The sequence below is a fragment of the Odocoileus virginianus genome, chromosome 27, assembly GCF_023699985.2.
Source record: "Odocoileus virginianus isolate 20LAN1187 ecotype Illinois chromosome 27, Ovbor_1.2, whole genome shotgun sequence".
Taxonomy (NCBI): Eukaryota; Metazoa; Chordata; class Mammalia; order Artiodactyla; family Cervidae; genus Odocoileus; species Odocoileus virginianus.
Genome location: NC_069700.1, coordinates 26,362,500 through 26,433,511, shown reverse-complemented (window position 1 = coordinate 26,433,511; position 71,012 = coordinate 26,362,500). Strand labels below are relative to the sequence as shown.

General features: G+C 50.5%; 1 protein-coding gene across 1 annotated transcript; it reads left to right on the top strand.

Moving 5' to 3' along the window:
- The first annotated feature begins 26,428 nt into the window (after nt 1-26,428).
- LOC110149974 (ribosomal protein eL22-like) lies at nt 26,429-26,925 on the top strand. Its single transcript, XM_020912731.2, has one exon. The coding sequence runs from the start codon at nt 26,437-26,439 to the stop codon at nt 26,797-26,799; it is 363 nt and encodes a 120-aa protein (XP_020768390.2). The 5' UTR covers nt 26,429-26,436; the 3' UTR covers nt 26,800-26,925.
- Nucleotides 26,926-71,012: the final 44,087 nt, after the last annotated feature.

Sequence of the window (71,012 nt, the reverse complement as noted above, 5' to 3'; positions counted from 1 at the left end):
GTGTGCAGGCTCAGTGTAGTGGCTTCTCTTGTTTTGGAGTACGAGTTCTAGGGGGCACCAGCTTCAGTAGTTGTTGCCCCGTGGCATGTGGCAGGCAAATTCTTAACCACTGAACCACTAGAGAAGTCCTTGTGCATATTTAATTTTGATAGAATATCATCCAATTGTCAACTTCCACAGGAGTTGTGCCAATTTTTGTCCCCATCTGGAATATACGAGTGGGTCTGTCTCCCTATATTTTGGCTAACACTGTGTTTTCAAACTTAGGTGTTACTGATGCTGGGTAATCAGGCAGAAGAAAACTCCAGTTTTCATATGCTTTTCTTGTATTAAGATTTCTGACTAATGGACTTTCTGACTCTCAGGAGGATTGGAGACTGGAAGATGTGGAAATTGTGGGAAGTATGGGAATTCCACAGAATTCTTGATACAGTCTCTTAGGCACTTTGATGGTCAAGATGGAGAAATGTAGCTGGATCCTAAAGTGGTTTTATAAATCAGTAGCTGGATAAATGGCCATCCTCTCATTCAGCAGATTCCTGGAGGGCCTACCAATTTGACTGATATATCCCTAGTCACTGGGATATATCAATGAAGGAAATAGTGCTCTCCCCCTCCCCCCCAAATTCCTTCATGGAGCTTATGTTCTACAGGAAAAGACAAACAATAAATGAAAACCAGGAACAATTAAGTAAATTATGTAGTGTATTAGAAGACCATATTCCAAGGGTATTGCTAGGTCTAAAAGAGGACAGTTGGACAGTTTCTAATTTCCAATGGATGCCCTGGGGGCCAAGGATTGTCATTAGTCCTGTCTTGTTCATGCAACAAATATTGATTGTACTTCTACTGCATTCCAGGTGCTGTTTTAGGAGCCAAGGATACAGCTGTGAACAAAACAGACAAAAACCCTTGCCCCACTGGAGCTTATATTCTAGTGGCAGGAGACTGACAGTAACAAAATAAGAAATGTATATAGTATATTGCGTGTTAATCACTCAGCCACGTCCAGCTCTTTGTGACCCCATGGACTATAGCCCGTCAGGTTCCTCTGTCCATGGGATTCTCCAGGCAAGAATACTGGAGTGGGTTGCTGTGCCAGGAGTTCTTTCTGACCCAGGGATTGAACCTGGGTCTCCCTGCATTGCAGGCAGATTCTTTACTGTGGAAACACCAGGGAAGCCCCATATAGTATATTAGAAGTGAAAAAAAAAGTGCTAGGGAGAAAAATTAAGTGGGAAAGAATGATAAGCAGTGCCAGAAGGTGGGCTGGCAGTTCCAGACACGGTGGTCAGGGAAAGCCTTAGAAGGTGACCTGAGTGAAGACCAGAAGGAGGGAGGGAGCATGTAGCTATCTGCAGAGGGAGGGCAGTTGCAAAACCTTGGAGGCTGAAGCAAGCTGAGTGTTGGAGGAGCAACAAGTAAGTCAGTGTGGCTGGAGCAGAGAGAATGAGGGGGAGCGAGTGGGGATGGAGTAGAGAAGGAAAGAGAAGCAAGAGAAACTGGGTCATGAAGGGACTGGGGGCCCCTGTGAAGACCTTCAGCTTCTGCTCTGAGTGAGGGTAGAAGGGTCACTGAAGGGCCTGAGCAGGGAAGGGCTAGGATCTGAATTCGATTTTAATAGGGTGCTTCTGGCTGCTGTGTTGGGAATAGACTCTAGTGGGGGAGGGCAAAGCAGGGAACCATAGTAATCCAAAGAGTGAGAGCAAAAGTCATGAGGCTCTTGCAAAAATCTGAGGGAGGAATGACAGTGGGTTGAACTGGATTGGAAGTGACCAAGAAATGGTTGGATCTGGATATGTTTTCAGTGGCAAGCCCACAGGGTTTGCTGCCAAATTTGATACAAGTATGGAGTGGGACAGAAAGAGAGGCGTTGACTGTAACTGCAAGGTTTTTGGTATGAGCCACTGGAAGGATATTTATAGATTTCTAGAAATCAAGATTCCTGGGAGAATATTGATAACCTCAGACATGCAGATGACACCACCCTTATGGCAGAAAGCGAAGAACTAAAGAGCCTCTTGATTAAAGTGAAAGAGAAGTGTGGAAAAAGTTGGCTTAAAACTCAACATTCAGAAAACTAAGATCATGGCATCTGGTCCCATCACTTCATGGCAAATAGATGGGGAAACAACGGAAACAGTGAGAGACTTTATTTTGAGGGGCTCCAACATCATTGCAGATAGTGACTGCAGCCATGAAATTAAAAGACGCTTGCTTCTTGGAAGAAAAGCTATGACCAACCTAGACAGCATATTAAAAAGCAGAGACATTACTTTACCAACAAGGGTCTGTCTAGTCAAAGCTATAGTTTTTCCAGTAGCCATGTATGGATGTGAGAGTTGGACTATAAAGAAAGCTGAGTGCTGAAGACTTGATGCTTTTGAACTTTGGTGCTGGAGAAGACTTTTGAGAGTCGATCCAACCAGTCCATCCTAAAGGAAATCAGTCTGAATATTCATTGGAAGGACTGATGCTGAAGCTGAAACTCCAATACTTTGGCAACCTGATGTGAAGAACTGACTCATTTGAAAAGACCCTGATGCTGGGAATGATTGAAGTGGGAGGAGAAGGGGATGACCGAGGATGAGATGGTTGGATGGTATCACCAACATAATGGACATGAGTTTGAGCTGGCTCTGGGAGTTGGTGATGGACAGGGAGGCCTGGTTTGCTGCAGTCCACGGGGTCACAAAGAGTCAGACACGAATGAGCGACTGAACTGAACTGGAAGGATGGAATTGAGGTGACCGAGATCCTGAGACATGTGCCGCCTATGGGTGGACATGTCAGTTGGGAGTGGGAAGATCAGGTCAGGGTGCGAAATGCTAAGTCTGAGATGCCCCTTAGACATCTGGGTGGAGATGACAATGTACAAATGGACATGTGGGTCTGGGATTCAGAGGAGAGGTCTGGGCTGGAGATTTAAATTTGGGGGCATCTGTTTATAAATAATATTTAAAGCCTCTGGTCTGGATGAGATCACCAGGGGAGTGAGTGAAGATAAGGATGAAAAGGGGTTCAAAGACTAGCTGTGGGGAATTCCAGCATTACAGAGTTGGGGAGCTGGGAAACAACCAGTGACGGAGGCCAAGAAGGAGCGGCCAGGGGAGTAGAAGGAAAAACAGGAGAGTGTGGCGGCTTGAAAATCAGGTGACAAAAAGGTTTTGATAAGAAGGTGACCAACTGTGCCAAATGGTACTGAGAAGTTGGCTGGGATGAAGTCTGAGGACTGACCTTAGGACTGACAAGAGCAGTGAAGTACCAGTGAGGGAGTCAGGACCCAGAAGGGCCACAACAGGTGACTGTGAGGGATCAGTGACAGAAGATGGCATCTGCCAGGTCCTGCTTTGGGGGTCCCCAAGGCCAACTGTCTAAGTTGGGAGGTGACAGAGGGACTTAGAACAAAAGACTTGGAGGCTTGTTGACAGCTCATGATGTGTCAGTGGTAACGTGTAATGATCTGATGAGAAAGGCAGTTACAGGCGGGCTTAATAGACGTATCATATCCAGAATGAGCAAGGTGACTGACCTGCTGAGTGCAGCACACAAGGGAAACTGGGTTCAGCCAGGGGAGGGGAAGGTGGAGCTAGACAGTGAGTGTGTGCGGAGTGTGCACAGAGGGTAAGGACCTGGAGAGGAGACTTGGTGAGAAATGAATAAAGGGCTAGGGTACTGAGTTTGGGAAAGAGTGGATGTGGGGGCGTCTTTCATTCCAAGAACAGCCCTTCTAGGAAGGGCTCTAAAATGAGTATCTAAAAATGGTGGAATGAGGCTGAAAGGAGACAGACCGTGTGCCATGACCTCTCTTACATTTATTTGTGGGTTCCTCATGACATTTTGCCATTTGTGAACATTCCAAGCCATTTCTAAGCCGGGTGTGTTCCACAATTTGCTGAATGACTGCATCTGAAGTCTTGGGAAAATGATGCCTCCTCATAAGACCGACTGAATGAAATGGGCAGCTTGTGATTATGGCAGGCCACAAGACTGGGGGCGTGGCCTTCCCTGGGCCACGCCCTCACTGACTTGGCAGAGGGCGTGAATTCCCGGCTCCCACGTTGCCACCTCCCCACCACACTCCTCCCCCCACCCGCCTCTGTCCCAGCCCGCTAGGCAGCTAGGCTTTGGGGTGAAATTTGGAGAGAGCAGAGACCTGGATGCAGTCCTCAGGGCACCCGCAGTCTGATGGCAGGAGGCAGGACAGGCACTGAGGACCGGAAGAGGTGATGGGACCCTATCCCAGGTCTGACAGGAGGGAAGGGGTACAGCTTCCAAGATATATTTCCCATAACACTCTTATCAGTGCTGTTTAATAGAATTATGTTAGTCACATCTGTATTTTAAAATTTGCTAGTAGCCACATTAAAAAAGTAGAGTGAAGAGGTAAGATGAATTTTAATAATAGATTTTATAAATTTATATGTTCTGATTGAGGGCTTCCCACATGGTACTAGTGGTAAAGAACCCATCTGCCAAAGCAGGAAGCCTTAAGAGATGTGAGTTCGACCCCTGGGTCAGGAAGATCCTCTGGAGAAGGCCATGGCAACCCCTTCCAGTATTCTTGCCTGGAGAATCCTATGGACAGAGGAGCCTGGCTGGCTACAGTCCATAGGGTTACAAAGAGTCAGACACAACTGAAGTGATTTAGCACGTGCTGATTGACCCAAATATATCCTCAAATATTATCGTTTCAACCAGTAATCAATAGATGAAAATTCACTGAGATAGTGTTAGTTTATCAGGCTAAGTCTTCGCAATCCAGATGCATTCTACATTTCCAGCACATCTTGATTTGTACCTGCCATGTGTGGGTTGGACAGTGAGGTCTGGGTGATCCATCTCACTGTCCGCCACTGTGCTTGAAGGCTCCAGGGCTGCCAGCCGGGGGTGTGGGGACTTGAGGCTATTGCCCGCCTGGTTGTGTGAGGGGCTCGAGGGGACCCTCGGAGGCAATCTGCTGCGTGTGGCATTTGGAGTCCCTGCGTGCATTTCTGGGTGGGAAGGCGGCCCGTGCTGTGTGTGCCCACTGTTTTCCAGAGATGGTAAACATTAACGAAACAGTGGGAGCCAGGCCCTCTGGGAGGCCTGGGCTCCCTGGGGTGGGGGGTGGGGCGGATGCAGATAATGCTGTGTACCTTAGATAGGGCTTTAGAGCTGGCCTCTGCCGCTGCCCGGCCCGAGCTGCCAGGGAAACACCGGCTTGACTTCTGTTCCCAGGACCAGGATGTCTGGCGGGGAGATTCCCAGAACCCACAGACCTCAGAAGTGCCACTTGCTCTACATTCGTGTTGGCCTCACCCCACTTCTCGGTGCCCTTGCTCACCCGCCCTCTTCACTTAGAGAGCTCTTCTCTCCGACCCACTTGCCCACAAGCCTGGCTGAGCCCAATTTAAGGGCATAGAGAGCAGCCTGACCTCAGATCATTTCTCCTTTAAACACTCGCTTATTGAGCACTTGCTGTATGCTGGCCATTACCTAGGCTGCCTCCTTCCTCACAGCATGCGGGGTGACAGGTGGTCACCCCATCCAGGTGAGGGGCCTGAAAGTCAGTCAGGTGAGTCATACCTGAGATACAGAGCTCAGGTTTTGACTAAATTAGTTCTAGATGCCAGAAAGTTCTCTCTGGGGAGGGGAAAGCAAGAGTATTCACTTGTATTACATCTACATTAACAAACACTGGAAGGACACATGTTCATGGAGGCTGCTGTAGGTGATTACATATGGTGGCTGGAATAGGGAGGAATGGAGATACTAGGGGGCTTCGCAGGTGGTGCTAGTGGTAAAGAACCTGCTTGCCAATGCAAGAGATGTAAGAGACTCAGGTTTGATCCCTGGGTCAGGAAGATCCCCTGGAGGAGGAAATGGCAACCCACTCCAGTATTCTTGCCTGGAGAATCCCATGGAATGAGGAGCCTGGCAGGCTACATTCTAGAGGGTCGCACAGAGTCAGACATGACTGAAGCAACTTAGCGAGCGAACGGAGATACTGGGGTGAGAATTCTCTAGGTGTATCCTGGTGTACTGGGCTTCCCTGGTGGCTCAGTGGTAAAGAATCCTGTGGTAAAGAGACCTGGGTTTAATCCCTGGGTCGGGAAGATCCCCTGGAGAAGGGAATGGCAACCCACTCCAGTATTCTTGTCTGGGAAATACCATGGACAGAGGAGCCTGGTGGGCGACAGTCCCTGGGGTTGCAAAGAGTCAGACACGACAGAGCAACTAAATAACGACAACATCCTGGTGTATTATCTTGATATGAGAACCATCTGGAGGTATTGTATTGTCTCATTTAAAAGCAAGTGAGATGAAATTAGAACTGTTCCTTTTTTCCTGAGGGTACATAGAGATAGGTTTCTCAGAGTAGGTGAGATTGATGACCAAGCTGAAAAATTTTTGATATCCAGAATGTGTGTGGGCTTTATTTTCCATAAAGATCATTTATTAATAAATGAAAAAAAAAAGTGAGTTCTTTCTGGTCATGGCTTGGAATTGGCCTTCTTTCACTTCTATCCTTGGCTCTAGTCCCTGTTCTAGAAACTTCTGGTATGATGAGGAAGAAAAACTCAGACAACCCCAATCTGAGGGGAAGACACAGCCCTGTCCTCACGGGACCCCAGTCTGACCAGGGAGACACAGCTCCGCCCTCAGGGAGTTCTCAAGCCCAGTTCATCTGCTTGGGGTGGAAGAAGCGGAGGGATTCCTCTGTGCTCTGAAGCACCCACTTATGCTCTGGTACTGGCTCGCCCTCTCCGCCCCAAGGCACCTCATTGGTTCCCAGCCCCCTCATTGTATCAACACTGGATTGCTTTGCTCTGAGCGCTTGTCCCTGGTCCCCAGAAGGTGTCTGGGCATCATCTTTTCTCACCTTGTCTCTCCTGGACCCTGGGAATGCATGTCCTGGCAGCCCGGGGCAGCCCGGTGCCTCTTTGAAAGCTTCCCCTACGAGATGCAGATTCTACACCAGCTCTCACACAGCCCTGGGCGGACCTGGGGTGAGGGTGGGATGCCTGCCGGTCTGTGGGGGGCTCTGAGGGGGTGCTGCCCTGCCCTTTTCGTACTGGAAAAGGGGCGTGTGGGCAGTGAGAGCTGAGTGGAGGGCCCAGGAGGCTTCTCCCTGCTTGGGGATCTCCGTCAGTGATTTTGACCTGGAGATAGACAGAGAAGTGGGAGGCTTCCTGAGGGTTCTTGAAGTTCCGGAGGTCACTGAACTGGGAGGCAAGGGTCAGCCTGGGGCGAGGCAGGCCAGGGCACACATACGCACAGGCTGTGTTTCCTTCTGAGCAGAAGGCGCTGCCCGTCTGGAGAGCTGGAGGATCCCATCCTCATCCCCAGCCAGGTTTCCTTGGCATCCTTGAGGGGAGACCAGGCTCAGAAGCCAGGAAGCTGCAGGCTGCACCCCGCCCCCCACCATCCCAGTTTGCCTTCTCTTTTTCCCACCAGCAGAGCAATCTTAGGGGGTCCAACCCAGGCCTTGGAGGCTGGCTTGCGCTGTGCAGATAGAATGATGAAATCTGATTGGGCGACTGGGTGAATTCCTTCTTGAATAGTCCTCTCCTAGCTCCCCACCCTTCCTGTCTTCCTGTCCCCATTCTTTTTTTTTTTTTTAATTTAAAAAATTGTATTAACTTGTTTCCTTTCATTAGAAAAGCAAAACATGTTAAGAAATTTATCTTCACACTATTCATAGGGGAATAAAATGGAAAGAGCCCTGTCTTCACCATCCCCTGACCCTCAGAGGCACTCATCCATCTCCCAGGGGTAATCTCTGTGAAGCTGGGCATGCAGCCTGCCAGGAATTGAGGCACTTGTGCACATGTATGCATGATTTAATACACTTGTATTTTAACTAAAATTGCAGATTTATGTGCAGTTACACTTCGTGGCAAATAGATGGGGAAACAATGGAAACAGTGACAGACTTTATTTTCTTGGGCTCCAAAATCACTGCAGACAGTGACTGTGGCCATGAAATTAAAGGATGCTTGCTCCTTGGAAGAAAAGGTATGACAAACCTAGACAATGGATTAAAAAGCAGATACCACTTTGCCAACAAATAGTCAAAGCTATGGTTTTTCCAGTAGTCATGTATGAATATGAGAGTTGGATCATAAAGGAGGCTGAGTGCTGAAGAATACATACTTTCGAACTGTGGTCCTGGAGAAGACTCTTGAGAGTCCCTTGGACAGCAAGGAGATCAGGCCCGTCAATCCTAAAGGATATTAACCCTGAATATCCATTGGAAGGACTGATGCTGAGGTTGAAACTTCAATACTTTGGCCACCTGATGCAAAGAGCCAACTCATTGGAGAAGACCTGACTCATTGGAAGAGACACAGGGATGCTGGGAAAGATTGAGGGCAGGAGGAGAAGGAGGTGACTGAGATGGTTGGATAGCATCATTGACTCAATGGACATGAGTTCGAGCAAACTCTGGGAGATGCTGAAGGACAGTGAAGCCTGGCATGCTGCAGTCCATGGGGTCCCAGAGTCAGACACAGCTGAGTGACTGAACAACAGGAAGTAATACTGAGAGATCCTATGTACCCTTTACCCAGTTTTCCCCAATGGTAACATCTTGCAAACCTATACTACAGTATCACAACCAGAATGCTGGTATTCATTTCCTGTCTATATGTTTGACCTTCTCCCAACCTGGTTCTGAAACTGAGAGCAGACCCCAGCTCCCTGCAGGGTCCGATCAGGGTCCAAGTGGAGACAGAAGCCACTCTGTCAAACACAGAAGTAAAGTTTGAGATTCCTAGCATCTCAGAGGTAGAGAGGGGTGTGATCCTGCGATTCAGTCAGCCCAATGCCCTCATGGAGGGCAATAGAGGTTTTTCCAAAACATATGGGAGAAGCCACAGAATAGAGGGCCCAGAGACTGGAACCTGGAAAGATATTTGCTGGGGTGATGTGAGAAAGCATCAGGGTGAGGATGAATGAGGTGGGAGAGGGGAAAGAGATCCAGTGGGGACAGGGGCTGGGGGTGGGGTGGGGTGTTTACGCAGAGTATCAGGCCTACAGGAAAAGAAAACAAAGCATTTGGGATTCTTGGAAGACAAGACCTCAGGTAACCCTAGTGCTCGCGGTTGGCTTCCGAGGAATGTCGGCCAGTCAGCAGCAGCTTTCATTAGGTGCCTTTGCTCTATAGCCTCGAGTAACTTTGTGCAAGTCATTCCCCCTTCAAGGTCTCAGTCTCCACATCTATAAAAGGAAGCAGATACCCAGCCTTCTTAAAGTACCTTCCGTCTCCACATTTCTGCATTCACAGACCAACCGGCCTGATGAATCTCTGACAGACCTTTCTCCATGTGGCATTCCTCATTCTCCCTGTGCCTTGGTGCTTCCGTAAAATGGGGATAAGAAAAAAAATACCCATTTCTTAAACTTGTTGTGAGGAATAGATGAATTAATACATGTAAAGCATTTAGTGCCTGGTACACAGGAGGTTCTTAATAATTGTTACTTAGCAGTAGTAATTAGGAAGGCAGTTGACTGCTACACAGTGGTCCATGTGGCCTGTAGTGGGTTTCTTTTTTAATGAACGCCTTGGGACAAGGGCCTCCATGGGGCATTTGAAGGGCAGCCCAGCTCCAGGGAAGCCACATCCTGCTCCAGGTCCCACCCACATCCAGGCTGGAGAGCCCAGAGGACCAGGAGACCCAGGCCTGGAAGCTCCTGGAACCTCATGCCAGGACCAGTGAGGCCCACATGGTGTGCCTGTCCAGGATCTCTGGGCCTTGGGTCCCAAAGGGAAAGCGGTACTCTCCCCTGTATTCCCTTCCCCCGCAGCTGGAGGCACTGGGTAAGGGTGGCTGGAGATAGGAGAACAGCGAGAGGCATCCCATAGAGGGCTTTCAAGAGGCCGCCCTGCTTAGCGTCAATATTTGTTCAGCTCTTGGGCTGGCATGGTCCATCACTGCCTCTGGCCCCTCACATTCCTGCCATCGCATCCCTATCTCAGGAACGCGCTCCAATCGACTTGGGGGGACCACGCCCCTTGTTGTCATCGGTCTGCCCTGGTCTGCACCTCCAGCAGATCAGGCTGAAAACTGGAGACCCCAGGCAGGTGCATGGAAGGTGCAGGCCAGGTATGGGCACCTGCTTCTCCTTGATGAAGGCCTAGCTTCCTCACCAACTGTGACCAGTGTGTGTGTGTGTGGGGGAGGGGGGGGCGGCAGTGGGGGAGGGGTTGGCAGGAACTTCTGGCTTCCATCTGAGATTCCTACTTAAGTTAGATAATTATTTCAGCAAACATTTTCTAAACATCTACTGTGTTCCCAAGAGGATAACACCCCAACTAGGACTTCACTTCAAGGGGAAAATATCCTTAGGGGACCCCAGTATAAACTCCAATCAGGTTTGCTTAGATATATGTAGACACACAACAAGATATAAAGCAGCTTTCACTAGCAGCTTTTGTTGTTTAGTCACTAAGTCGCGTCCGACTCTTTGTGACCCCATGGACTGTAGCCCGCCTGGCTCCTCTGTCCATGGGATTTCCCAGGCAAGAATACAGGTGTGAGTTTCCTTCTCCAGCGGATCTTCCCCACCCAGGGATGGAATCCAAGTCTCTTGCTTTGGCAGGCAGATTCTTTGCCGCTGAGCCCCTTGTACAGGACTCAAAAACGGAAATCAGTTTGCAGTTCAAATACAAAGAAAAGAATACAAGTGATCAATTTCAAAGGGAGGATATACACCTTAATGCTGAAACCACATCATCATTTGCAATGTGAAGAGTGACAGCACCAGAATGTTTGTTCTGTTGAAGGGGTTCCTAGGGGCGCTAGAGTTTGCTTGTACTAGACACAATGACTCATTAACATACTAAGCCCCGCCTCTGCTCTCTCCTCATTGGCCCTGGACAATTGACCCTAATGAGGCCATGGGCAGTGTGCAGCAAATTCATTTCCTGAGGTTAGCTTGTAGGTGAGAAGGCTCTGTGAGGTGTGGGGGAGGACCCAGGACAGGACTAATTCCAGCTAGGGTCTAGCAGTGCCATCCCCTGATCTGTGACAACCAACGTCCAGAGCTCTTGACTTTCTCCTATTGACTCCGTTACTGTTCAATCCAAGGTGAAGATCTGAACAGGCCAAGTTGGTTCTAACCCTCTTGAGTTGTTATGCTCTCTCCAGGAGGGAAGGCATGAATTTTAAAGTTTTATTCATATTTCCCCCTCTTTCCTCCATAAAATGTAGTCTACTTTACCTATGGTTCCGTATCTGGTCTCTTCAGTTTAATTCGTCTCGGATGACTTCAAGATAAAGCTACCTAAAGAATGCCTTAATGCCCCCACTTCTGCTTTGCAGCTGCATAGTATTCTATTGAGTGGCTGATCTGTCATTTGTTCAACCAGTCCTTTGTTGAGTTAGATCATTTCCATCTTTAGCCTTCACAAACAATGAGGCGGCGAATAATCTTGTACATGCGTCATTTCACACGTACCAGGTATATCTGTAGCATCAATTCCCAGATCTGGAATTATTGGTCAAAGGGTATGTGCTTTTGTAACCTTGATACATATTGTCAAATTGTTCTCCAGAGATTGTAACAATTAAGCCTACTGCAGCAAAGGATGATTGTCAGGATTTCCCCACAGCCCAGCTAACAAAGTATGCTATCAGATTCTTTTTCTTGAATTTTTGCCAATCTGATAGGTGAAAAATTGTATCTTACTATAGTTCTGACTTGGATTTGCTCTTGTTCATATTTATTAATACAAAGCCAGTCTGGGGTGAGACAGATGCAGTGTTCTGCCCAGAGTGGAGGATTTCCCAGAGCTAAGCTGTCCGGGCAGGACCTGTGCTCTTGATCTTATCTGCTTTAACCTGTGGACAACTGGCTCCAAGGAGAGACTCTAACCACGGCAGGACCCACCCAAGTCATCTTCAAAGCCGAAGGCACCTGAAAAGCCATATTGACTTGCTTGTGGATGGGTGGGATGGGGCCTTGGTGTATTAATTTAGAGCTCTCCCCTGGGACATGGGCCACGTCCTTGGAACCTCACACCAGTAGGGAAGTTTCCCTGAGGTTGAACCTCCTCCACTGAACACCATGCATGGGAGAATCACAAGATGGGAGGCTCCAATGAATGACTGGGTGTTAAGCCCCCTTTGGTTTCCCTGGAACCACAGTACCCATGGTGTCTCTTGGGACCAGAGACCCTGTAAAAAGAAAGAACAAGATTAATTTCATGATTTGTTCTATGCGACCCCATTCTTGCTCTAGATGGTAACTACTCTTTCCTGAGAAAAGAGAGGAGAGGAGAGAAACCAGAGGCAACCTGACCCTAAATATGTGTGCCCAGCTTTGCTGGGATCTGGTTGGCTCAGAGAATGTCCAATGAGGATCCTGTCCCCCTGGAACCTGCCTGAATGTTCAGATGTTGGTCCTCCCTGCTTCCAAACTGTCGTGGCCTTTACTACAGTGCCCTGGCCCTCAGCCTGAAACCCCAGAGCAGGTTAGTTTGAGATGTGTGGGTCAGTCCTCTAGAATGTCTGGGCTGAAGAACCTTGGGCAGAAAGCAGCTCAGACTTAGAACATAAAACCTCAGAGTGGAAGGGACTCTGTATCCAGTTCCTTTATTGTACGACTAGGGATACAGAGTCACAGGTAGGGTGAGGAACTTATCCAAGGTCACCCAACTAGCAGGTGGCAGAGTCAGGTCAAGAAGTAAGCAGACTCCTCGGCCGGCCCTCTCTGAGCTCCATTTTAAGGGGTGGGGGCTTAGCCCTAGGACAAGCCCACACACCCTTTTCTGGCTGAGTGTGGCTGCTCAGGATGGATGTCACTGCTGCTGCTATAGCCACCACTGCCTGGGTGACCACCAGCTCATGCAGGACCCCCCAGAGTGGACCAGGGGGCTTACAGGGCCCACTCTTGGTATGCCCAGATTTGTTTCCTGCCTACTTTTAACTGCATTTCATGATCAGCGGAGAAACAGAGAGCACCCTTGGCTCCCTCCTTCTGCCTCCCTCCCTTCTCCACACGTGAGGAGAGAGGGCAGGTGTAGGCATCGACAGTCCCAGAAGTCAGCCTAATCCCTTTGCCTGTCTTGGGAAAGCTCTAAATGAGGAGTGCTCCAAAGAGTGGGGGCAGGGAGGGGGCCTTGCTCCTCTGCCAGTGCGTGGAATTTCTGAAAAGCCCCTCTCCTAAGATGCCAAGCTCCAAGCCTATTTGCTAAGACTCTGGACTCAAGGAAAGAGGAACCCAGAAACTAGGCATGGGACAGGGAAAACCCCTTCAGGCCAGGGTGAGATGCGTCACTCAGCCCTTCCTCATTGCCCTCTGGATTGATCGCCTTCTTTCCAGAATCCCCACCTTTGCTCATGTTCTTCCTTCCCCTGGGAATTCCATCTCCTTTGCTGTCTGCCTGCTCCACCCTGCTCATCCTGGATGGCCAGTTCCATCTACCTCCTCAGGAGCTTTCTACTACCTCTCCAGCCCAGTGAGATTTTCCCGCTTGGAACCCTCCATTGCTTGGACATAGATGTGACTCAGTAGACCATCATTAATTGGAATTTACTAAGCACCTAATATATGTCAGTGCCTTGGGCTGTTCTCTGCCGCCGTCCCCCACCCCGGGAAGGATTTGAGTGCTAGTAGCTGATTTGGGAGAGGATCCCATGACAGTCAAGGGCTTCCCAGGTGGTGATAGTGGTAAAGAACCCACCTACTAAGGCAGGAAACCCTGGTTTGATCCCTGGGTTGGGAGGATTCCCCTGGAGGAGGGCATGGAGATCTTTTGCCTGGAGAATCCCATGGATAGAGAAGCCTAGAGGAGCCTGGTGGGTTACAGTCCATAGGGTCACAAGGAGTCAGCCAGGGCTCAAGCAACTTGAGCAATTCACACCCATGCCAGTCAAGAAGTGACTATGAATGGGAATGTCCGTGTCTGTGTATGCTGGTGGCCGGGGATACAAAAAAGAATATAGTGCCCCCCTGCCCTGTTGGAGTTCACAATCTAGGGAGAGAGCAGAGGATTAAACACCTCATTCTAGTGCAACGTCGTGAATGCCAGAATGGTGGTATCCACAACGGGCTGTGGGGTCAGAGAGGTGGGACACCTGACCAGCCTGAGATTCAGGGAAGACATCCTAGAAAAGAGCAGAGATTTGGAGTTTGGAAAGATGAGTCATTGCTAAGGTGGAGAAGGGTGACAGGGCCTTCCACATAGAACAAGTGGGCAAAATTTATGATTGGCAGGGGTGGGGGGCGAGATGTGGAGAAGGGGAGTCTCAGCTTGTTGTCAGATGACACCACCAGCTCTGCCACCACCCTGATAAGGGTCTGCTCAAGTTCAAACTCATGTCAAGATAGCAACTAAGCTTAACACTCCCCTGGGTGGACTGGCTGACGTCAAACTTGCAAACACAAGGAGATTTGCTCATTTAATGGGCTTTGCAATGTGTCACCCACACTAAGTAAATCAGTGGTCTCCAAAAATCAGGTGTGACAAGACTGGTCCATCCATGTTTGTGAAAGAATTGGAACCCAACTTCTATTTTATTGTTTCTTTCATCTTTTTAAAATGTCTACTTTATTGGGTGTATTTCTCAATAATGTACATAACTTTGTATGAGAATACATGTAAATTATAAAGAAATACACATTTGTTAGAGCACACATCACAAATTTTAAAAAATAATTCCATTTATTTTTGGCTGCGCTGGGTCTTCCTTGCTGGGAGGGCTTTTCTCCAGTTGTGGTGAGCGGGCTTCACATTGTGGTGGTTTCTTTTGAAGCAGGGCACAGGCTCTAGGGCACATGGGCTTCAGTAGCTGCGGTTCCCCGGGCTCTAGAGCACGGGCTCAATAGGTGTGGCTCACAGGCTAAGCTGCTCGCTGGTACTGGGATATTCTTGGATCGGGGATCGAACCTGTGTCTGCTGCATCGGCAGGCAGATTCTTTACCACTGAGCTACCAGGAGAGCCCCCACATATTTTTTTTTAAATTAATAGAGATATATAATCGAAAGAACTGGAAATCTACTGAAATGGATGATGGCTGGGGGCCTGCTTGAGATCCACCACAGGTTAAAGGTTCTAAGACCTCACTCCTCACGCCGTCCTTTCCACCTACCAGCAAAAGGTCCAGGTGGGGCTCTGTGGTGGCACCCCCAGGCCATGTTCAATATCTGTGAACATGGGTCCTTTGAGGGCCGGGCATGGGCTGGGTGGCCATTTGTGGCTGCAGAATAGACCTCTTCCTTCCCAGGCCCACTGACCCACCCAGGGGCTTGTGCCTTCTTGCCAGATGTTTCCACGGTAACCAGGCTGAAGACATCCCTTGCTTTCCTCTGTTCCCAGGCCTCCTCCTCTTAGGCCTGAGGTTCCCAGACTGGCTCAGGCCCCGGGCGCTCACACTTTCTGGCTGACTCACAGCCTCTCCAGCCACACTCCAGCCCCTGCCACCCTATCCTGGCCTGGCCCTCCTGTCACGGCCGTAGTCAGTCACTAATTGCCTTAGTCATCTTTCCATCCATGCTTGTCAGGCTAATGGGGAAGGCAAACAGAAATTTCAGCAAATGTGGAAAATTCCTGCTGACGAGGCTGGAGGCTGGGCCTAGGTTTGGGGGGATTGGCCTTCCCACATGAGGCTGAGGGATGGACCCCCCAGCGTGGAACAGTTTCTTTTGTTTAATCAGGAGGTGGTCGGCAGCTTTCCTGGTCCGTGCCCTGTCCCTGGATGGAGGTTCATCTTATCAAATGTGAAGCAAGGCTTGGCTCAGAGTGGGGGCTGGGGGTTTACTCAGCCTGAGTCTGTCTCCAGGTGGGACTCTCAACTCTGGGCCCCCCAGGATGCCCAGCTGGCCTGGTTGGCTGGAGGGGAAGGTAGGGGCCCAGGCTGCAGGCTCTCTCACACCTGAGGCCTGTTAATAATTACCCCTGGGGACGGCAAGGCCCCAGAAGACATCACTAATGAGCCTGCTAAGTGACAGCTGGGCCCTTTCCTCCTCACCTGCTCGGGGAAAACAAGATCTGGCCAAGGAATTATTTAACCCTCTTTGGGCTGGGAGCTCCCTGAGGACAGGGGCTGTGTCTCCCCCTCAGATGGGCTCCCTCAGGCCTTGAAGCCTTCGCCATTGTCAGTACCAGATTTCTGTTCCTGGTGGTTGATGTTGGAGTTTCTGCCCTGAACGCCTCCATCGTCACCTCCAAAAGGCCGCTCTGCCTAGTTACCAGTTATCAGCAGAACTGTCTGATAAGATAGATGGCAAGAAGGTTCTAGATGGTCACGTGTGGCTTCTGAGCACTTATTTTGTGCACTTAAATTCTGAGTTACTGAATTTGTAAAATTGAATGTTCATTAATTTAAAATTAAATAGCCATGGGGCTTCCCTGGTGGTCCAGTGGTTAAGAATCCACATTGCAATGCAAAGGGCACAGGTTTGATCCCCGGTCCAGGAACGAAGATCTCCCATGCCACAGAACAACTAAGCCCATGCACCACAACTACTGAGTCAGCACTCTAGAGCCCTCCAGGTGCAAATGCTGAGTCCACGTGCCACTATTACTGAAGCCCACATGCCCAGAATCTGTGCTCCACAACAAGAGAAGCCACTGCAATGAGAAGCCCACATACCATAATGAAGAGTAGCCACAACTTGCCACAACCAGAGAAAGCCCATGGGCAGCAACGAAGACCCAGCGTGATCAAAAAGTATAAATAAATACTAAAATATATCTTAAAAAAATTAAATAGCCACAAGTGGTCACCATACTCCTTAAGGCAGGTCTGTAAAGTTTCACAAGGTGGGACCTGAATGTGCTGTGTGTGCTTAGCCACTTCAGTCGTGACTGACTCTTTTCGACCCTATAGAATGTAGCCTGCCAGGCTCCTCTGTCCATGGGATTCTCCAGGCAGGAATACTGGACTGGGTTTCCATGCCCTCCAGGGAATCTTCCTGACCCAGGGATCGAACCCGCATCTCTTACGTCTTGCGTTGGCAGGCGGATTCTTTACCACTAGCGCCACATGGGAAGCCCTCGGGACCTGAATGGAAAGTGAAATCGCTCAGTCGTGTCTGACTCTCTGAGACCCCATGGACTGTAGGCCACCAGGCTCCTCCGTCCATGGATTTCCCAGGCAAGAATACTGGAGTGGGTTGCCATTTCCTTCTCCAGGGGATCTTCCCAACCCAGGGGTCGAACCCGGATCTCCCACATTGCAGGCAGACGCTTTAATCTCTGAGCCACCAGGGACCTGATTGGGTGGCTAGCAAATATATGCCAAATGACCCTCCAAACTGCCATGCCATTGGTAGGTTAGAGCCCATGTCCTCGCTCCCACAGGCCCAAAGCTGCCCAAAGTAATTTTCCTTGGAGATGGCTCTGGGGAGGCTGGGTGGGTTTCCTCCCCTACCCCTATGCAGTCAAAGGCCCCAGAGGTGCAACGAGCTGGCCAGAAAGCACCTGTCCTTAACGAGGGTCCCCAGGAACCAGCCAGGGCACAGGGCTGTCACCACCTAAATGAGGGAGATTTATGGAAATCCTCTCACACAACAGGCGGATTTTCCAAGACTCGTTGGCTGTTCTGGGTTGAGCCTTCATTAAGTGGAATGGGGGACAATGGAGGAAGTGGGGGTGAGGCCCTGGGCCATTCAGCTCTCTATCATTTGGCACTGGGAACTCTATCAAGGCCTCCCCCCACCCCCTTGCTCAGGGAGAGATCACGCTTTCCTTTTAGTAATAATATAGTAATAAATGGCCTAGTAAATTCAGACTCAGACTTTGAGGGACGCCTTTCTTGCATTTTAAAACTTCCAGAAGAAACATTCTGTGGTTTTTCTTTACCATTCCCTAAGCCTTGTGATGCATGGCCTCCCTTATAACTGACACTTTTGTCCTGCCTTAGGTCTGACTCAGTAGGATTTCTTATCCCCTTTAAAGTTATGGCGACATTTCAAAGTGGGAAGGTCAAGTGTGTGATTTCCCAATAAAAAGCCTTGATTGGAAAGAGAAACCACTGTCTACTGGAGCTGAGGGATCCGAGAGATTTTCTGGCCCATCCCCCTCACTGTGCATTCACAGGGCCATGATGCCCTCAAGCAGATAGTGATAGAGTTAGAACCAGAATGCGTGTTCTAGTGTAGGGTCCCCTGTGTAATGATGACCTCTATAGGGCACTTTCACTTTCACTATAGGGCACATCTGCATAAATACCCAAGGACCCTTCCTGTGGGGAGAGTGATGTTCAAGCCAAAGGAATGAATTTCTAATAGTGAAACATTAGGTTTTATTGCACAGACTTTTTTTTTTGGTCCTAAAGGCTTTTCTAGAATGAACTCACTGTATGTGGCAGAGATCAGTGGGAGCATCTTAGAGGAGGTGAGACTTAACATGGGCCTTCCAGGGTGGTGAGTTAGGAAGGGATAAGAGAGGGGTGAGGAATTCCCAGGGGCAGGTACAGCTGGGGCAAAGTCTCGGGAGAAGCATGAGCAGGATCCCGGAGTGAGCCCTCCAGCTGTACTGGGGGCAGGAGGTTAGGTGGTGTTCACCGAGGAGAAAGTAGATGAGTACAGCCAGTCCCTGCGATGGCGAGGTGTCCGAGTCCCTGGAGGTGACCTGCCTTGCTGGGGGGAGCTGGCCAGAGCAGAAGGTGTTTATGGTTTCCCCTCTCCTGGGGGCAGCTGGAGCCAGCCAAGTTTACAGTTGCTCAGAACTCTATAAACACACTTGGTGAACGTGTGTGTGTGTGAGTGCCTGTGTAAAGACAAGTAACCTCTGCCATGTGACCTTCGCTCCCAAGGATGTGCTGGCCTTGACCTCCCCCACCTGGTGAAGATGGCACCAGGGGGTTGTTCTCTCTCTTGGACCTGGTGACGGCTTTTGGAGGGGATCAGTAGCAGGACCAGCGTGGGACTCTATGGACCCCATAGACTTCCTGAGGAGGCAAGGTCTTGGTGGGGATCCTGGGTCGTGGGTCTTGTGGTGGGAACGAGGGCATTCCAGCCCAGGAGGCATGTGAGTGTGACAGTGCGTGTGTGTTTGATCATACACTGGGGCAGGGCAAGCCTTGGGTACATGGAGGAAAGCAGGTAGGAAGTGACAGGACTGGTTGGAGGTTTTCTTTTAAAAAAAAAAACAAACAAAACTTAAAAAATTTTTTGGGCTGTGATAGGTTTTCATTGCTACTCAGGTTATTTTTTTCTAGCTGCAGTGAGCAGGGGCTACTCTGTAGGACTGTGCACAGGCTTCTTATCATGGTGGCTTCTCTTGCTGCGGAGCACAGGCTCTAGAAGTGCAGGCTTTATTAGTTGCAGCTCACAGGCTCTAGAGCACAGGCTCAGTAGTTGTGGCTCATGGGCTTAGTTGTTCCCTGGCATGTGGGATCTTCCCGGATCAGGGGTCAAACCCGTGTCTCCTGCTGATAGTTAACAGAGCATGGGAGAGCCTTTGAAGAAATCATGGACATGAAAATGCTAACCTCCTGGCTGACACACGGGCCCCACGTGTTTATTTTATTATTGTTAGTAAATGTGATACAACACAGAGTTGTTTACCAGTGTTGAGATCAGGCTGCCTGAAACCCTCCACACTCTGACCAGCGCTGAAGATGTGTGTGAGACAGTGACCAGCGTTAGGGACATCCTGGCCCTCAGAAAGGACTCAGGAAAGAACTTAGACTTCTCCAAGCTCTTTTTCTTCATCTGTAAAATGGGGATCTCAGTTAGGGGTCAGTCATGGTCAGGGTTAGGGGTCAAGCTGTGGTCAGGGTGGAGTGAGCTGGTGGTGGAGATAAAGGGTCAGTCATGGTTGTGATGACGGGCGTCGGTCAGGGACCAGGGTGAGGGGTCAGATACTAACTGGGTCCTGTTTTCTTTGTGTTAAGCTAACAGCTCTGAAGAAGCTGACCTTGTCTCAGAGGCCAGAGCATTTATTTGAGAACTTCAAAGACAGGGATTTTAGTCCTGATTTTGCTAATTTAGGAGCTGGGTATTTGGGCGAGTTGCCTCACTTCTGTATAGAAAAGTTAAGGATACACATGTGCCTAGGTGTGAAGCCTTTGTTTCTAAGTGTCCTATCATGAAATATGAGCTACAGAATCAACAGCAAGCAGGCTATAGGCCTATAGGTAAACCCTCAGTGGTTGGTTGGTGGGGGCCGAGGTGGTGAGAGCGGTGGTCCTCAAACTTGACTGCTTATTGGAACCACCTGGACATCTTGAAAAACACAAACACCCAGCTCTCACTCCAGCCCTCCCACATTTTGATTTAATTGGTAGAGTGGGGTGGGGTGGGGGGGTGACCTAGGCAGCAGGAGTTTTAAAAGCTCCCCAGGTGATTCTAATGTGCAACCAAGTTTGGAAACCACTGTACTAATTAATGAGCTCAAAAGAATGAGTCTTTAAGTGGCCACCTGAGCTGCAGATAAAACCAAGCAGCTGGCTCCAGGCTCCCCCTCTGTGGGGGCCTAGCTAAGGGAGATGAAGTGGGAGCAGTGAGACACTCAAGGAAATTTCTCACCGGCCCCTCTCCACACCTCTGTTTCTTCAACTGTAAAATGGGGTAAAGTTTTACTTAATTCATGGAGGTTGTGGAAGGGCTCAAATGGAGTAAATCTCATTGTAAATGGTGATCATTGGCACCAGTCAACCAAGAGATGCTGACTGAACACTGGGATGAGGGGGAAGAAGAGTAGAGCCCTGGAAACTCCTTTCACATCTCCCCTCGCTGGAAGTTCCTGACGATGGTCTGAAGCCGGGGCATGGACTGCATGGACTCCGGTGAATCCGAAAGCTCTCAGCCCCGCATAGGGTCTCTGAGGGTATGTGTTCCCTGTTCCAAGTATTGTCCCCCTAAATACAATCACATTAGTTGGACCATGTGTTTCATTTTTGCTTTCAGAAAATACCATCCCCGTAAGAACCTGGAGGGTGGTGGGGAGTGGCAAAATGAGGGTGTTGTCCCTTCTGGCTCTTTCCAGGGATGGAGTGGGAGCGTGATGGGGGTCCCGGAAGCTTCAACTCGGGCTTGGAGGCAGCTCTTGGTCAGGTTTCCAATAGCTTGGTCCTCAGGGGAGAGTGGAGTCTGCCTCTGTGGCCTGTGTCTTTAAGATTGGAGAAGGATGGGGTGAGGGGGGGGGACCTGACTGGGGAAAATTCCAACCAGTGGGTTCCTTTGAAATGGAAGTGACATCTAGTGGTTTGAAAAAGAACTGCCAAGCCAGCCCCCCAGCTGGGCTGGCCCTTGGGGTCCCTTCATGCCACCAGGCCCCTCTCCCTGCCGCCCTCCGGGATCCACAACCCTGCTTCAGGGGTCTACAGCCCCAACAGTGGGCTCTGCCTAGCAAGGGGGGACTCTCCTGGCCCAACACCGGGCTGGAACCTCTACCCAGGCCCAGGCATGGGTACTCAGGCCTGGGGCCACCAGAAGAGGCCCAGAAAGTGTGTCTCCTTCCCAGGGTGTCTGGGCGACAGTGCAGGGTCCCCAGGTGAGCTGGGCTCTTTGGGCCTCCTGTCTCCTGATTCTGAGGAGCCTTGTCCTGGGTCCAGCCCCACAGAAGTCCTGTGCAGGCCACAGTGCTGAATCATCGGAAACCTGTGGCTGGCCGCTGTTATGCAATGACCCCATCGCTGGTCCCTGGTATCAGCTACAGGCCTTCAGCCTCCCTTCCAGGCAGGACCTCAAGGAGTGCGTGCACCGAGACTTGGGGTATGTGAAATGTGTGCCCGCACAGAGCCTTGGCCTTGGAACCAAAAGAGGCCGTGGGAGGAGGGGGACAGCCCAGTCGGTTGTTCTGCAAGGTCCTTGACTTGAGGAGCCCAAGTCTGAGTGGGGAGAACAGGACTGCCCTCAGGGAGCCCCAGTCTGAGGAGGCACAGCCTTGTTATCACAAAAATCCCAGGTGACGATAGGAGTAGGAAAGAATGACGCACACATGAAACATTGATGACCATTGTAAAGCTCTAGAAAAATTAGGGCAGATGGTTATAGGACCACAGAGGTGCAGGTCTGGGCTCCCAGGGTGCAAGTGAGACTCTGGGATTCAGTAGCAAGTGCTCAGGGGAGGCAATGCCTTTAAAAGTGGCAGGGAGTCCGCCTTCTGCCTTCTGGCTAGTATTTATTTTTATTTACTTATTTGGCTGCACCAAGTCTTAGTTTTGGAATGCAGAATCTTTAGTTGTGGCATGTAGGCTCTAGTTCCCCGACCAGGGATTGAACCTGGGCCCCCTGCATTGGGAGCGTGGAGGCTTAACCGCTGGACCACCAGGGAAGTCCCCCTCAGTCTGTGTAGACCATGTGTTTGGACATGCGTTCTTCCCCCAAGTGTCTGGCTCACAGGTGGGAGACCCTCAGCCTGTCTCAGGCACTGAATCTGCTGGCACCAGGGCCTGAGCAAGTAATGAAAGGGACCAGGCAGGACTGGGAGGGTGACTGGCATTGCCGGGACACCTGGAACCCCTCTGCGTTGTCCCCGCCTGCTGCGGCCCTGTGCAGGGAACCATCCCTGGGGGCAGCAGCTCTGTGGCCCGTGTCAGCCCTGCTGCATCCCTGAGTGAGCTCGACTGCTTCTGACCTCAGCCTGATGGTTCTGGAAGCTTCCTTAGCCCCCTTCTCCAAAACTCTAGGCTCGGTCACATCCTTCTGGGTGAGGAAGCATCTGTTCCAGAGGATAGAGTGTTTCAGGATCAACTTCCTAAAAAAGCGTATGCAGTCGACTCACTTCTGAGAGATTTGAATACCCAGCGTTTTAGAGTCTCCAGAATTTCTGTAGGAGAAAATGCTTGTTTAACTTTATCTTGTTAATTTTATTTCATACTGAAGGGAAGTGGTAAAAAAAAAAAATCAAGCACAATAACAGTGAGTGAATCTAGGGTATTGGGAATTCTTCTTGCAACTTTTCCACAAGTTTGTTGTGCAGTCAATAAGTCATGCCCAACTCTTTGCAATCCCATGGACTGCAGCATGCAGGGCTTCCCTGTCCTTCACTATCTCTCAGAGTTTGCTCAAACTCATGTCCATTGAGTTGGTGATGCCATCCAATCATCTCATCATTTGTCGCCCCCTTTTGCTCTTGCCTCAGTCTTTCCCAGCATCAGGGTCTTTCCCAACGAGTTGACTCTTTGCTTAAGATTGAAATCCCTTCAAAATAAAATAAGTTAAAACAATTCAAACAGAAATGTCTGTCTTGCATCTTTTCCTCCAGCCACTTCTTAGTTCCCTTTCTTGGAGGCCCCTGAGTTACTGGTTTCCTGTGTATCCTTCTAAAGATAGTCCAAAATATATGCACTTATAAACTTTTTTCTCCCATTGCCCCACACTGCTCAGCCTTTTGCCTCTTTCACTTAACAATATTTCTGGAAACCATTTGGTATGAGCACACAGAGAGCTGTCTTGACCTTTTTTATGGTTCCTATATATTCCATCGAACAGGTGATTCAAATTTTCATTTGGAAGGTGTGATGGAGTGGTGAAGACCATTGACTTTGGAAGCAGAATATTGGAGTATAGATCACTGCTGCTGCTGCTGCTAAGTCACTTCAGTTGTGTCTGACTCTGTGCGACCCCATAGACGGCAGCCCACCAGGCTCCCCTGTCCCTGGGATTCTCCAGGCAAGAACTCTGGGGTGGGTTGCCATTTCCTTCTCCAATGCATGAAAGTGAAAAGTGAAAGTGAAGTCGCTTAGTCGCATCCGACTCTTAGCGACCCCATGGACCACAGCCTACCAGGCTCCTCCATCCATGGTATTTTCCAGGCAAGAGTACTGGAGTATAGAGCACTACTCGACTACAAAAGAATTATTTCATGTCAAGCCAGTTACTTAATATCTTAGTTCCTCAGTTTCCTCATTGTGGGCCAGGATGAAGAGTGAAGTCTACCCCAGAGTGTTTTGTGTGGGTTAAATGAGGCGATACTTGTAAAGGGCTTAGGATCCCTTTTGATGTGCAGCACGCACTCCATAACCGTGAACCATCATTCCCAAGATGATTGTGCCAGACCCCCTTTGAGAGAGTGAGGCTGTTTCCAGGCTTTTATTATTATAAACAATGCTGCAAAACAAATACCCTTGTCCACACGTCACTTGGTACTTGTGGGAGTGTATCTGTAAGAAAAATGCCAGAGGAGTAGAATTGTTGGGTCAAAGGCCACCTGCAATTTTAATTTCAAAAGATACTGCAGGGTTGCCCTCCATAAGAGTGGTCCTAGTTGCATCGCCACCAGCTGTACTTGAGCCTGTTACCCTACCCCATAGCCTTGCCAACACAGTCATGTTTTTGTTTGAACACAGCATTTCTCAACTTGTTTGGATGCAGAAGCCTGTTATGGGGCTTCTTGGGGATCACCTGGCCTTAGAGCCCCTCCCCCAATCCCCAGCATTACTGTCAGGGTATTTTCTGGGAAAAACCAGCCCATGACGAGGGCTAGAATGGTCCTGAGCCAGCAGAGTCTCCAAAAGTTGGCTCTGCCCAGGTTTCTGCACGTTCGTTCATTCTCCACATTTTTCTTAAATATTATGGTGCTTATGACGAGTTTATACATTGTTGATAGTTTTTTTTTCTGGGCCTGTTAACACATCAAAACGATTGGTGAAATCGGATAATACTGTGGATCGTGCGTGCTGTCACTGTTTCGGTTCTGTGCCAGGGACTTGGGATTTCCAGTTGCATTTTTAGAATTTTATCTCACATCTGGTGGCACATGGACAATGCCGTTCACAATGAGCTGTGATGATGGGGAAGCCTGACTGTTCTCCCTGGAATTAGGCTTCCTGTTATGGATAACCTATAAACCAACCTGGCACCCTTCCCTTCATGGAAAATTGGACTTGGTTATAAAGAAAAAGAAAGTCAGATCTTGCACTGAGAGACCTGTCACCTGAATATGGAAATCTCACAAATACAAAATATATCTAAAGGGTGAGTATTCCTTCACAAAAGGAGTTCTGACTGAGTACATTTTGCATGCATACTCAGTAAACAAGTCAGTCCGACCCTGCGACTTCATGGACTATAGCCCGCCAGGCTCCTCTGTTCATGGGATTATCCAGGCAAGAGTACTGGAGTTGGTTGCCATTTCCTCCTCCAGGGGATGTGAGTATATTTTAGAAGACTTTTATTAAAGCCCTTTGAAATCTTCATGGCAAGGCAGAGGATTGTTTGAGATGACAACTTTGGGAAGGAAAGAGCAGGCCTACTATGTCTCTCCCCAGTTCTTCACTTTCTTCTCACCCACAGCTTACATGTTCCCTGATCTCACACAGGCCTGGACTGGAATGCTTTATGATTCACTCTGACTTAGAGTGGCATGCCAAACTTTCTAGGACTTTTGCGGGCTCCCTGGGTTAGCCTGGCATAAAAACCTCTGACGCCTCTTTCCCCTCCAGTGACCTTGCAGATCTAACAAATGCCAAGGACTGGGCCTCTGTGATCTGGTGTGGGGACTGTCCCAGGCCACTCAAAGAGGCCGGAAACAAACTGGCTGCATCTCCAAGAGACCCTCAGCGGTCGTTCAAGGTGAAACTGTCCTTGAGTGAAGTCAAATTGGTTCTTTTTTCCCCCATTTAATAAACTTGATTTTAATCTAATTAAAACACACTTGCAGAAAAGTGCACAAATCACGTTCCTAGCTTGATCATTTTTTTTTCACATGCAGCTTATGAGTTTTACATGCAACTAATAATCCAGCTCAAGAATCAGAGCACTGCCAGCTTCCCACAGCCCCTGCCCACAGCCCCTCCAGTTGCTGCCCCACTGAAGGCAGGCACTCTTTCGTCTTCTATTCCTGACAGTGTTACCTGACTTTGAAATTTATATAAATGGAATCACTTCATATGTACTTGGTTGTGTGTGATCTTGTTTGCTCAACACTGTGAAATTCACACGTTGTGAATTCATCATGTTGCGTGTTTGTGGTTCTTTCATTCCTGTTATTGCATGGTGTCCCATAGTATGAATACACAACCTCTCATCCATTCCACTGATAATCATTATGTCATTTCCAGTTTAGTCCCTAAATGTTCTTATCTGTGGCCTGCGGTGTACATGTGTACACGTTTTTGTCATGTGCCTAGGAGAAGAATTACTGTGTCATAGGGTAGACATTGCCCATTGCCCAAAGTGACTATTCATTTCTGTTCTCAGCATCAGTGAGTGAGAATTTCAGTTTCTCCGCATCGTCACCACCAGCGCTATCAGTGTTGTTCATGTCACCATTCTGGTAATCCGAAGAACCTTTCTAAACCATAGAAGCTTTCATCACCTTCCTGTTTCCAGCTTTTAGAGATGTCCCCAAGATTTTATAGTGAAAACTTTCAAACATACACAGAAAAACTGAAGAAATTATACAGGGAGCACCCGTGTAACACAATCGACATTTTCTAACGATCGTTTTTTCCACATGTCTAAGCATTCATCAACTGCCTTCTTTTTTACTTGCCATTTTCCTTTAAGAAGGTAAAACTTGCTCTCTCATCATGTGGCAAGCCTTCAAGATGGCGCCGAAGAAAGACAAGAAGCCTAAGAAGTCAACCTGGAAGTTTAATTTGGATCTTACTCATCCAGTAGAAGATGGAATTTTTGATTCTGGAAATTTTGAACAGTTTCTGCGGGAGAAGGTTAAAGTGAATGGAAAAACTGGAAATCTTGGGAATGTCGTTCACATTGAACGCTTCAAGAATAAAATCATAGTCATTTCTGAGAAACAGTTCTCTAAAAGGTATTTGAAGTACCTTACCAAGAAATACCTTAAAAAGAGCAATCTTCGTGATTGGCTTTGTGTGGTTGCATCTGACAAGGAGATTTATGAGCTTCGTTACTTCCAGATTAGTCAAGATGAAGATGAATCTGAGGACTAGATGATGCCATCCTTTATAGGGCTTTGCTTGCTAATAAAACACATTAAGCATACAAAAGAAACATCTTGAAATGGACCTTTAGCTTATCAGTGAATAAAAAACATTACTCTGTATGTTAAACATTCATCTTTTATTTAAGTGTATGCTGTTTATATGGTGCTGACTTTCCTTTAATACTTTTTAATATTTTTATTGGAGTGTAGTTGATTTACAATGTTGTGTTAGTTTCAGGTATATAGCAAAGTGAATGTGTAAATAAGCTTTTGTCCACCCACCCCTCCCCAAATACTTTGTAAAAACAGTATTTAAATAGCTTATAGCTAGTGGAATTTCAGGTTTTCTGTAATGTACTGATTTTACAGATGTCTTCAAGTTAAAAGTATATAGCAAAAATACAATTTGGGGTGTAACTATATAATAAAATATTTAGATTTGGGGAAAAAAAGGTAAAACTTATCACCACACTGACCCATTTTAAACATACATTCAATGATTTAAGTAAATTTACATAGTTGTACAATCATCAGCAAAATCCAATTGTAGAACATTTCTGTCACCTGGCAAAGTTCCCTGTGCTGTTTATTTCAGCAACTTCCTACGATACCTCCCAGCCTCAGGCAACTGCTGATCCATCTGTTTTCTCTCTATGTAGTTTTACCTTTCCCAGAAGTTTCATATAAAGGGAATTATCTCGTTAGCATGCAGCCTTTTCTGTCCAATTTCTTTCATGTGGCGCTATGCCTCTGAGATTCACCCATGTTGTAGCATGGACCGATACTAGCTCCTTTTCCTGGCTGAGTAGTATTCCAGCATATGGCTCTACCATAGTTGGTTTACCCATTCTTCAGTTAATTGTCCCAGCAGAGTTTTGATGACAGGACCACAGCCTGTCATAAAAAGAGCTTGCTCGTTTATAGAGGGGTCCATGCCTGGGAAAAAGAAAAGGTAGAGAGAGGTAGACAAAGGGAGTTAGAGAGACAGTATTTTGTTCCCTCTGTATCCTCTTCCTCCAGATGAGTGTGGGGCCTCCTCCCTTTGGGGAGCCTCCCCCGCTGCCCTGTTGGCTATCCTGCTCTCCGGATTGCCACACACCTGTCCAACCACACTTTTCTGGCACTTACAGCTCTCTGTCCTGGGTTCCTCAATGAACTCAGCACAATCTGGCACATGGTTTACAACACAGGGGTCCACTTGATGGGCTCTCTGAGGGCAGAAGTCATGGCTTTTGTGTCCCTTCATTGTAGCTCCAAGGCTGGGTACAGTGCTGGGCACGCAGGGAAGAAGTGGGGACAGTGACACTGCAGTGGGCCGGGGGCATTATACAGTTTGGGGGCCTGAGCACCCTGAACTCAGGTCCTCTGCTTGAGGTCCCTCCTAGGGAAATGGCCCTGGGCTGGGTCCAGGGAATTGCCAGACCTTGGTGCCAAACCACAGCTGGGAATGCCAGCATCGCTAATGAGTCCAGGATAAGCCTGGGGAAGAAGGAAATCTCCTGCCAGTGGAGGCAACTGCCGGAAGCTGCTGGGACCCCCAGTCGGCAAGGGGCCGGAGGAGCAGCTGCCAGGTAGGCTACCTCTTTACCACTTCCCTCTTGGCCCCTTAATTCCCAAGATTTCTGGTGTCTCTCCAGACTGAGGCTGCCCTCCCTGCATGCTTCCAGGAGGGCTGAAGGGCTGGGCTCCCAAGCCTGTGCAATCCGTGATGCCCTCCTGTCTTTTCCATGTTAAGATGACTTCCTCAGACCTGGATGTGCCTTAATGGTTCCTATCGTCCGTGCATGCTGTGGTTGACGGTCTCCGTTCTCAAATGTGATGGTTTGAAAACCTGGGTGATGCACACTGAAGTGTAGAAGTCGGAGTCTTTGATTCAGCACATGTGAGGTGGAACCTGAGAATTTGGCACATCCATTGAGTTCCTCAGTGAGGCTCATGCTGCTGGCCAGGGCTGGGTACCACTGTCTGAGAACCACTGCTTTAAGGCTTTGGTCTGTCCTCCGTGGTCTCTCAGCGTGGACCCTCCTCCTGCCTGGTAGGAGGTGGGGGAGGGCAGGGGAGAGGTGTCTGTTGCCTTCTCTGCACAAGTCCCTAGAAACATTCAGATCCTAGTGACTGTGACAGTGACAGAAGTTCACACTCCAACTGCCTTTGGCCAAAGGGCATGGCAAGACTTACACAGGGAAGAGGAGATGCAGCGTCTTGTCTCCAACGTATCATAAAGAGAAGATAAAAACAGATCAAAGCTGGAGAGAGTGTCTGTGTATAAAAATAAGTGGTTTCATGAAAGAAATGATCAGAACTCGCTGTCCTGTTTTAACTGCACTTAATTTTGATTTTGGAAGTGACTCTTAAAATTATATGGGTCAGACAAGATAGTGAGTGCAGTTTTTCTGCCAGTGTTCTAGAATGACTCTTCAGATTCAGCTCTTGCTTAATCCTGCAGAGCAGCTGGCCTTGGAAAAAGGTCCTTGAGGGTTCTTCAATACACTTAACCCTCAAACCAATCTTATGAGGCCTGATAGGAGGATGTTCTCATTCCCATTTTACAGATGAAGAAACCAAGGCATAGTAGTTAAATGGTAGATTCAGGATTCCAACACAAGTTTTTTTTCCTTTTTTTACTCCAATTCAGACTTTGCCTTCCAAAGTGAGCTTTTTTCTTTTCTTACACTGCAGTTGAATATTAAGATTCTCCAGAATAGGGACTTCCCTGGTGGTCCAGTGGTTAAGAATCCGCCTGCCAATGCAGGGGAAGTGGATTCGATCCCTGGTCCAGGAAGATTCCACATGCCTTGTGGCAACTAAGCCCATGAGCCACAACTACTGAGCCCACATGCCTGAAGCCTGTGCTCCGCAACAAGAGAAGCTACCTCAATGAAAAGCTCTTGAACCGTGACTAGGGAGTAGCTCCCACTTTCTGCAACTAGAGAAAGCCCACTTGCCACAATGAAGACCCAGTGCAGTCAAAAATGAAATAAATTAATTAAAAAAAATTTCTCCGGAATAATTTCTAGCCAAGTTGCAGACCCATCAGACTGGATAAAGGCTCAGGCAAGCTCTTGGGCTATTACTCAGAGGTATGAACTCCCTCAACCCCAGATGGCTCTGCAAGGGGGAATCCAGTATATCTGCTGTCAGAAATGACACATTTGTTTTTTTTGTTTGTTTGTTTGTTTTTTTATTAGTTGGAGGCTAATTACTTTACATCATTACAGTAGTTTTTGTTATACATTGAAATGAATTAGCCATGGATTTACATGTATTCCCCATCCCAGTCCCCCCTCCCACCTCCCTCTCCACCTGATCCCTCTGGGTCTTCCCAGTGCACCAGGCCCGAGCACTTGTCTCATGTACCCATCCTGGGCTGGTTATCTGTTTCACCCTAGATAATATACATGTTTCAATGCTGTTCTCTTGAAACATCCCACCCTCGCCTTCTCCCAGAGTCCACAAGTCTGTTCTATACATCTGAGTCTCTTTTTCTGTTTTGCATATAGGGTTATCGTTATCATCTTTCTAAAGTCCATATATATGTGTTAGTATACTGTAATGGTCTTTATCTTTCTGGCTTACTTTGCTCTGTATAATGGGCTCCAGTTTCATCCATCTCATTAGAACTGATTCAAATGAATTCTTTTTAATGGCTGAGTAATATTCCATGGTGTATATGTACCACAGCTTCCTCATCCATTCGTCTGCTGATGGGCATCTGGGTTGCTTCCATGTCCTGGCTATTATAAACAGTGCTGCGATGAACATTGGGGTGCACGTGTCTCTTTCAGATCTGGTTTCCTTGGTGTGTATGCCCAGAAGTGGGATTGCTGGGTCATATGGCAGTTCTATCTCCAGCTTTTTAAGAAATCTCCACACTGTTTTCCATAGTGGCTGTACTAATTTGCATTCCCACCAACAGTGTAAGAGGGTTCCCTTTTCTCCACACCCTCTCCAGCATTTATTGCTTGTAGACTTTTGGATAGCAGCCATCCTGACTGGCGTGTAATGGTACCTCATTGTGGTTTTGATTTGCATTTCTCTGATAATGAGTGATGTTGAGCATCTTTTCATGTGTTTGTTAGCCAACTGTATGTCTTCCTTGGAGAAATGTCTGTTGAGTTCTTTGGCCCATTTTTTGATTGGGTCATTTATTTTTCTGGAGTTGAGCTGGAGGAGTTGCTTGTATATTTTTGAGATTAATCCTTTGTTGCTTCGTTTGCTATTATTTTCTCCCAATCTGAGGGCTGTCTTTTCACCTTGCTTATAGTTTCCTTTGTTGTGCAAAAGCTTTTAAGTTTCATTAGGTCCCATTTGTTTATTTTTGCTTTTATTTCTGAAATTCTGGGATGTGGGTCATAGAGGATCCTGCTGTGATTTATGTCGGAGAGTGTTTTGCCTATGTTCTCCTCTAGGAGTTTGATAGTTTCTGGTCTTACATTGAGATCTTTAATCCATTTTGAGTTTATTTTTGTGTATGGTGTTAGAAAGTGTTCTAGTTTCATTCTTTTACAGGTGGTTGATCAGTTTTCCCAGCACCACTTGTTAAAGAGGTTGTCTTTTTTCCATTGTATATCCTTGCCTCCTTTGTCGAAGATAAGGTGACCATAGGTTCGTGGATTTATCTCTGGGCTTTCTATTCTGTTCCATTGATCTATATTTCTGTCTTTGTGCCAGTACCATACTGTCTTGATGACTGTGGCTTTGTAGTAGAGTCTGAAGTCAGGCAGATTGATTCCTCTAGTTCCATTCTTCTTTCTCAGGATTACTTTGGCTATTCGAGGTTTTTTGTATTTCCATACAAATTGTGAAATTATTTGTTCTAGTTCTGTGAAAAATACCTTTGGTAGTTTGATAGGGATTGCATCGAATCTATAGATTACTTTGGGTAGTATAGCCATTTTGACAATATTGATTCTTCCAATCCGTGAACACGGTATATTTCTCCATCTGTTTGTGTCCTCTTTGATTTCTTTCATCAGTGTTTTATAGTTTTCTATGTATAGGTCTTTTGTTTCTTTAGGTAGATATACTCCTAAGTATTTTATTCTTTTTGTTGCAATGTTGAATGGTGTTGTTTCCTTAATTTCTCTTTCTGTTTTTCATTGTTAGTGTATAGGAATGCGAGAGATTTCTGTGTGTTAATTTTATATCCTGCAACTTTACTGTATTCATTGATTAGCTCTAGTAATTTTCTGGTAGAGTCTTTAGGGTTTTCTATGTAGAGGATCATGTCATCTGCAAACAGAGAGAGTTTCACTTCTTCTTTTCCTATCTGGATTCCTTTTACTTCTTTTTCTGCCCTGATTGCTGTGGCCAAAACTTCCAAAACTATGTTGAATAGTAGTGGTGAGAGTGGGCACCCTTGTCTTGTTCCTGATTTCAGGGGAAATGCTTTCAATTTTTCACCATTGAGGGTGATGCTTGCTGTGGGTTTGTCATATATAGCTTTTATTATGTTGAGGTATGTTCCTTCTATTCCTGCTTTCTGGAGAGTTTTAATCATAAATGGATGTTGAATTTTGTCAAAGGCTTTTTCTGCATCTATTGATATAATCATATGGTTTTTATCTTTCAATTTGTTAATGTGGTGTATTACATTGATTGACTTGTGGATATTAAAGAATCCTTGCATTCCTGGGATAAAGCCCACTTGGTCATGATGAATGATTTTTTTAATATGTTGTTGGATTCTGTTTGCTAAAATTTTGTTAAGGATTTTTGCATCTATGTTCATCAGTGATATTGGCCTGTAGTTTTCTTTTTTTGTGGCATCTTTGTCTGGTTTTGGAATTAGGGTGATGGTGGCCTCATAGAATGAGTTTGGAAGTTTACCTTCTTCTGCAATTTTCTGGAAGAGTTTGAGTAAGATAGGTGTTAGCTCTTCTCTAAATTTTTGGTAGAATTCAGCTGTGAAGCCATCTGGTCCTGGGCTTTTGTTTGCTGGAAGATTTCTGATTACAGTTTCAATTTCCTTGCTTGTGATCGTTTTGTTAAGATCTTCTATTTCTTCCTGGTTCAGTTTTGGAAAGTTATACTTCTCTAAGAACTTGTCCATTTCTTCCAAGTTGTCCATTTTATTGGCATAGAGCTGCTGGTAGTAGTCTCTTATGATCCTTTGTATTTCAGTGTTGTCTGTTGTGATCTCTCCATTTTCAAGAAATGACACATTTGGAACCAGATTCCTCTGTAGGTTTATCTGAACTTAAGACAGGGAAGATTGATCAGGGAGGCTGATCCGCTGTGATCACTTTTCACTGTTCTTTGGCACCTGGACTTTATATGTTTAAACAAGCCAGGTAGATGGCTTTGTGCTAGCTTCCAGGGATTAGAGACACTGCTGCATCCTGCTGCCCACCACCCTCGACCCCGTCTGCTCCACCTCAGCCTGCTGTGGGACAGTTGGTTTTTAAGAAAGGAAGTATCCACATCTCCTGAGGATTTGTGGACAACCATTTGAACTGTGGTGTTGGAGAAGACTCTTGAGAGTCCCTTGGACTGCAAGGAGATCCAACCAGTCCATCCTAAAGGAAATCAGTCCTGAATATTCATTGGAAGGACTGATGATGAAGCTGAAACTCCAATACTTTGGCCAACTGATGCAAAGAACTGACTCATTTGAAAAGACCCTGATGCTGGGAAAGATTGAAGGCGGGAAGAAAAGGGGGTAACAGAGGATGAGATGATTGGATGGCATCACCGACTCAATGGACATGAGTTTGAACAAGCTCTGGGGGTTTGGGATGGGCAGGGAAGCCTGGTTTGCTGTAGTCCATGGGGTCACAAAGAGTCGGACATGACTGAACTGAACAGACTATAAAGAGATCCTGCTGGAAGGGACAGCAATCATAGCAGACAGAATGCTGTTGTCTCCTGGAACAGTTGCTGGTCTGGATATCATTCCGGGCATAGTTCATCACTCAGTAAAGAATGTAGACAAGGGGTAAGATTGATTATGGATTAGATAGTGACCTTTGGGTTGAGGTGGTGGAGCGCTGCTGGAGGTAGGCATGAGAATGAAGATGGAAGAGGGACGTGGTGGGTGATGAGGTTTTGATGGCTGGAGATGACAGAGGGTGGAAACAGCCCAGGTAGGGGACCGATGGTGCAGGAGATGGGATGTCAGAGGAAGAATGTTTGTTGCGATGATGGGCTGAGTAGCTCAGAGAACTAGCTGAAAGGCCCAAAGCCAGGGGTGAAAATTTGATCATGGCTTGGGGTGCCTGGGGAGGGGACAGGTTGCCTAGGGGAGGCACTGCTTTGTGGTTGCCCACGCCTGATCCCAGAGGCACCAGCTGGGATGATACCCAGACCAACCATGTTCCAGGAGACAACAGCATTCTGTCCGCTTCTTGACTGGTGTCCCTTCCAGCAGGGTGTGTTCACAGGGCCATCTACAAAAACCCTCAGGGTACTGACCAAACCTGTTTCAGCAGCCCAGCCGGGAGGTCCTTCCTGGCTGAGATTTAGTCAACCTGTTTCCCTAGGAGGCCTCTTTTCCCACCACAGACAGATGGGTGCTGATGTCAGCAGCGTGCGAAGCCGTTAGTCAGCACCAGAGGGGCTCGTGCTGAGGGACCAACGGAAGAAAAGGTGCCGTCGGACATGGCCGCCTCTCACCCCCACCCCAGTTGGGGAGGCAAGGCAAAAGGCCACCCCGGAGGCCCCGCCAGGTTCGTGTACAGCCGTGGGTGGCCTGAGGCGCAAGCTGAGACTCGGAGAACCCTGGATGGAGGAAGTGGAAGGGTCCTTTAAGACCCATCTGGTTTAAGGCCATGCAGAGAAGAGAGAGGTGTTCTGATTTCCATTTCCCAGATGAGGACATGGAGGCCTTGGGAGGGGGAGAGCTGCGCCCAGGGCCCCGTGGAGGGGCAGCAGTAGAACCCAGCTCAGCACCTCCAGCTCCGGACGGCTGCAACAGCAGCTCCATCTGTGCACTTGTGGGATCCTGTGTGGGGCAGTGGTCTCAGGGGGGCCGGTATCGGACAGAGCCGGGCTCCCCGCTGGGTCTGCCATTCCCTTGGGGGAGGGTGTGACTTGAAGCCTCTGGCTCTTCTTTGGTGACATTGGCAGGCGGGTTCTTCACCACTGAGCCAGCGGGGAAGGCCCTCTTCTGTGACATTTATTGTGCGTTTAGTCACTCAGATGTGTCCAAATCTTTGTGACCCCATGGACTGTAGCCCGCCAGGCTCCTCTGTCCATGGCATTTCCCAGGCAAGAGTGCTGGAGTGGGTTTCCATTTCCTCCTCCAGGGGATCTTCCCTACCCAGGGACTGAACCCACAACTCCTGTGTCTCCTGCATTGGTAGGCGAATTCTTTACCACTGAGCCGCCTGGGAAGCCCACATGAGTGTTCAAAAATTCCTTCTCTGGTGGGAGGAGAGTTAAATGGGATGGGCAAAAGTAAAGCTCCCCGTGAATGTTAGCCTTCTTCCCCCTACAAATCATTAGTCCCAGTGGGGGTTCTCTGTGTACTTCAGTGCGGGCTTGTGTGTGAGAGCACATGTGTGTGTGTGCGCGTGTGTGCATGTGATATCTGCAGACCTTGGCCAGATGGCCACAGCGAGGGGAAGTCACAGTGTTCAGGGGTCTGGGAAGTCTTTAGGGGCTGAAGCCTCTAGGACTGGTGTGAGGGGATGCTGCTGGCATGAGGAGGTACTCCAGCCCACCCGCTCCTCGAGCTGCTGCCAACCCGAAGGCTCATGGGCCAGGGCAGGCAGGTCTCGGGTGGGGCAGCCCCTCTTAGGGAGCAGCTTCGCTGTCAGGAGTCAGTCACGAGGAGGTCCCTGTGGGCGTTTGTAGCGCAGCCCAGCACAGTGTCTGACTAGGGGTTAGAGAATGGGCTTGAGGGCACCAGAAGAGAGGAGAAGAAGCAGGGCTGGCCCTCAGGCCTCCAGTGAATTCCACCTTCCTTGCAGCCCCAGGCGATCTTGCCTCCTAGCCTGAATCATCCTTACTCTAGTCTGAATGAGAGTCCTGTTATTTGTGCTAATTGTTGACATTTGCACAGCATGCAGTCCCAGGAGCTTGGGGACCTAGAATGCAGAGCCACTCTTCCACATGCTGATTTTGTGACATCAGCAGAACTGGAGCCTGGGGAGTGGCTGGGGGCAGAGGACAGTGGCCTTCAGCACTGCTTCTAAGCTGCCTGTAATATCCCCATCACATTCACAGAGGCATGATGTGTTGGAGTCCTGGAAGGTCAAAACTGAGGGCCAGACCTTGATGGCCTTCTAGTCCAACTGCCTCACTTTATGTAGAAGGAGACTGAGGCTATGGTTAGTGGCAGTGTAGGGTCACAACCTCACCCTCTTCCATATTCATCCTTTGACTTCATATGCATGAAGCACCCTTTTGGTGACCATCTTTCATACACATCCAGCCTCCCCCTCCTGCAGTACCTCCAGTTTTATTTTGCTTCCTGGAAGTACCTGACATTATATATGGATGCTCTTTCTCTTCTGTCCCCTTCCCCCATTAGAATGAAGCTCCAAAGGGGCAAGAATTCTTCCCCCATTTCATTAATGGACATATTGTCAGCATCTAGAACACATAGTTGCTCAGAAAGGAATTGTGGGATTCATTCACTCATTTGTTCCTTTATTCATCTGTTGGCTTACCTCTCAGGTGGGTCTTCTGCACTGCAGACAGTCATAGCACAGACAGGTGTCAGACCCAGCTTCTGTCCCACAGAGCAGGTGGTTTCAGACTCTTTTCTCCAGCCTCCAGCTGCCTGAAGATGGGAGGGAGCATGTTGCTTGGGTACCTTGGAAGGGACTCTGGAAGGTCCCCTCAAGCAGGGAGGGGCTGGGGCTTGGGGGTAAGAATCCCTCTTAGGAAGTAGAGCAGGTCCCAGAGCAGCCTCCAAGGCACAGTGGGGACCAGAGGTGCAGACACAGGTAGCCTGTGACCAGAGGGAGAGGGAAAGGAATGTAGGGACCCGCAGGTGTTGGGGGGCTGGGAGCAGGGATGGGGATCCAGGGAAGACAGGGCAAAGAGGGTGCTGCGGAGGGGCTGGGCACTGGGTGTCTAGGGCAGGGGTGTGTGTGGGGTGGGGTGGAGGAGAAGGACATGGACATTTGTTAACATTTGTGTCAGTTGGAGAGTGGACACAAGGATGGAGAGAGAGAAAACATGTGATCAGATGGGGAGACGGGGCACAGAGCCAAAGCTTTGGTTGGAGGCTCAATTTTCTCATCCATAAAATGGAGATGATGCCTGACCCTGGGGATGGCGGAAGGGGAGATGAGCCTTGTACTGAAAGATCATCTCTTTGAATACCCTGAGCCCCTGCTGGGTCACCAAACAATGCCGGCTTGTCCTCCTCACCACTCCTCCCTTAACCTGTCCCCAGCTCTGGGGCTCTGACCTGTGGAGTGGGCCAGACCCCACCCTCCCTGTTCCCTGACTCCTATGGTTGGTGGCCCCAAAGGCTAACCGGTTTCCTCCATCCAACTTGACCAGAACGATCTGGGCTCTGTGGGTGCTGTGGGTTTCCTGATGGGGGCCCAGGCCTTGGCCTCGCTGGGGGCTGTGAGCAAGAGAGTAACCTGCCCAGATTTTGCAAGCCTGAAATAGTTTATGGCCAGGCTGAGGCAGGGAGGAAGGAGGGCATGGCCCGGGGAATGCAGGAGGAATGCCTGGGAGGCTTGTTTCTGCCCCCCACCCCTCCCCAGTTCCCCAGGGGGAAGCCAGCAAGGCTTTCAGCCAGCTGGGCACCGGGTTGCACAGAGAGAAATGGTTTGGGCGCTGAACATTCCTGGGGCTGGGGTGTTCTCAGGGCCCAGCGGTGGGTGTATGTTTGAGGGGAGACCTGGTCTTCCTTTTGATATGGGGATCATCTCCAAGGAGGCTGCCTGGATAAGCCTGTCTCCATCCTTTAGGCTCCCACACCCCTGACTTTGGCTGGGAGTACCATGGACATACATCTTCCATGGTACTGGCAGGGGAGGGGGCTGTGTTTTGGCTTGAAGTGGGGCCTCTGTGTCTGCCTCTGAACTGGAGCTCCCTGAAGTCAGGTTATATGTTTTCCCTTAAGACTGGGGGCTTTCCTTAAAGTCTGAGGCTGTGATGCTGAGGGGAGGGCTGTGTTACCTGGCCTCATCCAAAAGTTTCCCATGGCTGGGATGGGGTGCCCACCAAAACTGCAACTGCAAAAGGGTCTTTACCCCGCTTCCTTTAGATCCAAGACTGCATTGTTAAGGACCCATTGAGTCTTCTGTGGACCAGACACCAGCCTTCCAACAGCCTTTGCCCCCCACACCTCCCTGTTTATGGGACATCTGAGGCCCTACTATGTGAGGTGGGGAGGAAACAGGCCCTGGTCGCCCACCTGGACAGTCCACTTAGCCCTCCTGGCACCACACTCTGGACTCCCCCCCCACCATTCTGCTTGTGTTCTAGGGTCCCCCCACCCCCGACCCCGGAAGGGGTTGGGAGTGGACAGGTCAAAGTGCGCCAGGCATCCATCCACTGATGATACCTGTGCATTCCTGGGGCCTGCATCGGGGCCAGTCATCTTCCCTTTCATGTTTGGCTGTCTGATAGAGCAGGTGGATATGGTGGGGGTTGGGCAGGGGCCCTGGGGCAGCCAGGCAGCAACAGTGGAAGGCAGGAGGCAGAGGCGTGACTCCTGGCTGAGGTCACAAGGTTCCAGCTCCCTTAGGTCCCACCAAGCTCTGGCAGGGAAGACACAAGTGGTCAAAACTCTGCCTGGCCAGACTCCATCCCTCTGTCTTGGCCATGGCCTCTGGCTTCTGTTGGCAGCACTTCCTTTTCCAGTCTGCCCCCACCCCATGATACACACACTCCTAGAGCAGCTCCAGGGGCTCAGTCTGTGGTCAGAGTGATGGAGGATCTATGTAGAGTTGGGCCACTCTGTGGTAAGGATTATGGGGATAGAAATCAGGGTTTAGGATCGGGCACTGACCAGGGTTAGGAGGCAGTCTGTTTTCTGGGTTAGTGGGATTTGATTTTGGAGGTAGCATTAAGGGTTGGGCTGTACTCAAGATTAAGGGTCAGTCTATACCTAGGGTTGGGAGTCAGTCTGTACCTAGGATCAAAGACACGGCTTCCTCAGGAGCAGAGTTCTACACCCAGAATTAGGGGGTGATGGGCACCCAAGGGTGAGAGTTTGTTTTAAGCCAGAACTGAACCTACAGCTTGGCCACAAAAGGTGACCCTGGCCAGTCATTCATAGAAGGCAGAGAACAGAGTTTGCAGTTTGGAGGGGCAGGATTCATTGATCCCTTGTCCATCCCCTCTGGGGACCCACCAGCAGGAGGTATAAGGGACAGAGTGAGGAGACTCAAAGCTCTCAGAGAAACCTTTGCCAGGAACACTGGTGGGGATGGAGCACGGCGTCCAGGCTAAGTCCAGTGAGTGGTTCAGAGGCAATATTGCCCAACGCCATGGCCATCCAGGAAGAATACTGAGTAACTCCACGGACAGCGCTCTGTTTACACTGTACCTCTTGAAATGCAGTCACCAGTAGCTCATTCTGCAAACATTTCCTGAATAGCTACCATAGTTTAGACCAGAGGTTCTCAAACTTGAGTGTACAGAGGAACAACAAGGAATCTTGTGAAAAAAGGCCGGTTCCTGGGCCCCACCCCAGGGGCTCTGGAGAAGGAAGGTACTGGGAGCTGCCCAGGAATCCGCACTTCCAATAAAGTCCCCAGGCGATTCTGCTGTGATGAGTTTTTTGTTTTTTGTTTTTTTTAATTTTTTGTTTATTGATTTATTTTTGGTTGCACTGGGTCTTCATTGCTGTGTGAAGCTTGTCTCTAGTTGTGGCAAGTGGGGGCTACTCTCTGGTTGTAGTTTGAGGGCTTCTCACTGTAGTGGCTCCTCTTGTCGAGGAACATGGGCTGCAGACACATGGTCTCAGTACTTGTGACACACGGGCTCAGCTGCCCTGCAGCATGTGGCATCCTCCCAGACCAGGGATCGAACCTGTGTCCTTGAATTGGCAGGTGGATTCTTAACCACTGGACCACCAGGAAAGTCTTTTTTTTTTTTTTAGCTGCTGCTGTGGTTGTCTTATTTTTACTTATGTTTTCAGAGTTTTAATAAAACTTTTAATAGAGGGTCAGAATGCTAACAAGCATCTTCCAGCTAACAAGGAAAAGGCAGCAACATGAATTCTTTCACTTAGAATGGCATAGTGGTGGTTTTCAGACCATACTTTTGAGACCTGGCCTCAAAAGGCTCATGGAGTTAAAAAAAAAGAAAAGGATTGTGGAAAATACCATAACACCTTCTGGTAAATTCAGTGCACAGAGTGGGTGCCAAGGATTTCTGGGATAAAAGGGTGTGTGACCATTTTCAGAGAAGACCCAAGAAGACCTTGCAAGAAAGTTAGGGAGTTTCTCTCTCACTTCTGACCACCAGTAAGCTAAAAATGTACTGGTCTTATTGCAAGAATTGTATAAAAACCTAGCTGTGTAACCTTCCCAAAGCATTTTCATGTGCTTGGCAAGGTAGGAGAATTCAGGCAAACACACTGGAGGTTAGCTTTGAGCAAAGAAGTGTAAAGCAAAGCATAATTACTGCATTAAATGAGGCAAAGTAAAAGAATGCACATAAAAATGCCATCTTGGTACAGTGCTGGGGAGGGAACAATGCATGACAGCCATTATTATTAATAACTTACCAATTTCTATAAACAATCATTCTGAAAAGCACGACTCAGGCAGTGTAGGTCAACTTTGTTTAAACTGTGGCCCTGTGCTCTGCCCCACTCTCCCCTGCCTCGTTCCACCCGCCAGGAACCTTGTCTGCAGTTGGCATCCGGAAACAACAGGGTGTGTGTGTTTTTATTTTCACAATATAAAATCACAATATTGATTATGCTTTAGCATACAGCACATTTCTGTCTCCCCCAGCTGCTCCCTGGTCAAGAATCTGGCGCTGAAGTGCTCAGTCATTTTGAGGACCTTGCTGAAGGCAGGAAGCCCGGACGGTTTGCCTCCCTGCTCCCCATTCCCCGGCTCACTGCCATTGGCTTGCTTCTAGAAGCTTATATAACCTTTCTTTATTTAAGGCTTCTATTCTTCAATCTGAGGGTGAATGGACTTCCGGGCCTGCCTGTGGGGCAGGAGCTGGAGGTGTTACGCTTCCCCAGCAGGGAGGGAGGGCTGGACTGAGTTCCAGGAGCTTCTGGAGGCCATACCCTCCCTGGGCTGTCCTGGGATGGCAGACCCTCCCATGGGGAGGGCAAGAGGTGACCTTCCATTCCCCTGGCCTGGGCTGCAGGCCACCTGGTCTCAACCTTCTTAGATACCGCCAGGAAGATTTTTCTTTTATCCCAGTTAAATTTCACCTTGTTGATTTCAGGCCAGTGTTTCCGGGGAGGCATGGGGTTTCAGGCTGGCTGGGGACTTTCCCAGCCCTCTGGACACCCCCATACCTCTGGAGCTCCTCTTCCCACGGGATCGTTCCATCTCATTCATGCATTCAGCAGGCATTCCTTGCACACCCTTTAGGTACCCTGTACAGCGGGTTTTGGTGGTGGAGGCCTGGTTCACAGTGTACTCAGGTGACAGGCACAGGGGTGGATCATTGCTCTCTAGTGTGGTATAAGCATGCCAGAGGATTAAGGAGGCGTTGGAGGGGTACCTGATTCACTCCTGGGGGGCACGTGGAAGGCAAGGAAGTCTCCATGAAGGAGGTAATGGTTTATCTGAATCTAAAATTATGAAAAGGGAAAGACGGGATATATGTAAACACATAGGTGATTCACTTTGCTGTACAGAGGAAACTGGCCCAACGCTGTAAAAGCAATTATATTCTTGTTGCTGTTCAGTCGCCAAATTGTGTCCAATTCTTTGCGACCCCAGGAACTGCAGCCCACCAGGCGTCTCTATCACTATTTCCCTAACTTTGCTCAAACTTATGTTCATTGAATCAGTGATGAGAAAGGAGGAGTGGACTGGGGTGTATTTAGGCAGAGAGAGTACCCTGAATGTGAGTCTGGAGGCTGGAAGCAGCATGGCCAGAGCTGGTTTAGAAGTCACTTTCTAGATGCCAGAGCATGAGGTTCGAAGCAGAGAGGAGATGGGGCTGAGTCTGGAGAGGCCTGCAGGGGTGAACTCACAGGAGAGTGTGGGGAGCTAGGGCCTTACCCTGTGAATGCTGGGGAGCCATGGATGGTTTCAGCTAGAAGAGAGTGAACTGGTTAGGTCTGCTAACTTGACACAGTCCATTAACAGCAGCACCTAATGTATCCCAGAGGACCAAGGAGCCTGGAGGGCTATAGTTCATGGGGTCACAAAAGAGTTGGGCTTGACTTAGTGACTAAACAAGAGTGAAAAAAAAAAAAAAAAAACAAGAGTGTATCTTTCCCGCGCTTGTGGGGCCCCTGCATCTTAACAGAGAGCTTTGGCAAGGCAGTCTGTCATGAGAACTGGTGTCACGAGCCACTCAACTGCAGAAGGTGGGGAAAAGAGAAGATCCTCAAGCCAGAAGGACCTGAGGTTGAATCCCTCACTGAGTTCTGGCAAGATATCAAAACTGCCTGAGCCTCACTGACTGCGTCTATAGAATGAAAAGAAGTGAAAGTGTTAGTCACTCAGTCGTGTCTGACTCTTTGCAACCCCTTGGACTGTAGCCTGCCAGGCTCCTCTGTCCTTGGGATTCTCCAGGCAGAAATACTGCGGTGGGGATCCATTTCCTCCTCCAGGGGATCTTCCTGACTCAGGGATTGGACCTGAGGCTCCTGCGCTGCAGGCAGATTCTTTACCCTCTGAGCCACCAGGGAAGCAGTCTAATACTATAGAATGGGAGCCATCTAATACTGATGGCCATGTGGTAGAGAGAGTTGGGGAGAGCCTACGCAGGAAACAGTCTGGAAGTACAGCCCAGGGGATGGGTGGCTGAAGCTCATTCCACAATCAGCTTGGGGCGGGGGGTGCCTGGTCTCCCAGCCTGGAGTCCTGGCCTCCATCCCCATTGCTGTCTCATCAGCAGTCTGCAAGTGCCTTCCTGAGTGAGGTGTGCCGACAGCCCTGGGGAGCTATCCCCACTGTAAACAGCGGGTCCCTGCGCTTCTCCTGATCTGGCCCCTCAGCCCTGGGTGCCCTGTGGCCCCTGGGCCTCTGGCTCCAGAGCAGCGTTGGAAAAGAAAGATCTGCCCAGCTTTCTGCAGGCCCCATGGTTGTGCAAGGCTGTCCAATTCCAAACAAACTGCAAAACCTACTCCTCTCAGGCAATTCCAAGCATTCTGGCCAGCAGGTGGCCAGGCGGCCACTGCTGGGGACAGCCAGGGCCCGGGTCACAGGCCACACCAGCCCGACCAGGGATGAACCTAGACTCATGACGTCTGGGCCTGGCATAGCTGGGTTGCTGGCGAAATGGAAAGATCTCTGGATAGGAAGTCAGGCAGGAGTCCTAGTTCCTAGTCCTAGTTCTCCCCACCAATTTGCTGTGTGACGTAGGGCAAGTTCCTTGCCTTCTTTGGGCCTTAGTTGCCTCGGCTGAGCCCAGGGAGTTTGGTGACGATGATCCCACAAGGTGCCTTCCATCCTGGTGTTCTGGGAGTCTGAGTTCTTGTGCCCTAGAGATTGGACAGCGTCTCCCCAGATTCTGGATGAGGGCCATGCCCACCCCTCTCCATTCATTTAGTATCAGCTCCAACTCCAACCACAGGTTAAGAGAAGAACTCTGACCGCAGCCCGTGTAAGAGCAAGGCAATTTTCTTGGAAATTTCCTGGGGCTGCTTCATTCATTATTTAATTCACTCTTGTATTCAATGAAATGGATACATTTTAAAAAATCATTCATTCATTTGGTTAACAATTAGTAAGGGACGCCTACTGGGTGGCAGGTACCGTGCTGGGATCTGGGAGTCACTGGTGAGCCAGATGAGCAGGATCCTAGTTTACTGGAGCTCACAGGCCTGCCCGGCCTAAGTTTCCTGAGAAGCGGCAACAAAAGGCCCACAAGTAGTGTCTGGAGAGTAAGCCACGAGAGCCCCAGCCCCTGGTAGAACCTCATTTACTCTCACTGTTCAGAGCCCTGTCCTGAACGCTGAAGGGAAGTGCATGCCAAGTCGCTTCAGTCGTGTCTGATTCTTTGCGACCCTATGGACTGTAGCCCACCAGGGTCCTCTGTCCATGGGATTCTCCCAGCAAGAATACTGGAGTGGGTTGTCATTGCCCTCCTCCAGGGGATCTTCCCCACCCAGGGATTGAACCCACATCTCTTACATCTCCTGCATTGGCAGGAGTGTTCTTTACCACTAGTGCCGCCTGAGAAGCCCCGGAGGGGAAGTAGAGGAAAACAAATCCTGCCCCCAGGAGGCCCGCATGTGGACAGGTGCCCAGTCCCTACCTCTGGAGCCGGTGGGGGAACCAGCCACCACCTCAGGGACTCACAGAAGCCTTGTGTCAGCAGGTACAAAGCCAGGCCCTGCCCTGAGTGTCCTGAGGAGCAGCCTGCAAGGAGTGGGACCATTTCCTCTCGGGCCTCTTGCCTGGCATACGGCCTAACATGATGTTTGGTGAGACAGGGTCTTCCCCAAAGTCAGAGGAGACAGAATCAGAGGTGGCTCTTTATTAGCTGTTACCTGCTTTAACTCCCCTGCTTGATAGTTCGTGGGGACCCTAGGAGGGACTGGAGGCACAGCCAGCAGAGACTCCGGGCTGAGTGATGAAGGAGGCGCCTGCCGAGGGGAAGGAGGCCGCCCGCTGCAGCCCAGCCGCTCCTACCACCTTATGCAAGAGGGAGAACAAAGCGGCTTTCTGGGAGGTATTAGAAGATGAAGTGGCTGGGTCCGGGACAAACTCAGCAAGCCCCTGGGGCCCTGAATTAGCAGCAGCCACTGAAAGGGGTGGATTACAGCTCCTGGCCCCTCTCACAGAGGCACCACCCCCTGGTCCCCGCCTGGGCCTCCTCACTCAGCTAATCTGCTGCCTTGCCTGAGCTCCTGCAAGGGGCCTGGTGAGGGGCTGGTCCCCTCCACTTGGAGGGGAAAGGAGCCTTCCTGGGGAAGGAGCTGCCTGACCCCTGACCCCTGACCCTGGGGGCACAGGCCCTGAGCAGGCTGGGTGGCCCAATTTGGGGCCAGTCAGACACTTGACTGAGCTTGGGTTTGAGGGGAAATCACTGCTCCTCTCTAGGCCTCTCCTTCCTGCTGATCAGTGAGAATTAGGGACGTGGACCATTGGCAATCCCAGGGGTCCTTGGGCTGGTTCCAGCAGGCATGAGGGAAGCCTTCTCTTAGTCATGTGGTTCCTGGTGAGCAGACATGTCCCCAACACAGATGGGTCTTTGAATTTTTGGACTGATGGGAGTCTAATTGTTAAATAAAAATGAGAAGATATTTGAAGTCCCACAGTTTGGTCCCCACTGGCCTTCCCAGTTTTACTTCTTCTTCTTTTTTTTAATATATATCTACTTATTTATTTATTTAGGCTATGCTGCTTCTTAGTTTTGGCATGTGGGGTCTTTTTTTTTTTTTGCCTAGTTGCGGCATGTGGGATCTAGTTCCCTGAGCAGGGATCAAACCTGGGCCCCCTGCTTTGGGAGCATGGAGTCTTAGACACTGGACCACCAGGAAAATCCCCAAGTTTTACTTCTTAATACCTCCTGTGTTGTAATTGATGCCACAATAACAGCAAGCTGCAGTCACCATGCTGTCTGTGTGTGATGTTCAAAATTCTCTGCAATTCCCTGTCCTGGCTCACCCTCCATTTCTTAAGGCCCGGTGCTGTCAGCACCCCTCTTGCCCCTCCTCACAGCTCTCAGTTCATGAACTCATTTAACCATCTTCTCTGTGTCTTTCTCCCAAGAGACTGCTGGCTTCATCGTCTTTCTTTTTGTTAACTTTTTTTTTTTGATGTGGGTCATTTTTAAAGTCTTAATTGAATTTATTACAATATTGTTTCAGTTTTATGTTTTGGTTTTTTGGTCACAAGACATGTGGGATCTTGGCTCCCTGACCGGGATTGAACCCTGACGCGCTGCATTGGAAGGCAGAATCTTAACCACTGAGCCACCAGGAAAGTCCCACTGCTGGCTCCTTGTGAGCTGGGGTAGAGCTGACACCTGGGCCACACAGGACCTGAGCCTGCCGGCAATACCTGGTGACCAGGACCCCTCACACAGCACCGGGGAGATGAGAACGACACAGCAGCACAGGCCCAGAATTGCCTGGGTCTGGAGGGCAGTAGAGAGACTTACAGGGAGACAGGAAAGTGAAAACGGGGTGGGGGAGTGTCTGTATGTAGAAGCTTCCAGAAGCGAGATCTGACAGGGTAGAAGAAGCCAAGAAGAAATAGAGCATTCCAGGGGGAGGGAATGCTGGGAGAGGGAGGCGGCTGTGGGCAGGAGCTGGGGCCTGGAGAGAGGGTGAGGGACGTGGCCCGGGTGGTCAGGCTGGGCCTCAGAGGCTATGTGGAGTATTTTAGGCCTTATCCAAGGAGCAACGTGAAGCTATTAAGAGGTTTTAAGCAGTGAGGGAGTGAGGTGATGAGATTTGCATTTCTAAAAGATCAATGTGGAGAGTGGATTAGGAGGGACAAGAGGCTATTGCTGTTGAGAGAGGGGATGGAAAGGGGAAGGGACAAATTGAGAGGTTTAGGATGTGAGCTGACAGATTAGGATGTGAGACTCGATGATTTGGAGGGAGACGGTAGAGGTTCCAGACTTCCCACTCACCCTTTGGACCGGTCAGTGGCCCTGGGCAGCCTGTGAGCCCCTGCGTGCTTGCGGACCCCCGTCGGCCATAGTGCAGGGCTGCGGATGCTGGAGCCAGCCCCTCTCCTCCGAGCAGCCCCGTGAGACAGGAGTGTGGGGCCAGGCTACAGCTGCCCAGCTCTTCCCCGTGGTCAGTGCACCAGTTGACCTGCCCTCATGGACGGGTGAGAAGGAAATGGCAACCCACTCTAGTACTCTTGCCTAGAGAATCCCACGGACAGAGGAGCCTGGTGGGCTGCGGTCCATAAGGTCGCACAGAGTCGGACACGACTGAAGTGATTTAGCATGCATGCAAGCATGCATGGACGGTGGCCACAGATTCACAGGTTCACATGGACTCAGACCGTCCATATGTGCACGTGTGCCCTTAGACTCATAGATATATTCATAGCATCTGCTTGAATGTGGACATTTGAACACTTACCCCAAGACTCAGATTTACAGAGTGGGCCCCCCAAAGTGTACTTGTTGACATGTATAATTAGGTCTATTGATGATAAAAAATAACAACCAACATTTAGTGGGTGCTTGATATGGGCCAGATTTCAAACACTTCATATCCCTGGTGGCTCAGATGGTAAAGAACTTGCGTGCAATGCAGGAGACCAGGTACAATCCCTGGGTCAAGAAGATTCCTTGGAGATGGGAATGGCTACCAACTCCAGTATTCTTGCCTGGAGAATTCCAGGGACAGAGGAGCCTGGTGGGCTATAGTCCATGGGGTCACAAAGAGTCGGACACAACTGAGCAACTAACACTTACATGATATATCCCATAAAGATGCACAAATATTGACAGAGCACACTCACAGTACCTGTGTGTGTTCATCATACATGTACTCACATGTATGCACAACCTATGCACATTCAAGCACCTAAATATTATGCAGTGCATTGATATAAAGGTACACACATTTATTATAGAGGCATAAGTTTCTGCAGAGATATTTTCAAGTGCACACACACAGGCACACTCACATATGCAGTATACATGTTCAGTTCACACATGTATATTTTCTCTTTTGTGCCAGGCACATAGGTGTACACACACATCCTCATAGGCAACACAAGCGATACACACTTGCACATACATCACAGGCTTGTGCACACACACACACATGTGCAGGACACACAGATACACACTCTTTTACCTTTTCTCACGCAGGGCGATTTATGACTGGCCAGGCTCATGTCCGGACTTCCCATTAACATTAATGAGGTGATGTCGCTGGGCTGTTCCGAAACGCGAGGGTGGGGGTGGTGGCCAGGAGGAGGGGACAGGGAGGCCGTGGTCACAGAGGAACAGCTAATTATCTGGCTGACCAGGGTTTGATTGTTTTTCCCACGGTTCCCCCAACTGTCCCTAATGCAAGGCCAGGTTTGGCTGCACCAGAGGGTGTTGGGGGCAGGAAGCTAGATGGGGGAAGGGGGAGGGGAAGAAGGGAGCAGGAGAAAATGGTGGGGGGTGGGTGGTGACTGACCCCAATTTCAGTAACCTCCTCCCCCATCCTCGGACACCCCTTTGCCTGGAGCTGGGATTGTTTCCTGAAAGGGTTCTTGTCCTCTTCACCATGAACTTGGTATCAGAGTCACATTCAACTTTTTATTTCAGGAACTTTCATTCACTGACTTTGGGCGCAGAAAAGGAGCCCCGCCCCTGTGTTTCTACCTTAGTAAGGAAAGCAGGAGTAACCAAGCAGTCCTCACCGCCTCCTCCTCCATTCAGTCTTCCCGCCGTCCCCTCAATGAAACGCCTTTCCCAAGCACAAGTAAGAGTGGGCTTCCCGTGAGTTCCTCAGTCCGAGGGATGGCTCCCAGGCCTTAAGGGCTAATGCTCAAATCATGATAGTAATGGGAAACTGCAATAATTTAAATGCAATTAGTGCAAATAGCCTCTGCACACCTCTTCTGTGCTTGCAAAGGTGTCTTTCATGTCTTGATTCATGTGAGGCTCAGAAGAGTCCTGTGAGGGTTGCAGGGCAGGTGCGTGTGTGCATGCTCAGTCGCTTCGGTCACGTCCGACTCTGCGAACTTATGGACTATAGCCCTCCAAGCTTCTCTGTCCATGGGATTCTCCAGGCAAGAATACTGGAGTGGGTTGCCATGCCCTTCTCCAGGAGGATCTTCCCGACCCAGGGATTGAACCCCAGTCTCCTGCATCTTCTGCATTGCAGGCCGATTCTTTACTGCTAAGCCAAGGGGGAAACCCTGGAGGGCAGGCACAGTTATCCCCATTTCACTGATGTGGAACCTGAGGCTGAGAGAGGAGAGGTTCTCCCAAGGTCATGTGACTGGGGAGGGGCAGGCTGAGGCTTGAATCTTTTAAGCCACTTCTCTGTGAATCACTACATGTTCTCTTTCATTTATATGTGTGGCTCCCCCAGCTCACCTGCTCCACCATAAAATGAATTAGTCTTCATGTGCTTCCGGGGCACTTTGTGTTAATTCTCCTGGGAAGCCTGCAACAGTCCTGGGGTGGAAGGTGGAGGCCAAGGGTCATATACCCTGACGCTGGGAGAACCTGGGTGGCCACCTTGTCTCCTCAGGTCATTTCAAGGCCTTCTTGAGCTCAAATGGCACCGAGATGATGTCTGGGAGGCTTAGAGATCAGAGAGCTGGAAGGAGACCTCTAAGAGCCCTGATCTAAACACTGCCTCCAGGCATGTCCACCTCAAGAATTATTAGCTCAATTTACAAACAAGGAAACTGACCGAAGTCATTAGGGCAGCCATATTTATTGAACACCTGTTATATTATTAAGCCCTGAACTCAGTACTAGATGTGGTGGGAGGAGTCAGTGGTCATAGCTCTCTAAAGAGCTTAGAGTCTGGTGGAGAAGAAAGCATTTAGGACTTGGGAATCACAGACTCTGGGTCTGAGTTCCAGCTTAGAAAGTCATTTGTTTTCGAATGGCTTTGAAGGAAAGTCACTTTAACCTCCCTGAGCCTCAGTATTCTCACCTCTAGAATGGGGATGCGACTGCCCTCCTTCAAGGCCGTGGTTACAACTAGATATGTGCAATGCCTGTCCCAACGCCCCTCACAAACACAAAACTCAGTTGATGTGTTCTTCCCTCAGTTTCCTGCCAGACTCTTCCTGGCCTCACTGTTCATCTTCCCTCTCTCCCTCCCTCCGGCCACTCCCTCATGACTGACCACCTCTTTCAGAATTATCTGAACTCTTGGCCCAACTTTGTCAAATGCCCCACCATCCCCAGCCCTGTCCTAGCTTGGGTGGATGCAGGGACCCTCTTATGAGGGATGTTGAACAGCACGGGAGTCAACGGCTCTCCCTGCAGCCTCTTACTTTATCCCCCTCCCACCCGGAGGAGGCAGGGAGACCCAAAGACACCACTCCCAGCTTCTCTGGCTACCTCGGTCCAGGGCACTGCTTTTCCCAGGAAGACCCCCTTCACCCAGCCAAGGGCTCTTGAAAGCTGGTGGGGAAACTGAAGCCCTTCCAAGCAGTGTCTTTGAGGGACTGAATCCAGAAAGACAGTTAGATGCACGAATCAACTAACCCCACCTGGGCTATCCCAGGAGGGGTGGCTTAAAATCCCCCCAGGGGGATGTTTGCTCCCCTCCCAACTATGGAGGTCAACCCTGTTAGGGGAGAGCTAGGGTGAGCTTCTGTAACAGGAGTCTCCTTCGAGCTGAACAGAAAACAGCTGCGGGTAAGTTTGGGAGGGTCAAGGTCTGTCTGGAGTACCTGCCCCCACTGTGCCATCACCTCCCACCTTGGCCTTGGGTCTTCTCTCGGGGCCTCAGTCCTCTTTCCTGTAAAATGGGTGAATAACCACCCCCACCACGGCCAAGCCTACCCACACTGGTATGTTATGAGCCTCTCATAAGACTACGAATGAGAAACACTTTTATTGTATTTATCTTTTTAAAGACTTCTGATGCAAACCAATTTTAAAGGACAGGGAAGCCTGGCTTGCTGCAGTCCATGGGGTTGCAAAGAGTCGGACACAACTGAGCAACTAGATAATGACAAAATTTTTAAAGTCTTTAATGGATTTGTTGCAATATTGCTTCTGTTTGATGATTTTTTTTTTTTTTTTCCTGGCTATGAGGCAGGTGGAATCATAACTCCCAACCAGGGATGAAACCCGTACCCCCTGCAGGCGAAGGAACACTTAACCACTGGACCACCGGGGAAGTCCTGAGAAACACTTTTAAATGCCTGCTGTGCTACTCAGTTAGGGACTTGGACAGAGTTTTGGGGTTCCAGCTGGACTACTGTGCGTTTTTGGTGGACAAGAGGGCTGCCCATGCTGGGAGGCTGTGCTTCACTGTACCTGCCCCTCCTCCACCCTTAAGCAGTAGAAACACCAGCTAACCAGAGCCAAAGATGCCTCAGAATTCTCTGGGGGCAGCACAAGACTGTGGGTCCTGCCGACACCAACAGGAAAGCTTGCTGGCTGCCTGGGGGCTCTGTTCATGTTCTCTGGGCTCAGCAGGTCCCTGGGGGCCTGTTCCCTTGGGAAGATAGCCTGGCAAGAATCTGCTAGTGTCCCAGGTTCAGGGCCTATGTGAGGGCACCTGGGGCAGGGGGTGAGTGGGAGGTGCCTGGAGACAGTGGGTTAGCAGGGGACTCGCCAGGAATGCAAGCAGAAGGAGCAGAGTGTATGAGTAAACAGTGGACGGGGCAGAAGGCCATGGGGAGAACAAAATGGGAATGTGGATGTGGATACGGGGGGCAGGGCACTGGCTGGAAGTGACTGGGGGTGAGGACCAGGGCTGGGTGATTGGTGCCTGGGTTAGAATTTCACACTGGACTGTGAACTTGTCCCCCAGGCACTCAGGCTGTGATTTACCAGCATGAGGAGTGGATGGGGTTGGGAGGGGGTACTGGATTCTAGGGTTCCTTCCCTGATCCCTCAACCAGGGCAGGCCTCTGTGTTTTCTCAAGAGTCTCATCTTAACAGCCTGAGATCTTACAGGGCGAGTGGGCTCTATGCCTGCTATGGGCCCTGTGAGCTTTCTACCTAAGGTTGAGGATCTCTTAGGATCAAACCAGTCCATCCTAAAGGATATCAATCCTGAATATTCACTGGAAGAACTGAAGCTGAAAGCTCCAATACTTTGGCCACCTAATATGAAGAACCAACTCATTGGAAAAGGCCCTGATCCTGGGAAAGTATGAAGGCAGGAGGAGAAGCTGGCAGCAGAGGATGAGATGGTTAGATAGCATCACCAACTTCATGGACATGTATTTTACCAAACTCCAGGTGATAGTGAAGGACAGGAGAGCATGGCATGCTACAGTCCATGGGGTTGCATGAGTCAGACACGACTTAGCAACTGAACAACAACAAAGGACCTCTTCCCAAATAAGGGCCCTGAGAGCTCACATGTGCCTGTAAAATCAGGGCCTTGGGGTCATCGGGTTCAGAAGCCCGTTTGTTCTATTTTTTGCCTCTTGGCACAACAGCCCAAGGCAAACGGCCTCCCCTCTTTCAGACCTCAGGTCTTTTTATCTGTACAATGGGGATTAAATGATCCCTGCCCACCACCGCAAGACCTGTGGGGTCAGGGGACTGGTGTGGGCGCTGGAAGACTCTGACAGGACCCCAGAGGCAGTCTTTGTGGGTGAGAGGGTGGATACTTTAGCGGGACTCAGGGAGGAGGAGGAGGGACATGGAGCACCTACTTGGCCTGCTCACTTCACAATAAGCACATGATTTAATGCGGCCAGTAAATCCTTTTCCACCTCAGCTTCTCAGCTACCGCAAGACAGGCTCATAATTCAGTTGTTAACAAGTCTAGGATTAGGGCTGCAGCTGCAAGATGCAGGGGGTGCCTGTGTATGTGTGTCTGTGTGTCTCTGTGTTTGTGTCGGGGGCTGTGCATCTGACCATGGAGAGGGTGTCCGTGTGTGTGTCCATTTGTGTGTGCGAGGGTGCATCTGGCCATGCAAGAGTAGGGGTGGCGGTGGGACACAGTGTCTGTGGAAGAAGTCCTGGCAGCTGGCTCAAGGGGAGGCCTCATGGCCTCGGGGAGCGTTAAGGCCTTGTCGAGCTGTTCCTGGAACTATAGACTCTCAGGGTTGGGAGGAACCCCAGGCTTCATCATGCCCCAGAACTTGAGCAGCAACAGGCAACTGTGGGAAAAAGGAGAAGAAGGGGGTGTCATTGTAAGTCAGTGACCATTGGCCTTGGTTTTCACATATTGAATTTATTTGAAGCAGAGCCTGCTTCTAAATCCCCTTCATGGATCACAGCCTTGTGTGGTGAAGGGGCTTGCGTAACTCAATGAAGCTATGAGCTATTCAAACCAGTCAATCCTAAAGGAAACCAACCCTGAATATTCATTGGAAGGACTGTTGCTGAAGCGCCAATACTTTGGCCCAGACTTGATGCAAAGAACCGACTCATTGAAAAAGACCCTGAAACTAGGAAATATTGAAGGCAGGAGGAGAAGGGGTGACAGAGGATCAGATGTTTGCATGGTATCACCAATTCAGTGGTCATGAATTTGAGCAAACTCCAGGAGATAGTGGAGGACAGAGGAGCCTGGCATGCTGCAGTCCATGAGGTCACAGAGAGTTGGATACAACTTAGTGACTGAAGAATGGTAACAACTACTAAATTCCTGTGACTCTTTTTCAGGTTTTCAGGACCTGAGAATTGGAAAATAGGGGTGGAGAAACCCCCACTCAGAGATGAGGAGATGTGGGCGCTGTGGGAGCAGTCTGTACACCCAGGAGCTGTCCTCTGGGGTGCAGGCTGGGCTTCTTCACGCGCTCCCTCACCAGCAGGATTAATGCTCATGGTGGAGGGGGGAGCAATGGAGACAAGACTGCTCAGAGACCCCAACTGCAGCAGCGAGAGGGAGGAACTGAGCTCCCCATGAGCAGCTGGGGTGTGTATGACCACGAGGCAGGTTACTCAGGCATACGGAGCGAGCAGCCAGAGTGCCCGGGTTCAAATCCCAGCTTCCCTGATTGCCAGCTATGAGGGCAAGTTACTTCATCTGTCTGAGACAGTTAAAGAAGATAGTAATTTAAGAAATATTTGTTCCATTCCCCCTAAAGGGTCTCAGAGATTTGTAGCACACAGAAATGGAGCCTTTCCCAATGGGCTGGCCTGCTTCAAGACATAGTAGGGCATTTGCCCCAGGGCATGTGGGGTGTTTGCACGTGGCATATGGGGTGTTTGCAAGTGGCATGGGGGATATTTGCACCTGGGCATGGCAGGATGTCTGTCCTACAGACGGTGGACTCCTTTGTACACTGGCTGGATGTTCTTCCCTTGGCTCCAGAACACCCTATGCTTCCTGATTCTTTTGGCCTTAGAGATGCCATTCCTGGGTCTCAAAAGCCCTTTCTCAAATACCGGTTTTGGCTGAGGCCCTGAACCCTTAGCTAAGGTATTGCCTCTGAGGGTCAGGACTATGTTTCAAAAGTGCCCGTTTCCCACCCACCTTGCGGTAGGCGCTCATTTAAATGCTTACGGCATTGAGTTCTAGCACTTCTTTCACTGTCTAAGGGAAAGCTGCTCATGTCCCCTTCTCCCCACAATCACCACCTCCTGAGAGCAGGATGACATTCCCCCTAAGCACCTGATGTGGTGGCTGTTTAAATAATGAGTGTCTGTTGCCTGTATGAATGAATGAATACATGGGAGGCAAAGCGGACAGAAAGAATGGGCCACTTAAACCACGTGCTCCGAGAGTTCAGAAGGTGACATTGTTTCCCGTTAGGGAGAATCAGGGGAGATTTTATAGAGGGGCTAATGGGAGTTGGCCTTGAAAAGTGGAGTTGTGAGGAAGGGTTGGGAAGACACTTCCAGTAGGGTGATTGGCATATGCAAAGGCCCGGGGGGCAGGAGGGAACTGGCCTCTTGGGAAAGCCTGATGGAGTTGGGGAGGGTCAGGAAGTAAGTGCAGAGGTTGACTATGGTTGGTCACCCAGCTTCCTGTCCTTTCTTCTGGGCAGAGTTTTTCTCTTCCATTTCTGCCCTGCCTCCTCCAGGAGCCCAGTGGATTGATCTGCCCCTGTCAGTATTCCCCCTCCTCTGGCTCAGCACCCTTCCCGCCCTGTTCTGGGACCGTGAGCCACACCCAGGAGCTCTGCACCGGCTCCTCTGTTCTCTCCCCATCCCTTCTCCTTGGGCCCTGGCACTGAGCCTCGGGGAGCTCAAGCTATGAGTTCGAGTTTGGGCAGGAGCCCGCTCACCCTGCAGTGACGTGTTGGGGCTGTCTGGGCCGCAGGGAGCCAGACAGGAAAACCGCCAGTCCACGGAGCAGGGTGGCTGGCCGCAGTGCGCCAGCCTGGGGCCCGCCCTGCCCCTCCCGCCCCTCCCTTCCCTGAGGGATGTCCCCAGTGGACTGGCCAGTGGCCCGTGGCTCTTGGGGGAACATGCTTTCTGCAGGCTGTGGCTGAGGAGGACATGAACCGGCTGTCCTGCCAGCTCTGTGTGGGGAAGGGGGAGGTGCCCCTTGCCAGCCGGCACCCCACAGGAGGCCGGCCACAGGCAGAGTGGAAAGGCTCTGGCCTCTGTCCCCTACCCCACTGGTCATTTCCCCCTTGGGGCCCTTGGATGGGAAAGCCAGAGCTTCCAGTACCGGGGGCTGTGACCCCACCCCATGGGGGTGTTTATGGGCATGGGCTTGGGGAGCCTGAGAGAAGCTGGACTGGGACCGCTGGTTCTTCAGCTGGCAGACTGTGGTGGGACACGGGGAGGGAACACCTCCCCTGAGAGCTGGGCTCCCCGCCATTCCCACCACCTACCAATCGCCTGCTGGGTGCCAGGCTCCCAAGGCTCTCAGAGGGCTCCCGGGGAGAAGAGGCCAGAAAGGTGCCATCAGAGGCCCTTCCCAGCCCTTGCCCCAGGCCTCCCAGGCCTCCCAGGCCTGGGGCAGGCTCCTGAGGAAAGGGGGCGTTTACCGCTCCAGTGATGCAGAGAGGGGCCGGGCGTGGAGGAGTGGTCCCTGGGGGTGGGGAGGCACTGGAGGGGTTGAGGAGTGTGGACACGGCTGGCTCCCTGGTGTGGAAGGCAAACAAGAACCGGCTGCTCTGACCCTACACCACAGTCCCCTGCTGTGAGGGTCTCTGTCCCAGGCTGTTGGTTTTCTTCCAGAGCAACAAAGACAGTCAAGACAAGGATCCTGTTTCCTTCAGATTTACTTATGGATTCAATCTGCCCTTCCTCAGTGCTTGCCCGGTTTACTTGTTCCTTCCTTCTTCAGTCTGTTCACTTGTTTGTTCATTCATTTGAGAAAAATATCTGAGTACTTGACGAGTCCTCGGCCTTTTGCTGGGGTCTGGGGTCTAAAGAAAAGACCCTGATGCTGGGAAAGATTGAAGGCAGGAAGAGAAGGGGACAACAGAGGATGAGATGGTTGGGTGGTGTCACCGATTCGATGGATATGATTTTGAGCAAGCTCCAGGAGCTGGTGATAGACAGGGAAGCCTGGCGTGCTGCAGTCCATGGGGTCACAAAGAGTCGGACCCGACTGAGCAGCTGAACTGAACTGAGGGTCTAAAGAAAGAGGGAATGAGAGTTCTTAATCTTTTGGGGAGTGAAAATCTTCTTGATGAGTGAGAAGCAGTATATATCCCCTCTCCCAGAAAAGTGCCAATGTCACCAACCTGGGTTAAAAATTCCTTGATGTTATCAGCCTTGCCAGGGAGGCAGACTGGAAAGCGGGAACACAGTGTGATAAATGCTCAGAGGGTCTGATTTCTAGCTTACTAAGTAAGTCTCTTACTTCTTTGAATCCTGGTTTCTTCACCTTTAAAAAGGGGCTAATTACATCATCTCTAAGTGTCACTGTGGAGAATAAATGAAATGAACTCTAGAAGGGGCCTATGTATAATAGGTGCTCATATATGTGAATTCTCTTTCCCTTCCCTACTTTTTCTGGAGGGATGCAAACTCCTTTGACAACTGTAAGCATGGGAAGCAAACATGCTAGCCGAGTTCTGGAGGAAAGGTCATATTTGAATGCGTTTTGAAGGATGACTAAGAGTTTATGATAATGTCTCCCTCTCTTTCTCTCTCCCTTTCTTTGTTCTTTTAATGCAAAAGTTTTGGGTCCTTATTACCAGGGGCCAGAGATGGTGCTAGAAATCCTGCTTCTCAATAAAGTTAAGTCTTGTCTGCTACTCACTTTGTGCCTTGCACTGTTCTAGGCATCTTGTGTTTATCAGTTCACTCAAGGGTTATCTCATAACACTAGGAGATGGGTACTATTATCATTCCATTTTACAGAAGAGAAAACTGAGGCACAGGTAAAGCAGTGTCACCCAGCTAAAAAGTAGCAGAACTGGGATCTAAACCTGCTTGGTCTGGCTCCAGAGTCCTTGCTCTAAACCACTACCCTACACTGCTTTATGAGGGTGGCTGTGTTTTCTCTCCCAGATTTGAACTTCTAACTCCCTCTCATCTTCTTGCAGATGACTTCTGTTGGAACAAAGAATCCAGGAGGAAAAACGAAAGTCCTAGAGGAAATCTACTGCCTTTCCTAAACGTACAGGTTTCAGATTTAACCAGGAGGGAGAAGGAGGCCTTTAGCAGAATAACTTTAAGGAGTGGTAGGAACATTAGCCTGGAGCCAGAAGAGATAGTTTGGGTTTTGTTTTTGCCATTGATTAACCAGTCTCCACAGGCCTCCATTTCCTCATCTGTGAAATGGGCATGTCAAGTCCACAGACTGGAGCCGAGTCTGTAAAAGTCCTTTGAGGCAGCTGCCCTGTGTGCCTCCCATGGCCTCACCAAGGGCCAGTCCTGTTCCAGGGCTTGATGTCTGCTTGCTCCACAGATTGTAAGCCCCTCCTGGGCAGGGCTGGGTCTGTGCTCTCCAACAGCTCTCTGCACCATCTCTGGCACACTGGCACTCTATAAATACTTGCTCAGTGAAGAAGCCAAGAGGATCATCCAAAGTGTCAGACCTTACTTATACCAAGAGACCGCCTTCTTTGCACAGCCTGGAGGCCTGATCCGTCGTTGTCCAGGGAGTTCCAGGAGAAAAGCCAGGGTTACTGGAGGCGCTCCTTTCCCAGAGTCCAGGAGGAGCCCCTCCCGCTAAGCCGTGCTGTCCTCAGCCCAGCACTGTCAACCTCCACTCCCCGAGTCTTCAGATGCCTAGCAATGCCCAAGGGCACCCAACCCAAACAGTGCTCCGCAGCCCCCAGGGCCCAGACAGGTGGCCTGAGAAGGGCCAGGTCACCTTAATTCCACACAAAGGACCTGCCACAGTTCTGTTAATACACTGGTATTCTGCATATGGTCCCAGAGACCTGCCAGGAGGGCAGAAACAGGTGTGGCCAGCACCAAGGTCTGGAAACCAACCCTGTCAGAATTTTATTTTGTAACTTGCATCCTATATATCAAGCCATAAGTCCACTGGCTATTGAAGAAATCTGTGGGACTTCCCTGGTGGTCCAGTAGTTAAGAATCCACCTGCCGATGTTGGGGACATGGGTTCGATCCCTGCTCTGGGAGGATTCCACATGCTGCAGGGCAACTAAGTCCATGAGCTGCAACTACGAAGTCCATGCACCCTAGAGCCTGTGCTCTGCAACAAGAGAAACCGCTGCAATGAGAAGCCTGCGCGCTGCAACTAGAGAGGAGCCCCCGCGAGCCACAACTAGGGAAAGCCTGTGCACAGCGGCAAAGACCCAGTGCAGTCTAAAAAATAAATAAATAGTTTAAAAATATTCTCTAAAAAGGAAAAAAGAGAGAGATCTGTGGTGAACCCCTTTGTAAACATAGAGAATTCCTTGAGGGAATTCTTTGTATAAATCTAGGTTTGCTGAAAGGGGAGCAGAAGCTTGTACTTGGCTCCCCCCCGTCAGACCAGGAGACCAAGGTCCCGAGGGTCCAAGTGCTTTGCCCAGGATTAGGAGTAGAATCTGAGCAGAGAGCAGGCCTGTCCCGCTAGGGAGGACTAGGGGAGGAGATGGACTCTAGGCCATGGCAGGCAAGAGCAAGGGCCTGTCCTGCCACTGGGGGTGCCAGCGAGGGTGAACAGGGCGGCCCGAACCGGTGAACTTCATGCACGTGGACAAGATAGCACAGCCCTGTGCATTCAGATCTGAGCCCAAAGCGGTGCTTCCGGAGTGGGGCCCAGCCGGTCATTGCTGGATGATCATTCAGAACAACTAGAACGGATTCCATTCCTCTCCTCAGCAGCCGGCCAGCTCTCAGCAGGGGAATAAGTCAGGTTTGCAAAACCCTACGGTTCCACAGATTTTTCTCAGTCACACTTTGTGTGCTTAGGGCTCTAAGCCGAGGGAGGGGTGCGGTGTGTGGATGGGGATAGAAAGTGGAATAAACAGGAACTATAGTCAGTCCTCAGCCTGAGGGCCCCCTAATCTGCAGGAAAAGGCTGCCACAGCCCGAGCCCACAAGAAGAATTTGAGGAGAGCAAGCACAGAGGTGGGGACAACACGGAAAACCTGCAGCTCTAGATTGTACATTCTTTAAAAAACAATTATTTACTTATTTGTTTAGCTATGCCCTGACTTAGTTGCAGTATGCAGGACCTTTCACTGTGGCATGCAAACTCTTAACTGCGGCATGCAGGATCTGATTCCCTGACTAGGGATCGAATCCGGGCCCAAGCATTGGGAGTGCAGAGTCTTAGCTACTGGACCACCAGGGACGTCATAACTTGTTCATTCTTTAATTCATCTGTTCAACAACTATTAAGCACCTACTATGTGCCAGACATCATTCTAGGCTCTGGGGATATGGCAATAAACAAAACAGATTAAAAACCCCTCCTTCCCGGAGCTCATTCTGATGGGTGAAGATAGCAAAAGAAAAAAAGAGATAAACGTGGGTATACACATCAATAGGGGGCTTCACAGGTGGCACTAGTGTAAAGAAACTGCCTGCCAATGCAGGTAGATGCCAGAGACAAGGGTTCAATCCCTGGGTTGGGAAGATCCCCTGGAGGAGGGCATGACAACCCACTCCAGTACTCTTGCCTGGAGAATCCCATGTACAGAGGAGTCTGGCTGGTGGGCTCTACAGTCCATGGGGTTGCACAGAGTCGGACACGACTGAAGCAACTTTGCACATGTGCTTGCATACACATCAATAGCCATAATTGCTCCAAAGAAACATAAAGCAGGGTAAAGGGGGATGGAGAGTGAATAGGGGATGGGAGCCTATTTCATGTAGGAAGGGCAGGTTAAGTTTTCTCTGAAAATGAGACATTTGAGCAGAGACCTGAGGGAGAGAATCGTATGGGTATATGGGGAAGACCATTTTAGGCAGCAGAAGCAGTACGTGCAAAGGCCCTGAGGCAGGTGGATGCTTATTCTAAAGGAATAATGCTGAGGGCAGGGAGGCTGGAGTAGAGGGAGAGGGCAAGTCGAGGGACTGAGGTCAGGGAGGTGGCAGGGAGGCAGTTCACGTGCGGCCTTGTTGGTCATAGTACAGTCGTGGGTGAGGTGAGCAGAGGAAGGACACAATCTGACCTAAGTGTAACAGGCTCACTCTGGCTGGCGTGCAGAAAACTGACTATAAGGGACAAGCGAGGGTAGAAGCAGACCAGGTGGGAGATGATGGTGGCTCGAACAGGGTGTAGCAGTGACCATGTGAGCAGTAGATAGAAAGTGGTTAGATTCCCTGCTCTGCTACTTTCTAGCTTGTGCACCTGGACAGATTACTTAACCTCTCTGAGTCTCTATTTTCTATCTGGAAAACAAGTTTGGTAATAATACTTAGCTGTTCACTTGTTACTCAACTACACAAGACATAGTATCGTGCCTGGCACATATTTGGTACTCACTCAATGCCAGCTCTTCAGTTCAGTTCAGTCACTCAGTCATGTCCGACTCTTTGTGATCCCATGGATGGCAGCAGACCAAGACTTCCTGTCCATCACCAACTCCCAGAGCTTGCTCAGACTCATGTCCGTTGAGTCAGTGATGCCATCCAACCATCTCATCCTCTGTCTTCCCCTTTCCCTCCTGCCTTCCATCTTCCCCAGCATCAGGGTCTTTTCCAATGAGTCAGTTCTTTGCATCAGGTGGCCAAAGTATTGAAGTTTCAGCTTCAGCATCAGTCCTTCCAATGAATATTCAGGACTGATCTCCTTTAGGATGGACTGGTTTGATCTCCTTGCAGTCCAAGGGACTCTCAAAAGTCTTCTCCAACACCACAGTTCCAAAGCATCAATTCTTTGGCCAACTCTTCGTCACTTTAAAATATTTGGTTTATTTATCTTTAGCTGCACTGGATCTCTGCTGCTGAGCATGGGCCTTCTCTAGTTGCAGCAAGTGAGGGCTACTCTTTGTTTTGGTGCGAGGGCTTCTCATTGAATTTGTTCCTCTTGTTGTGAAGCACGGACACTAGGGACGTGGGCTTCAGTAGTTGTGGTACACAGGCTTAGTTGCACCCTGGTGTGTCTTCAGACCAGTGATAGGACCCGTGACCTCTGCATTGGCAGAAGGATTCTTAAACACTAGACCACCAGGGAAGTCCCTCTTAGTCATAATTAACCCCTGGGAAGCACTGCTCTGGGAGTCACATATTCAAGGCAGAATTAACTGAGCCCAGAAAATTCGAGGAGGTCCGAGAGGCCAGCTGGATCTGGGGGAGACAGTCTCAGGGCTCAGCTGGGCACTGTCCTCCCATTGCCTGCCTCGGTTCCCATGGCCCTAGAAGAAAGTGTCCTTCAGTCTCCTGTTTATTTGTTTGTCTTTTACTTACGTTGAAGTTTCAGCTGAGAAATCAGCCCTGCCAGTCAATGGGTCAAACATCCTGCCACCATGGGTGGGCAGCCACTCCTGCAAAGTCAGCATCGACCAAGACAATGAAGGGGGAGGTGCAGTGGGGAGCCCACAGCCCACAGTGCTCCCTGGCAAGCCCGTGCACCTTGGGGATGACTGTCAGAGGTCACGATGGGGGAAAGAACCTGAAGAGGAAACTCAGGTCTGGGGTGGGTGCTAGTGGCTGCAGTGCCTTCTGGACTGACCCTTTGGCTCAGGACAGGCGATAGCTATCCTAGACAAGGGATGGCTCTGGGGAGCAACTGGGGATGTTTGCTCCTGGGGACACATGTCTCCCTGAGGGACATCGGCCTGGAAGCCTGAAGCCTTGGTCTACCCCTGCTGCACCCTTGCATTGACTCACCCTCCTATCTGTTTATTTAAAATACTGAAGTCTGCTGTGTGCCAGGGCCTGGGATTAAAAATTCTTCCTCCCACAAAGAGCATTTCTTCGGGAAAGTGAAAGTCGGATGGTGAAAACACGACTTCCGTCTATGGGGAGTCCCCAGGCTCTTATGCCCAAGGGCTGACGTTACAAAGAGTTCATCCCTGGCCCTGCAGGCCCCTCAGCCCCACAGCCCTCAGCTCCGGAGTGGTGTACGATCTGGGGGCCTGCCCTCATCTCTAGCTTAAAGGGGAGGAGGCCTCTGCCCCTGGCCATGGAGGTTAACCTGCATGAGGTCTTCAAGCCCCTTCCTGGGGCTAATGTCTAATGACCATTCCCCGCTTCCCTGGAGTCTCCCCTAGTGTAAGTAGCCCCTGCTGAGTCTTCATACCACCCCAGGCCTCGGATATCCTTCCAGAAGGTTCTTCTTCCTGCCATAAGCTCTGGCACGGCTAATCCAGTCCAGTGCCCAGTGGGAGGCTCAGTGCCTGCTTCTGATCCAGCCCTGGCTCCCCGAGTTGGGGACAGTGGTGGGAACAGGGCTGAAGCTCAGGGCTGGGGCCAACAGGGCCTGGGAAACTGCAAAGTCCGCGGTGGGTCAGGAGGGCCCAGCTTCTGTTTGTTGACCCTGAGTGTGGACACAGGAGAAAGCATCTCATCGCTTCCCGTGTCTCCTCCCCAGGCTGAGTGAGTTCTGCCCGCGCAGCCCCTCCTCTCCTTCCCTGGTCCCCTGTGGCCACGGACGCTGCCCCCACCCGACTATCCAGGCTTCTCCCCTTCTCATCCATTCCTCCCCAGCCCCCGCAACGCTCCCTGGCCACTCCACTTCAGGCCCACTCCAAGTGGGGCTTACATATAAATATATCCCAGCTTTTTTTGAGCTTGTTATCTACTATTTTTATCAGATGGTCCAAGCAAAGCGTGGCTGAAAAAAGGGAAAATCATACAGCTCTCTTTGCCAAGCTCCGTAGAAATAGCAACGGGGTGGGCTATTTTTAACAAGATGAATACCCCGGTCCTCTGAGGTCTCCCCTGGCCCCATACCAGCCTCCTTTGTCTCTCTGCCTGGACAGCAGATTTTAAAATACACCCAGAGTTGCCAAACCACTAAATGCACCCAAGACGGTGACTGAAGCTCTCGGAGCCCAGGAGGACCGTGGGGGGTATTTTTTCCCTTTCCCTTCCCTCCCCTGAAGGAAATCACACTCTTTTGTTTGAAAAGCCTTCCAGGTTGGTTTTCGAGGCCTTTTCCTGGTTGTCCCACTCCCACGGGAACAGCAGAGGTTACTCCGAAACATGTGGTGGTTTGGGTAGAATGACCCCAGAGGCCTGGCATGGCCCGTGGTGGCGCGTGTGCCAGGCTGTGGCAGGGCAGGGACACAGAAGGAGACTGCAGAAGCCAGGGCCTCCAGCAGGGGAGGGAGGAGACCCACGGGGGAGGCACTGGGGCCACGATGGGCCACTGTCCTTACAGCGGGCCGAGGCGCCCCTGCCCCTCGGGCTCGGCCACAACAAAGCCAGGCTGTGGAGGGTTTGAGGGTCTTCTGAGCTCCCGTTTGCCCAGGAAAGAGTCAGACTCACCCCTCATTATGGGAAAGCCACCTCTCACCCCAGAGCTGAGCCGGGGAGGGGGTGGGTGAGAATGGTGTTCAGGAGTGGGGAGACCTAGGGAGGGAGGAAGTCACAGCCTCTCTCCAGGCCCCAGCGTCCCCCGGTGGACCAGGAGGGACCTGACTAGTCTGGCAGTCTGGGGTGTGTGGCTGGCAAGGAAAAAGAAAACAGAAACAAAAGGTAACATTCACCCACTCACCAAGGAATTTGGGAATCATTGAATGAAACACTGTATATCACGTGTGTTACCATCTCCCTTTATTTCCACCACTACACTATTACTGAGGCATACAGAGCATCTCTCTGGCCTAGAGGTTGTGTATGAAATCCAGAGGAGACCTTGGATTATATACTTATCTCGGAACCCATCATTCTGGCCAAGGGGATGGGATTCTGTGAGCGGCCATCTCTGGTCCCCGACCTTCCCTGCAGCCAGGAGCATGGGGACAACGATGGGCTGTGCTGCCAGAACTACAAGTAACAGGGGTACTAAGCTGCTCCCACCAGATGCAGCTAGAGAGGGGGTTGGGAGTCTGGGTAGAGAGACCGGCAGCGCCCCCTATGGTTAGTGCAGCCAGACACTGGCTCCAGACAGCCCAATCCCATGCCTTCCTACTGACCTTGACCGGAGAGCTGTTCTGCCAGAAGTCAGGGCAAAAGGAAAGAGGGGTGGATCTCGGGTGGGAGGAGGTGAAGGGGACCCTGGTGGGACTCTACAGGCCATGCTCTGTTTAGTCTCCAGTCCTTCGCAGAGCTGTCCTTTTTAGTAGCAACACCCTCCCCCACCCTTGCCTTCTCCATCTCATAAGCCCCAACATGATTCTCAAGACTCATCTCAATGGCCTTCCTCTGAGAAGACCTCTCCCCTTTGTGGGCAGGATGGGGTCTCTGGAGCCTCTAAAAGATGCCTCTACCCAGCCCTTCATCTCCAGCATATGGTAACTGCTGCCACTTGCTTTCCTGGGGAAGGGACCAAGGCCTTCTGGTCCTGTTCCCCCAGGCCAGCACAGCGTAGGAGTGCGGAAGGTGTCTGCCGAGTGGACAGCAGGGAAACAGGAATGGGGAGTGAGGAGGGAAAATGAGGAGCAAAGAATGGGTGGGGGTGGAGGGACAGTGGATCAAGAGCAATCACAGGCCAGGGCCTGGTGGGTGGTGGGGCACAATAGGAGGGGAGGAGAGGGCTTTGTGATGGGCCCGGAGCACAGGTGGATTCCCCTGCCCTGGAGGCTCTGGCAGAAGTGCTCTCCTGAAGGGCTGGTGTCATAAGTGGGAAGAGGCCACCTGCCTACTTATGCAGTTGCATCTGTTGCTAGCCTGCTGTCTGACTGGCACTGCATTGGGCACAGGGCCCCTCTTCTCTGCTGGCTTCCCTGGAAGGGGCGATCAGAGTGACAGGGAGCAGGGCCCTTGAAATCATCTGGAGCCCTGAGGAGACGCAGCTGCCCTTCTCTGGAGAGTGGGCACCCCCAGCCTCTGCCTGACGCCATGGCTGGCACGCTGCTCAGAGGACACTATGGCTGGGACATTGCTAGAAACCACGAGGCCCTGTCAGTCTTGCTGTGCTTCAGTCTTGCCCCTGCGGGAAACTCTGAGCGGAGGAGCAGGGGCTCCCACCCAGGCCAGCGCCCCACCCCAGGGAAGGATGGAGACCAGAGGGGAGGGAGTTGGCCGGCGGCAGCTGCCCAGCCTGTAATGAATCGTCCCAAAGTTTGCTGCCTCATCTCAATAGCTTGACTTCTGAAACAGGCTTGTGACAAAGGGTACATTGACGTCCTCCATGGGATGAGGAGGGCTGCTCACATGTGCAGGGGAGGCCCCTTTGGGGAGGCGGCGGAAGGCAGCAGCACGGACCCAGCCACTGAACAACATTCTCCCTGGAATCGGCCTGGTGGGTGTGGCTGGGCTGAAAGGGCTCAGACCCGGGTGTATGAGGTGATGGAAGACCTCCTTGGTTGGCTGAGCTGGGATGGGGGCCCCGGAGGGGCTGGGGCTGAGCCGGTGCAGGCAGAGTGCTCGGCTGTTCGGTGGAGGTTGTGAGATGCAGCTGGCCTTTGCTGGACACTCCTTTCTGCTGGGGTCCTCACAGTCAAGAGGCTCCCCAGGCCTCCTCAAGACCCCATCCCAGGTCGTCTGTACTTTTAGAGGTTGGGGTCTCTGTGCTGCCTTTTGGGGGCCCCTGTGGCTTCTGGCAAGCTGAGCAGCCTAGGGTGGAGGCCCCTAGAGCTCATGGTTCTGGATTTGATTAGGATTTTGTTTGTTCAAAAGTTACTAGGAACAGTCTTTTTTGTTGATTCAATTTAATATGCATACGTATGTGCGTATTTGGTTTTCTCCACCAGAAATCTGGCTCTGTGGAGCCGCGTTGGTTTGTGACCCCACCTTTAGGCCTGAGGTAATCCATGTATTTATTTATTTATTTATTTTTAATCCGTGTATTTAATCAGTGGACTCTTTATGAGCGTGGAGTGAGCCAAGCAGTGGTCACACATCTGTAGGCCCACGGGCTGCCCTCACTTGATGACCTGCCTGTGCCCGGCCCTCTTGAATGTGAGAGAAGGATTGAACCAGAAACAGCCCCAAGGTGGCCCTTGTTGAGCCCATAGGGACAAACACATCATGGCTTGATGGCGTGCCTGCCATGGTCTTCAGCCACACCATATTACGGGACACCCTCCAAATGTCTGCTCACTGTCGGGCACAGTGTCCACAGCGGTTTGGCCCATGAGCCCTACAGGCTGTGTCATCAAAATATGTGTGTGTATGTGTGTGTATGCATGAGCATCTGTTTGTGTGTGCATGCCTTGCCGAAATGGGTATTAAGTAAGAATCCTGACTCTGCCACTCACCTGTATGAGGTCAACAATGGTAACTCTATGGCAACTGACTTATCCTCCGCATACAGTACCTTTGTTTCCTCATCTGTGAAATGGCAATAATGGGAATAACTACTTCATTGGGTTGTTGTGAGGTTAATATGGCAAAACACTTCAGACAATATTTTTCACATAGTAGGCACTCAGTAAATGTGAGCTACAACGGCAATCACTGCAGTCATCTTAGAAGGTGTCTCAGATCCAGTTCCCCAGGAGCAAATGTTAAGATGCAGACTTCCCTGGTGGTCCAGTGGTTAAGAATCCTCCTTGCAATGCAGGGGATATGGGTTCGATCCCTGGTCAGGAGAACTAAGATCCCACATGCTTCAGGGCAACTGAGCCTGTGGGCTGCAACAAAGACCCAATACAGTAAAAAAAAAAAAGCTTTCTTTTTTATGGCTGAGTAGTATTCCATTGTGTATATGTTGATGTATGGCAGCAGAAATCAAACCAATATTGTAAAGCAATTATCCTTCAATTAAAAATCAGTAAATAAAAAAATAGGGGGTCACAGCTAAGTGATTTCCTAAAGCATTACCCCCCGGGGACCCAGGTGAGAGACTAAAGATTGCTGGACAGGAGGGGAAGAGGCCAGCAGGGGTGCAGAGGGTGCTCCTAGCCTGTCCCACAAAGGGGCTTTCAAGGTTGTCCCCTTAGAGGTAAGGGAGCTGGGATCTCAACTCCTGCACCCTCGTCACTGGCCAAGGGCCATGTTGGGAGTAGAAACTTCCAAGTACTTCTGGCTCTGCAGGTGAAGCAGCTCCTGTAGTCTGGGGCAGTCACCCAGGGAAGAGTGCCCAGAGGAGAAGGTCACAGAAGGTGAGGGAGGTACCCAGACCCTGCACAGAGCCCTGGGGAAGCCTGGGGGTCCTGAAGGTGGTACCAACAGTGCCCTCCAGAGAGAGCCCTTGTGAGGAGCAAGTGCAGAGCAAGCGCTCAGGGCCTGTCCTCCGCCGGCTCTTGCCCCAGCCTTTCCACCTCACCAGCCACAGGCTGCTTCTGGTCTAAGGCCAGGGCTACCTCAGGGGTCTGCGAGGCCCGGGCCAGGTTCAGAGCGTCATATATTTGTGTAGGACAGCGGCTCTGTCCATGATCAAGGAACCAGTGAGAAGAGCCTGCCTGCTTGGCTGCCCTAGCACCGTGGAGGGAGGCAGCCCTGCCAGCCTCTGCCCCAGGATCTGCCCCAGGGCGCTGGTGTCAGGAAGGCGGGAGAAACTGGGACAGTGTGACAGCCACACGCGTTTCCCCAGCCCCTCGTAGGCACATCTGCCACCTCTCTCCTGCCTCCTGCTCCAATCTGCCCCACCCTGGGAAGCCCTGAACCCCTCTGATGGGCCTGGAGGCAGCTGCCCAAGCCATAGCCTGTTAGTGTTGCCCTGGGTATCAGAGGGAATGTTGGAGAACACTGCAGGCCCTGCACACCTGGTGTGCAGACCCTCCCAGAATGTTCCCATAGCCCGGGGAGGCAGGAAGGAGAGGCGGGAAGACCACCTATTGGGGGTGACTCTAGGGGGCCCCACACTAAGGATAATGAGAATAACCTATTATCACCCATGATGTGTTGAGTCATCACTGTGTTTCAGGTGGAACCCTTTCCAGGAACCATTTTATGCAAAACTCACCACGACTCCACGAGGTCGCTACTCCTAGGTCAGAGAGGTGGTTTCAGACCCAAACTCACATAAGTTCCTATCTGGTCTCCCTGCGCCTCTCTCGCCCCCTCAGACATCGCCAGCACAGCAGCAGAGTAAGTCTAGCGGACACAGCCAGCCCACGGCTGTCCTCCCTCTGGGCCCTGCGGCGGCTCCCACGCTTACTGGGAGCAAAAGCCCAGAGCTTCACATAGGCTTCCACACCTTGACCCGATCTGGCTTCCCGCTGCCCCCAACCTTCTCTCCTACCCCTCATGACCCCCCTCTAGCCCCACCAGCTGCCTCTGCTGTTCTTCAAACGGCCATGCAACCTCCAGCCTCAGAGACCTCGCACCGGCTGCTGCCTCTGCCCGGCAGGCTCCTCCTCAGCCCCCGTATGGCTCCCTCTCACTTACTTCTTGTCTCTGCTCCTGAGACCCCCAGCTTTCTCTATTCCCTTTGATCTTGTTGTTCAGTCGCTAAGTTGTGTTGACTCTTTGTGACCCCATGGACTGTATAGCATGCCAGGCTCCTCTGTCCTCCACTATCTCCTGGAGTTTGCTCAGATTCATGTCCACTGAGTCCCTTGACTCTGCTCTATCATCATTATTTTTGGTAGCTTTTTTGTACTGACTCTGTGCCTGTCTCCCTTCACTAAGATGTAAGCTCCACGGCAGCAGTGATTTTGCCTTCGGTTCACTGCTGGATCAGGTCCTCCATTAATGCCATTGATACTTGATAAATGCATGCAGAATAACTGAATGCCACCAAGACCTGAACTCAAAAGCCCTAAATGGCAGGCACCCTGGGGTTGGGAAGGTCTGCAGAGCCCTGAGTAAGGATTTTCTTGCAGCCAGAGGGAATATAGCATCTTCTGGAGAGTTTGACCCCAAGCACGTGCCTCGTGGCCTTGCGCAGCCTGCCTTGGGCTCTGCACAGCCTCCTGCTCTGGGCTGCTGTCCTTAACCAGTGCTGCCTGCTTCCTTCCTTTTTTTTTTTTAAATTAACTTTTTGGCTGCACTGCACGGCAGGCATTCCGTATCTTAGTTCCAGAACCAGGAATTGAACCTATGCTCCCCTGCAGTGGTAGCGAAGAATCTTAACTGCAGGACCACTGGGAAAGTCCCCCCACTTCCTTCCTCTTAACTCTGAGGTCTAAGGGAAACACTGCCCTTTCTCTTTCAGCTGTGGATTCAAGTCCAAGTTCAGAGGAGCTCAGCAGACACCAAATTCCACTCCTATGGTTTCTTTCAAAAGACTTTCTGAATCCTCTGAAGCCTTTGTTCTTCAAAATAATATCTATTAAGCATCGTCTATGGGGCATGCATGCTAAGTCGATTCAGTCTTGTCCAACTCTTTGCAACCCATGAACTATATATAGCCTGCCAGGTTCCTCTGTCCATGGAATTTTCCAGGCAAGAATACTGGAGTGGTTTGCCATGCCCTCCTCCAGGGGATCTTCCCAACCCAGGCATCGAACCCATGTCTCTTATGTCTCCTACAGTGGCAAGTGGGTTCTTTACCACTAGCACCACCTGGGAAGTCGAGAGGAACCCAGTCTCCAGCTCTCTCTGCCACTTTCGGTCCAACCTGACCCAGGAGGCCATACAATGCGTAGCTGAAGCATGAAGGGCTGGACTGCTGGGACAGGGCCCAGAGAAATGTGGGAACAGGAGAAGGAGCCCTGAGAGATGGCCCCATCCCACCCTACTCCCTTGGATGAGAGGGATGATGTCTTGGAGCAGCTGGGTGGAGAGCAAGCCAGGTGCTTGGTTGGAGGGACGCCTGCCAGCCTATGTCTTCTTCCTCAAGCCCAATTCTAAGAAAGACTTCTTCCCTCTCCAGCCCCGTCCCCAACCCCCAGCTGCTGACCGCCAGCTGCCCAAACACCCAGTGCCGGCCCAGGGTCTCTCCTCCGGGAGTTCCCTGGAGCCATGGCAGGGGTTTGCTTCCCCCCAGCCCACCAGTGTCCCCCCAGGGGAGAGGCAGGCTGCCTTTTCCTCTGCTTCAGAATCCAGGCCACAAGCTGCCACCTGCTCTTGCCCTGTGTGCATACAGTCTTCCTCATTCCAAGAACTCCGAGATGTTAGGCTTCCGCCCAGGTTTCTCCCTGTCTTTGTTGACTGCTGGTGATGAATCCTGGAAGGGGAAGAGAAATGAAGGCCTCCACCAGGCGAACAAACCGGTGTCATGAGTGTCTTGAGGAGGGACCCTGGGAAGGGCAGCTACTGGGCACAGGCGGACACACAGCACCCCAGGTCTGGTGGGCTCCATGTGGCAGGAGGCGGTGTCCGAGTCTCATCAGACCTCAAAGGGGCATTGACAGCCGACCATGAGCTTCCTCTCTGGGCTTCAGTCTATTAGAAGGGCTCCTGAGTGGGTGGCAATGGGGTGGGACCCTTAGGACCTATTTCCTTAAGATTCCATGTACCCTGAGATTCACTGGCCTTGCGGATCTCCCCACACATTCTCTATCCCTCCCTGCAGAATGGAGTGGGCCCAGGAACAGGGGTCTCACCTTCAAAGCTGGGCTGGCACTCAGCAAGTTACTTCCGCTGGGGATCCCCTGGTCCCCTTGCCCCTCAGGCTCCGCTCTGCAGGGAGGGTGTGTTCAAGTTCCACAGGGAAGACCAACCAGCCCAGCAACTTCCAAAGCCCCAGCCCTGACTGGTGCACACGCCTTGAGCTGTTACTGTCTTCTTGACTACTGGGCCCCCAGACCAAGATGACCTCAAGGGTAGGACCCATTGTGACTGGTCTGCATCCCCAGGCCCATGAGTGAGAGGCACAGTGTACCTCCACCGCTTGCTAATTATGTGACTTCAGTCATGCAACTCTGCGTCTCTGTGCCTCAGTTTCCTCTTCTATAAAATGGGTAGAATCATAGGCCTGAGTTAACTGGGATAACCCACATAAAGCACTTCAAACAGTGCCAGGCCTAGCAGGTGCTCAATAAACATTACCTGTGTGTCCCTGACACTTCTTAGTGTTCCTTCCTGAGCTATGAAGGAGTCTGGGGTTGGGGCCAGCTAGGCTTTCTCCCCAAGATGACCTGATCCCTTAGGAAACATGAGAGGAGAAGGGGGCCTGCAGAGCTGCCTCCAGGCCCCTGGAGGTTGTGGCCACTCTGGAAAGCCCCGACTCACCACACTGTTTGGATTGGGTTTCTATTCCCAACCCCGGTGAGAGGCCTGCTATTTATGGGCCCCCCATCCCACCCCCCGGGCAGCCAGACAGTGCGTGGGCTGAGGACCACAAGGCTGGCAGCCCGCTCCCCCACCCGACCCGGGTGCTCT

What these genes read in the sequence shown, in the direction of transcription:
- LOC110149974 (XM_020912731.2), top strand. Translation starts at nt 26,437, where the DNA reads ATGGCGCCGAAGAAAGACAAGAAGCCTAAGAAGTCAACCTGGAAGTTT.